General features: G+C 36.3%; 1 protein-coding gene across 1 annotated transcript; it reads left to right on the top strand.

The window, feature by feature from the left end:
- Positions 1–19946: 19946 nt before the first annotated feature.
- Positions 19947–66518, top strand: KLHL4 (kelch like family member 4). The gene is made up of 11 exons (XM_052813353.1): positions 19947–20703; positions 46087–46260; positions 46717–46853; positions 49356–49552; positions 52725–52937; positions 54023–54209; positions 57273–57497; positions 59033–59195; positions 62101–62313; positions 63949–64120; positions 64839–66518. Exons 1-11 carry the CDS (start codon positions 20282–20284, stop codon positions 64896–64898), a joined length of 2163 nt encoding a protein of 720 aa, XP_052669313.1. The 5' UTR covers positions 19947–20281; the 3' UTR covers positions 64899–66518.
- Positions 66519–72089: the final 5571 nt, after the last annotated feature.

Below are 72089 nucleotides of genomic sequence, written 5' to 3'. Positions count from 1 at the left end.
GTTGTGATATGGAAAGCTTTCTCTGAAAGTTTTAGATCCCTGAGATCTGTTTGCTGCAAAAGCAATGTAATGGGGACAAAAAACCATAAAGCACAACAGGCCTGGCTGATTCATGCATAAAATATAAATCAGATTGCCTCACAAAACATTTTTAAAGAAATACCTTGGTGAAATACCTTATTCTGGGTGGTTTATTATACAAATAATGTTGACTAAAAGCAGAAAGATTGCTTTGTTTCTTCTCTTTCTGCATTAAGTGCATGCATTATTATTGTATGTATTTTCCTAAAGCAAAGTGAATCTCCTTCATCAGCTATAAAAAAAATCTTTTAAACTACTCAAACCATAAACCTGCCCGATTCTCTGTTGTGCTATGCTCTACACCGGGGTCTTATCTGTACTTCCTATAATTATATGTCTGCACATCTGCAAACGTGTTTATTGTTAACAGATTATGGCAACACATTTGAATCTTTAGAGGAAAGTTCAAGGATAATGTTACACACACACAAGCAATATGAAAGAAGACTTTTTAAGACTCACGTTACTTCTTCTGCAGTAATTTTAAGAAATTATGCTGGCTTTAATACCTTAGTAAAAATCTTAGGTACTTACAAATTCTAATGACATAGTGGTGTCCACAAGTTTCACTGGTTCCCGCAAGGTTTTGAGCATGCAAGAGCTTTATAGATTCAGATCAGAGAAGAAATGATTTAAAACCTCCCAGAATATATTCTGGGGTTCAAGCAAAGAAGTCCCTGCAGTGTCATTTTAAAAATTGATCAATAGAAATTTTAGCAGTTTCATTCACAGCTTTTCAAAGAAAAATAAACTCCATCCTATCCCAGAACAGAACTAAAATTGTGGCATTTTAGAAAATTCTCTCATTAATGATGCAACCAGCTGCCAATGTCTCACTGACATTGTTTATCAATGATTTTTTGTTTTTTGTTTTTGGTTGGTTTTTTTTACAAATACACAAATTATACACAGTACATTAGTACTGCAGAAAGGCACATTAGCCACAGGAAACAAATATCTTCTAACTTTGGAGATGCTATGTTACAAGTTTAAAAAGAAAGTAGTTTTTTTTTTTTTTTTTAGAAGCATGAAATAATAGCTACTTTACTTTTGTGGTCCTGATCATAAGACAGGGAAAATACATCTCAGAACAACTACAGCTATCCTTATGCAGTTAGTTATACCTAAATAATTTGAATAGTTGATGAAAACACACAAAACTTCTGGGCTTCTGCTCTCCCACATCTAAGACTGACTTTAAAACAGGGTGTTTACAGAATTGTGTTTCCTATTGGCATCAGCCACTTATGAAAGCACATGCACAGCCTGACAAGCTTGCATGACGTTCTTCCATTTGACTAAAAAATGACTGAACCTACGTTTTTTATAAGGGGAGATATTTGCCCAGACGAATTTGTTGTCAACAAGTTTTTCTGAAATACAAAAGTGTATTAGACAAAAACACATTAGTCAAAGAAAAGCTATGTAAAATTCTTTGAGTACCTTATTTTAAGAGTAAAATTTAAGTAGCCTAACAGTTGCACTAATCTGTTCTGATCCATTGCATTATTTTCCAGTAAATCAAATATCCTCTGACCAAAAAAACCTTCCACTAAAGTCACCCTACCCAATGCCATGATCAAACCATACTGATGAGACAGAAATATTGCATTACTTCTGAGATTTTCTTCTACTCAGGGGTGTATCCTTGCTAGGTATTGGTTATCCAGTGAAATAGAATGGAGAAGGATTGGCTTTGGCATGTAAATGTGGATTGGGAGCATGGACACTTTTTGGTATATTCAATATGTTATCTGTCCCAAAGTATTTCCTTCCTGGATGATACACATATACATACATGGACAGTGCTCAGGCCAAATTAATTATTTGGGCAATTTGCTCTCTGGTCCCTGCTTTAATGAGAGAAGAGTCATGGAGAGTATAAAGGTAATTTATATATTGTAAAGCAAAGACAATACCATATTACTTTTCTAAGAAATCATAAAAAGATTTCTGAAGAGGTTCCTAGAGCCTTAGATCAAAGATACTGAAAAAATACCCAGTACATATTATCACTGTAACTTTTAGACATTTTTGTCAGAAAAATCCCAGTGTTTTAGAGAGATTGCTTTTGCTTATTAGAAATTGAATTATCTCTTACCTGTAGCTGCACAAACTCACAGACCTGATTTTGTACTTGTACAAGGAGGCAAGTGAGAAATTGAAATCTACCCCAAATACTTAAAAATAATAGGAAGTATGCAAAGTATCTTGTTACCCTTACTTTTATGGCTGATAAAACAGAGCAAAATGTAGTCTATAGTTGTTGAATACATGGTAAGCTTATTTCTTTCCAACCAAAAATGTTTTCACAACTGTGTGTAAGTAATGAGGACTGTACCGTAAACTAGCCAAGAAAGCAAGTCTGAGACTTAGTTTTGTAGCACAGCTTCAGTAGCACAAATAATCACGTGAAACTGTGTATCCCTGACACTTTAAATTGCTGTACAACATCTGGAAACTGACAGTCCATGCCACATAATTAAGAAAAAAGAGATGTCTGGCAAGATTTATGGGTTGGGGAGAACCCACTGAAACCTAATAGGTTTTTGACAGGACTGAAAAAGAGTGGACCAAACTTAATGACTCTACTGGTCGACCATATAATTTCCTGACTAAGGAATTTTTTAAAAAGTTCTTACATTATGTTTATTTGCTTTAAAAACAAGCAATTCAGGAGACTGTCTCAAACTCAAAATGGAAATATTTACATTAGTTAGGCTATTAATGGAACTGTGTGGATTACATAATACAGCACAGGAATTTCTACATAGTTGTGTTCATATTCCTCTGCTAAATTGGAGGTGGGAAATGTGCATTCATCCTAGGGGTAAATAATATAGGAAAAAATATCAAAACTAGCTTTGAGGAAAATTAGGACGATAGAGAAAATAAAGAAAAAAATAAACTGCCTTGAGCTAAAAAAATAAAGTAAGGAAAGGCTTTAATCATGCTACAGAATTCAGCACTGAATTCTTTATAGGAATGACAGGACAACTCTGCACAAAAAAAAAAAAGTTTAGTTTGCAGTTAAAGAAAGCTAGCCTATTGATAGAAAACGTTACTTCAGTGCCGTCTCTTTTACAGGGGAATGGATGATCTATTTCAATCACTTTAAAGCTCGCTAAAGAGAACATAATGTAAGGACAATTTTGCACTGACCTGGACTAGGTGCCTGAGATCTTCCCATTTCAGATTATCTCATTAAAAATTGAGATTGTAGCTCTGATCTACTTTACATCATTTTACACTGCTGAGAGAGTACTTTAAACAGTCTTCAACAAAGAATCTGATATTTCTTTTTAATTTCTTTTTTTTTTCCCAAGCATGTTTTTTTAATCCTTGGCCTGAAACCATTTCAAATCTGCGTCTCACAGCCCCCCCGGGAGGGCCCACGCAGCATTTCTAATCTGCCTTGTTCCCACTAGGCAGAGCCTGTTTGCACGGTGACGGCTTCAGGTGTCACACAGCCATGTCCAATGGTTTGAAAAGTCTCTGAACTCTGTCCTTCAAATCGACATCCCTCCTTCTGACAGGCTCAGCTGGGATGTGTCCTGCAATGCACAGCTCTCCATGGGTGTGAATGTGCTAATTCATGAAACCTGGGCTGTGCTGATGATCAGCAGCAGTTGATGAACACTAATTAAAACTTGTAAAGACTAGGACAGACCTACTAGTTTTGCCTCATTCCCTCTTTTCTATTTTGCTGCCGTATAACAGTATCATGTGTGAATAATGCCTCCAAACAGTTCTGTGAACAGCTATAAAAACAGTGAGACAAAGCAAAGTCTATCCTTAAATATCATAATAGCACCAAGTAAGACTCTTAGTTCCTACATGCTGAGAATTCAAATACTGTATTTGTACTAAATATATACTTCTTTGTCCTGCTCAAATACAGCCAGGCAACGAGCTTGCAGTTTGGTTTTCAGGAGGCAATCTCCTGCAATAAAGCCTTCACAGAGTTTCTACTAACATGTATAGCTAATGATGCAGCTCTTCTGTGGTTTAGCTCTCAGTCTTGCAAAAGATGATTTGTGCATCTAGCTTAGTGAGTTAACTACATGCTGGCAGCACATGATGTTTGGTATAGATAAGTGTTTTTGCAGGATTGGAGAAGCCTCTTTTCCTCATTCACTGTGGTGGAGGAGCGAGGCCATTACACGCCTGCTGCAATGAAGGGCAAAAAGCTAACAGGGGTGATGTGTTTCTACCACATTTGGGCTCCTGATGGGGAACGCTGTTAATGGTGAAGAGCCTGAAATCCTTTCCGACTGCGTGCCTCCGAACAACTCCCATGACGGGAGCCCACGCCGATCCGAACGCTGAAGTCACTTCTCCTTCTCTGCAGGGTTACTGCACAGCAGGGCCTTCCCTCCTGCCCTGCTTTGTGCTCCAACTATTGTAGTTATTTCAGGGACTGAAAAAAACCCCGTATCATCCCTTTCACCCTCCCGGCAGATTTCTCTTTCCGTCGCCTCTCTCAGGCTCCCCACAGAGCTCGCCCCTTCCCCGACGCCATTAGGCCTCTGCAGGGCCTTCCCCGCCCGGCTGTGCCATGGCTCCGGCCTGGCCCCGCAGGCCGCCCCAGGCCCCGCCACGCAGGCGGCGGGTTCCTCAGCTGCTCGGACTCTCTCAAACAGAGTGAAAACTTGCGGACGACTGAAGTAGAGGCCTCTGACCGGCTGACTACCTTTGTCCAGTCGGCTGCTTCAAGCTGCCGGGGCCTGACTGAGTCCGGCAGCAAGGCCTCAAAGTGTGGAGGGGGCAGGAGAATTGGCTAATGTCGAACTCGGACACGTAATAAAAGCTAAAGGGGCAAACCTGGAGTCATGCTAAAGAGTCAGCCTAGTTAGAAATGTGCGGTGAGAGCAAGTCAGATACAGATGAAGAACTCTCACCAAGAGGGAATCAGAAAGTATCAGGCAGCTGCAAATTTTGGTGAAGGATGCGAGCCTCAGAGAGGCAGTGTTTTGACTTTATACTTTCTTTACTGAAGGAAGAGCAAAAATACTGTCCAGATGTTTACAGTATGTTATTAATTGCAGAATGTGTGAAATGTACACAAAATACAAAATTATATTTAGGAATTACAGATTATTGGGTAATTATAATTCTTCTGTTCTCTCAAATTGATTAATTCAGTTAACTATAGAATCATAGAATCATTTAAGTTGGAAAAGACCCTTAAGTCCATCAAATCCAAACATAATCCAAAGATCTGTGCCAAAAAGAATAGATTAGAATTTTAAATATTTAAAACTGGACTGGATAAGAAATTGCCTCATTGCCATCTATACAAAGCTCAGCTACACATCTTTAAGTACTTTAATAAAGTCTGCAATCTTCATGCAGTTGAAAATAACATCAGAAAATCTACCATCAGACAACGTAGTACAAGTAAAAGGCAAGAAGCATTACGTACTTAAAATAGCTTAGTGTCTTAAACAAAGCACTTAGCAAGATATTGGGGGGAAAAAAAAACTCATTTGTTTCTAAAGGAAGGAAGGATGTTCAGAATGGGGAGATGATATGCAGCACATTACATCAAATCAAGAGGTACTCAACAGACTGCATAAGTAGCTTTTGTTATAAAAAAGATACAGTTACAGTCTTTGTTATAAAAAAGATCTCTTTTTTCACCTTTTTGTACAAAACTTTTGGGTTAGTGCAATAGATTACATTAGTATAAATTAACCAATATAGAATGTATACATTTACAATCTTAAATGTAAATTAGAATCTCTCTGTGGAAGTGAATTTATTTGTCTCCTTTTTCAGATGTAAACTATTGTAAGAATGAGACTTACATTAGCTGAACTTTACTGCCAAAAATGCTGAAGATCTTGGATTCACCCCAGTCCAGTACTGATTGTAAGAATACTGCCAAAGAATTTAAAATGCACTCTGATCATGATTTTGATTATTAGCTGTATTTTTTATTTTGCTTTTTTACATAAGGTTTCCTTCAGTAGGCCTTAATTGATACCCCTGGAATGAAAAAACCCCCCAAACCAAACAAGGCAGAATTAACAAGTTTCTTCAATATTTAATGCTTTATGAATGTATTATAAGCATATAATAAAAAGTAAAAGAAAACTGAAAAAATACTATCAACAGTTGTATAAAAAGTTTTGTGCAGTGTTAATCAAAATATTGACAAAAGTAAGATACTTAAGTTAAAGAATTCTCCACTTTAGAGCTAGATGAAAAGGCAACTGTAAATTTGCAGGTTGTAGAAAGAAAATAATTCTTATAGTGGTATAAAAAAATCCAGGCAGAGTAATCTTTCCCTTTTTATTAAAGCTTCTTAGAATTTACCAAGTCTGTGAAAAGAATGTATTTAAAGATCCTAATATATAAATTATGTGAATCACACAACAGATTTTTAGAATTTCTGTATTGTTTCCTTTAGAAGATAAAATATGTGTTATTTTCAAGAGGACTATATGTCCTAGTAATACAGTATTTCCTTTTCTGTGGCATGTACTTGCTATTACGTGAGAGGTCTGCAAGCCAGAATGATTAGACTGTGTCAGGCAGAAAAACAACGAGGTGTATTCCGGCATACAGAAAGCAATTTCAGAGGGAAAAAAATACCTAAATGGATCAGCAAGAAGGAGTTACTCAGTAAGGAGAGGCAAATAGCTTTTCTTTTCCCACTGGTTTCTCCCATAACATTTTCATTAAGATGAAACATAAAATTATGAAATAAAGCATTAAAAAAAAAAATCAACCACTAACAGCAATTAAGAGGCAATCACATGTGAAAGCCTTTTCTGTATATTTCAATGGTTAGCTGAATCTTGTATTTTAAAGCAGTGGAATTTGGTAGGTATATTTTTTCCTGTGACCATTAATTCCACATTACCACCACAACTACTACAGGCTTTGTTCTTTAAAGTCAATTGTATTTTACATTAAAATGGTGATAGCATCTAGTATTCCTAAATGTTCGCTGTGTCAAGAAAGTGTAAAGCCATCAGCTACTCACTAACAAGAGGTATTATCAATAACTTAATTTAGGAAACTCAGTCAGACAAGATGCCAAACACTGACACTCCAACTGTATCAAGCACCTTAAAATGTGTTCAACAGCACAATAAAACTACCTTATGACCCCTGATGTTAAAATTGAGACCTCACAACAATTTGATGTAAACAGCCTTTTAAATTGACATAATCAGCCGAGAACATCTCTCGTTTGTGACATACGCTAAACCACATTATTTAGATATTACCAATTTATTTCAGCAGAAGTTTAATTTCAGGAGGCTTGCTAGGCTCAATTTCTTCTAGAAAAGCTCTCTGGTAGTGTATTTGCAATATGATTTAATTTATTACAACAGAGCGCGCTCTGCTATCTCAAGAAATTCTACAGTTAATGTATGCAGCTGCAAGCATTTTCCTTAACCAAAGAGAAAAGGGCTACTTTCCATTGCCAAATCTATATATCCATCAATGATGGGTATTTCTGTTCTGCATCTATTTCTACAGTTCATCAGTGGACCTTTCGGGAAATGTTGCTACCTGACATTATCACAGAAGTACCAGAAATTCCTGCTGACCAGTACAGTACTGTAGAGTTGCTGTCTTCCAGACATGCAGGATAGACTATCTGCTTCTCACTCAAACACCCAAAACTGAGCTGGAAACTTAAAATGGAATTAAAGTTTTTGTCTTAAGGACTGCTTGTCTACACCTTTTAACACAGAAACTCTGATTGTTACACCTACAGAAAAGCCTCTTACATCATTGATGTTTGGGATGGCACAAGTCACAGCGAAATTAATGTGCAAGATTAAGAGATGCGGGATTGGATTAAATAAGACTATTGATGAAGTTTTGAAAAAAATTAAGACAGCATAATCTACACTAAAACAAGAGATGCTATTCTCCATCACACCCCTGTCCTAGTCTGTAACTGGATTTTTCAACCATTTTATGCTAAATCAGATTTAATGTGTTATGTTCTGTTCTTCTGTTTCTCCTTCAGCAGGCTGTATTTCTCCCTTCCTTTGGGAATCTGTCACTAACAGGCTTTGCCTCCAAATATTGTATGTTATATTCAGTAATCTGTGCTTTCTGGAGGTTTCATGTTATTCCTCTCTCCCTGAAATTTGCAATCACTTGCAAATGTGATCACTATGTTGTTTAGTACCTTTTTATTATTAATAAATATATATGAAGACAAAACATACTATATTTTACTATCGGTTCTCCAGTTTCCATCTTATGATGCAGTACTTATATGTACAACATCTGTTTTTTCCCCCCAAAATATGAAAAGATTTACTAAAAATTTCTTACACACCAAAATATAGATGCTGAGCCTGTCTATTCTAAAAATTGCAAACATGACAGAACCAAAGTTTTTTACATGAGAAGGATAGGACTTGAACGATTTAAATGTGGGTTTGTGTTTTTATGTTCTGAGCTAGCATCACAGAGTGAAAGTGCAGCCTCAAGGCATCTTGGCAGCTGACAACAGCTAGAGCCAGGCTGAACAACAATAATATTGTGATGTGGATCTGTATGGCTTTTTGTTAAAGTAAAAATTGAGTTATTGTGTGCTTTACAGGTGACGTGACCAAAAGGATGGTGTTAGGATGCTGGGAGACAGTTTGCTGACAAGGATATTGGTTTACAGCACTTTCTCAGATGAGCTTTGACTGTGATGCTTATAATCATATGATTTTAAAAAGTGTTCTGTCCCTTGCATTCTTATGGCATCACAAAGGAGACATCAAACATCAGGGAAAATTGGTAGGAAAACTGATCACAACTGGGGGGGAAACTGAAGGTAGAAAAAAGGTTGATGGATTATTACGCTATAAAAACCCAACAGTAACAGCCTCAATCTTACTTGCCTTACTTGTAAAAAAATTGCATGCTTCCCTGTGTTAATCTAAAGGTAAACCAGATGGTATACCAGAATGCCCGTTTCCACACTTGTAGATACAACAAGCCAGCTTGTGTGAACTTGAGTATGTGTCTGTGTTCAAATCAATATGTGTACTGGAAGTTAGGTAAGTCATTATGGAGAAAGACTTGAAGCGACTGCTTCAAACCTCTCAAACACCTGCCGCAAAGCAAGTCATTTTTCCATGAATAATCGAAGAGCTCTGTAACCTCTGATGTCAATGATTCGGAGGAGATGCATGGCCACACGTTCTAAGGATTTTTTTATTGACAGATATAGCGCCTTTCATGAGCCTCAGAAGACATTTGTGGGATTAAAAACTAAATATGTCTAAGAAACATTACATTCTACAGTGCACAGAAATACAACTGCCTCAAGGGCCTCGCTCTCTTGAAATTGAAGGCAGCATTTATTACTTTTTAAGAGACAATGAACAAGAGTCACATTCAAAAACTTACCAGAGAAGACTGACCTTGGGCATAAGTCCTTATTCTGTCAAGGCTTTGAGATGGCATATGATACAGACCTGTACTGACAAGTGTCAAATCTAAATACTAAGTTTTGTTGAGTGTGTGCCAGATCCTTTCCATACTCTTTAATATCCAATGATAATAACTGGTGGATAAATAAGGGTTGTTATTATCAGTGAATAAGCAGAAAATTCAAGTATTTTCTACATGAGTATAACTATTATGATCCTTTTACAGTTACGGAATATATATCATCATATGCCAAGAATCAATGCTTGTTTTGAAACAGTTGTTACATGTAATAAATGCAAGTTGCATCTACTATTCTACTACTTACTAGGTAAGTAGTAGTCAGCTTTTACTCGGCACTCACTAGACCACCTATGGAGTACTGCCAAGTTTGCACACCCCCGCCCCAACAGCACAAGAAAGATATTGATAAACAGAGGTGAGTTCAGCAGAGGGTCACCAGGATTGTTGGGAGCTGAAGCGCTTGCCTTCGAGTAGAGGCTGAGGGAACAGGGCTTGTTCAGCCTGGAGAAGAAGAGACAGTTTCAGCAGCCTCCCAGTGCCTACAGGAAGGTCATCAAGAAGACTGAGCTAGGCTCTTCACAGAGCATGGTAGGAGGAGGAAAGATATCAGGCAGTGGGTATAAATTAAAACAAGGGAAGCTCAGACCAGTATAAGAAAAACTTTTTTACTATTAGGACAGTCAAGCATTGGAACAGGTTTCCCAGAAGTGTTCCGATGTCTCCGTCCTAGAGGTTTTCAAGATGAAAGTAGATAAAACCTTGAGTAACCTGCTCTGACCTCGTACCTGGCCCTGTGTTGATGAGGAGGTTGGGCTAGAGAGCTCCTGAGGTCCCTTCCAACCAGAATTATTCTATGACGCTATAGCAGAAAAAGGTAAGGATATGCTTTTCTGTGATACAGCCTGTTATAGATTTACTTAAAAACTATAAATAGTGTTGTTTTGAATATCTCCATAGCTCTCAACACCACATTTTCACAATCATGTTGTGTTGGTAATTGTTTTCCCTTTTGATTCAGATGATTAGTAACAGAAAAAGTTGTATGCCAATTCACATAGGAAGCACTGTAGAGTTGTTGATGGCACCTACTAAAGAAACAATGCAGACATACTGCATTTATTTCAATTTCTGTTTGTAATAACTGCTTTTGTAAATTGGAAACACTACTATCAAAAAGGAGAATGTCATCTCAGTAAAATGGAATTAAAACATACAACAGTTTGAATTTCACAGTATGTAGCTAAATTTCCAATTGCTTCATTAGTATTTTTTTTTTCTCTGAGAAATAACAATTTACAGGAGCAATAATGAAGACAAACTATATTTAGATCATAGCTGCCTACCTAGTGTTCAAGGTTATTGCCACGCAGGATGAACAAGTTCATTCATGCATGCATCTTGCCAATGACCTGTTCAGATCTGTTTTCTTACAATAGAAAGGCTCACCTTACTTCAAACTCTATGGAAAATACTCTTGCAGAACATAATTATAGGCCAGTGAGAGAAGAATTAAAATAACTTGTTCTGGAATACTTGAACTGGTAGGATACTTGAAGAATAAGCAAACAAACCAACCTCCAAATAAAAAAAAAACAAAAACCAACCCAAACTGACAGACCCTTTCTGACTTGACAATAGATACATTAGGATTCAACTTTGCACTTATTTCTAGGAGGTGTGACATTTGTGTGCTACTTGGAGTTAATAGGGGAAAAGGGATGTTTCCTGCATTTCTAAAACACAAGACATTTTTCCAAGTACTTTGTGCAGTTTCCAGAAAACAACATATAAAATATTAAATCAGTTGTACTGAAAACAAAAGGTTTCTGTCCTCTCACACTACAAAGATGTGGCATATCATGCGGAGAGTTTAGTGATGTCAACACATTTTTTTAAGGGTTCTTATTAATTACTACGTTGCAGGGAGGGTTGTTTTTATTTGGTTTATTTTAGAGGTCAATAGAGGCAACAGGACATCTTATACAAGCTACCTTAAGCAGGTCAAATTTGTGGTAATGTTTGTAATAAGAAATACTAAGTTTGAGAAAGAAGCGCTGTAGCTTAAAGGGATGAACTTTCAAGACACTGAGTTGTTACAGAAGGCAGCCTATTACTAGTAGACTAACGCTAGAAGTTATGCTGAAACAGGTAGTAACTAGTGAGAGATTCACATGAATATAGCTACTTGCTTGAAATCTTTCGGGACAAAGGGTTTGGAACAATGCATGTGATGTATTTATTATCTTCTACACATATAAAATTGATTATATTAGAATAATACAGAATAATTTTATTGAACCCTCTGACCAAAAAGAAGAGAGACTATGTCACTGTGTCACTCCTGAACTGAACTTGGATTACTCATGATGGCTTTTACTACCTCCTCAGTTCCTTGAGAGATTATCCTTACGTTATTTGCAGTAGCTACATGGTTACATCATAGTGTATCACAGAGTGACTTGTAACAGCTTTATGCTAAGAGTAACAAAGCTTGATTATCAAGATCCCATTCTTTTTTAATGGCAGAGCTTGTTTGTGAACATTGGTTTTAATCTATATAGTTTATATTGCCTGAAGTGACAGACTGATTAGTATGTTGTTGATCTTAAAGCCATAAATGGTGTGTGTCATGTTTATATCCAAGTTTCCCATTGATTAGTAACAGCACATATGTCATAATGTCTTTTTATACTGTGTGCTCAGTTGGTAAATGACCCTACTTATTGGCAGTAGGAAACTTATTGTAAAAAAATATATTCCCCTCATGTCTTCTCTTTCTTTTTTGAAATCCAGTTTAAGGTTTTTCTATCACAAATACAATAATTAGTTCTGCATTCAATTGTTTTGATTTTGCATAGAAAAGAATTTTTGACTATTTTTTCTGATTTTAGGTCATAGATAGGTCTAAGTCATATTTCCCTTCAACAAAGATCAATAAAATAATACAATTTATTTAAATAACTGGCAGAACTTAAAAGCAAAGACCTAACCACCTGGACAAACAACGCCCTTAAATTAATTAAATTCAGGCTAGTATCTCTGCAGACCACAAAGTTTTGCTTGTAATTAATTAGTAAAAATCGAAACCAGAGCAACAGGAATTTTTAGGAAGTCATACAGTAAAACACCTGTTTCTGAGACATGCAGAACAAAACTTTTCCTAGAAATGTAATTTTATCCCTCAAAAGAAAATCAGTATTAAGTTTGATGTTTCACCGTGGAAATATCATAGGGATTTTTTCATCTTGAGCATATTTAAAGTTATTTTAAGACAATAGTTGCTCGTTTAACCCACTTGGAAAAATGCTTTCTTAGAAATGGGCTCTTAGAAAGTAAAAATGTACTCATTAGCTTTCTACTCTACATATAATAGTATGCAAAGCACCATTTGTACATGCAAAACTAGAGATTGCCTTTTACCTGGCTCTGCTTGATAGCTGGGAGTGTTACTCTTCATAAGGGGCAGATTTTCTATAAAAGTAATAGTTCTATATAATTTCTCTTCATAAAAATTCCATGAGTTTATACATGTGCTATAAGAAGAAAGTCTGCAGACTTCATAAGTAGCCAGGGAAGGAGCTGAGGAAAACTGCCCCCAGCATACCACGTTCCAAACTCTCATACCAGCTGGCAGAGATTTAGAACAGTCACTGCTTCAGCAGAAGGGAAGGGAGTTTGCAGAAGAGCTGTGTTACAGCTGTACCACATACCTGCAGATTGAAAAAAGGGATACTGCAGACTGGCAGCACGTTTACAGTACCATTTTCCCTGTTAGTGTTGGACAGGGTAAGAATCACAGAATGGATGAGTTTGGAAGGGACCGCTGGAGGTCGTCTGGGCCATAGTAAACCTTAAGGGAAAAGATGAAAATTAGACAAGATTTTCTAAACTGAACAGTATATTTAACTGTTCAACACAATAGCACTTAAATAACTGTGCTTTGGAAAGTGCTGTTTCTGTTTCTCAGATCTCTCAAATAAGGCATCCAGAATAAGTAATGATTTTGGAAAACCCTGGCCCTAACCCTTTGCCACCTTTCTTCATTATTCAAATCTGTTAGCAGTTATCTTTTCTCTCTCATCTGCCTCAGTCCCTGACAGCAAATAATAGGTATATTTTGGTGGGTTGAAAAGGCTTGTTATCTCAGGCAACTGATTTAATATTTTTGTATACAGCAGAAGAACAAGTATGATAAAAGGCTAAATTCCACACTCTTAATAAATTCATAATTATTATTAAGTTTTTCTACCTCTTCCATTTTACAATGTTGTATTGTGGTCCTTGATTTTACCAGTAGGTGATGAAATAATTACTGTAACAATTGGCTTTTCTTGAGCACAACAGTTTGAAAAATAAAAAAAAATCTGAAATTTTACTAAGTTTTATAAAAATCAGTATGAAATATTTTTATACTACTTTGCATCTATCCACATTTTTTCCATTCTTTTATATCTTGTTCTTTACCTGTGACAGGAGTTTCTTTTAAAGTCACGTGTTTGAGCTTACTTTTGCTACACTAGTGTCATCACTTTCAAGTCCTTGTTCATGGCAGATCCTTCCCAGTTGGCTGTAAAGTAGATATTTGCTATTTCTTTTTTCACTCTAATATTCTGGTTTCATTTTGAGGGTGACAATGTTCTTCCTGTTTAGCAAGATCTTAATCAGACTTACTTATACTACTTCTCACATTCTTTTTCCTTGGATCTTGTAGAAATGCTGTGATTTTTTCCAATTTTGGCATACATCTTTGTAGGTGGGTTGCAATCTGTAGTACAGTTTCCAGTTATTTGAGGAAGCAATTACGTTTAAATGTGTCAACACTTTCCTTTAAGTGGATCATCTCTACTGCCTCCTTTAGTAGGAAGTATCTAATGTAACTGATTGTCTTCAACTGATTTGCATTTGCTGGGATTCAAAGTTTTCTTTTAAAAGAAAGTTGAACTTTCCTGCAGATTTTAAATATAGCTATTTGGTTTTGGTTTTGTCATGTTCCTTTCCATTTAGCTTTGACTTCTGCTAATGCTGGCGTTGTGCTATGCAGATGTTTCCTGGAATATCTCTTTTACAAAGGATGGACTAATGGGAGCTCTCTTGAAGCACTATTTTCAAAACAGTGTAATAAAAATATTCAACTTCTTGTTTGCTTTATCTGGTCTCATGTGCAGTGTAAGTACACAGGCTGAGTACACAAACTGTGAAGACCCTGTAGAATACAGTGTTTGGGTAGAGAGTGTACAGATTTTTTACACAGGATTTTATTTAGTTATCAACAATCTGTACATATGTAGAACTTATTATGATGTTTTCCCCAAATGTAAGCCCTGTAGAGTATACAGTATTGATACAAGCTTGTAATTAACTTGACTTTCCAAAAAATGTAATGTCAGAATAGTCATCAAATACCTTGAAAAATATGAGAAAACATTCTTAACTTTCTGTGCTTAGCTTGCTTTTTTGACTGTCTCATTCAGCACACGCAGATTTTTCCTATTTGTGTCAGTGAGCTTGGCACTGAAGACCTCTGGTCCACAGCTATCCTTGACTATTATCTAATAAAAAAATTTCATTTTTTCTGGTCTGCCTCACATCTAGCAAAGATCTACTTCATTAGCTCTTGCTAGTAACCTAGTCCTTGCGATACTCCTGGCTTCAGAGTCTGCAAATGGTATCTTTCTTGAATTACTCTACAAGAAAGTTAGATGATTCCTTTTTATTATTCTTTGCTAGGCTTGTGGGAACAGAGAGAGATTTTTCTAATAGGCTTTTCATACATGCACAGTACTACCAGCTCAGGGCAAACAGAAAAAGAATAAGAAATTATTTGCTATGTCTCTTTTGAGAGGAGAATAAACATTACATAACTGCATGAATATATTCCACTTGCTTAAATTCTCAAAAAAAAAAAAATTTACTAAGTTATTAACTAAAAAATCTGGACATTTTGAAATGCATCAGAAAACTTGTTTCTATAAGGCGTTTTGGTGGCAGATGAACATGGGAGGCAGCTGTAGCTAAAAGTCATCTTTCAAACCTATTAAAAACATGGGTTGTGACAGAAAGAAAAATCTTGATTTCATCTTGTAGTTTATGACAAAAGTAATTTTATAATTTGGTAATTCAAATGTTGTATTGGGTATTTACACTTGTAATCTTAAAATTATTATAAACACCTATTTAGACTCTTACTATTAATACATATCTTTCAAATTATCTGGAAGTTCAACATGTTTATACAAACCTTTTAAAATGATGCTGAATTTCCTGCTAGATGCCAGTCTACCATCATATTTAGTGCGATTTCCTAACCTGATCAAAGGTCTTCCTCAAAAGCTCATGCCCATTGACTCAAATAGAGGTTTTTCAGAGAATAAAAGCTTCTTTTTCCTCAAACTACTAGCAAGCTTCCTATAGGATGAACAGTTAGAAATCCTCCACAACTGCACAACTTTTAGCTGTTTTGCTACCAAACTGGAGTTGAGATTTCTAAAAATGTACCTCTTTCTCATAACTGCCAACCGCATTAGTTTTACTGAGCTCTGCTGTAGCCATTAGATGAACATCTCAAACACTCCCTAGCATGTCACACAGTCACAGAATAACAGGTTGGAAGGGACCTCGTCTGCTCTGACCACCTGCTCAAAGCAAGTCCAGTTAGAGCAGTTACACAGGACCAAGTCCTTTTGGGATCTCACTTTCTCTGAGGAAGGAGATGCCACAGCCTCTCCTGGCAGTCTTTTCCCACCTGCTTGATCACCCCCGTGGGTATTTATTATACCCACGGGTATTATATCTAAGCAGATTTTCGCATGTACCAACACATGCCTGTTGCCTCTAGTCCTATCACTGGGTGCCTCTAAAACAGCCTGGCTCTGTCTTCTCTCTACTCTCCCATTAGGTACCTGAAGACAGCAATAAGATGCCCCTGAGCCTTTTCTTCATAAGGTTGAAAAAATCATATTCTAGCAGCCTCCCCTCATTTATCATATGCTCCAGCTGCCAGACCCTCTTGGTGGCCCTGGCTAGACTTGCTGTAGCCCTAGAAAATCCTGTTCTTTGGAGATTTCCAACTGTGAGGGGAAAAAATAATGCTGTTATGGTGTATATTTATCTAAATGAGACCAAGCATATTAAATTAGCTCTTAAATTAAATTAAGAGTAGTAATAACAGAAAAATCTTATATCTTTTCACATTTAGAAGTTTGAACACAGTCAGAGATACACCTAAAAGTACGTTACAGATTTATAAAGAAATCATCAAGAAGTAAGCACTCACATTGCATTCAGTTTGAAGGGAACCTAGTTTTCTCACCAGAAGCAAGATCTAAATGATTAAAAGCAGGTATGTGGCATATATATGTATAAACATGGTGCAGCTTTATGCCACATACCTGCTTCTAATCATTTCAGGCCTCAAGTTTTGGACTATCAAATCACTTATACTGTCCTAGTATAGCACATCAAAATTTTAGCCAGAATGGTAACAAGCTATGTGAAAAATAATCTACTTATGCCCTACCTGGAACATATTCTGTGCTGACTCAAGCTGACTTTTTGAGCAAGACAGCCTCTTTAGCAGATGTCCAGTTTTACTATCTTAATCTTAGCTAGATACACTTTACATCTGCTGAGACAAGTACTGAGTTAGTAGGAAACAAAGTAATTCACAAACAGAAGTACTGTTTGTACACTCTCAAGTAAAATTCAAGGAATATGCTTTTGATGATATCTTGGAGTAAAGGATGACTTATGCAAAAGGGATTTGAGGAAAGGAAACCAACAGAAGCTTTATGACGTGGTGAAAAAATATGGATTAAATGTATCATCAGAGCTGTTGCTAAGAGGAACTGATACAGCCGCTGAGATAGCTCAATGACCTGATTAAGACAGTAGCAAGAAACCATGTTCTCTGTTCACCTCTACAAGATTTTATCATAAATAATTTTATTAACTTGATATATCGAGACTCCCTCCTTGAAATATATCTCGGATTACCATGTAGGCAATCCTGCGGAATGTACATAGATAACACTAAGTCTCATTACTTTTATGAAATTGAAAAGAATAACATCCATAGGTGTGTAGGCTGCAATTGAAACATTAAAAAACATTGAATTAAGTATTATTTAACTGTTGTAGTGCAAGAAAAAATACCTGAAACATTTGTGTCTCCAGAAAATTTCAGATTGTTATAAAAGGTCATCATTTAAGTGTGAAAACCTCTTACACTGACTGCTGGACATATAATAATCTCTCTTACTCAATGGCCAGCATTTTCATTTATCCATTCACTCCCTATAAATTCTTGAAAATCCCTGAACTTTCAGAGCAGCTTCTTTATTAGCTTATATTCTCAACAACCTTAAATTGAAACCCTCTATTAAACTCACAAACAGGCCTTTATATGCCTTCTTCTTAATATAACTTCTTACAAGTTGAACAAGTTTTCTAGTTTCTACCCATTCCTATAACACATAAAATGAAGTATTTTAAAAACATGTCCCTTTAAGAACACTTACAGCCTGATAGTCTAACAGAGATACCCTTCTTTCATTTCACTCTCAAGTAAATGTTACAGAACACAGTTCATCTTAATGAATTATTGTTAAATAGAGTATTACTTTTATAGGGGAGCTGCAGCGGTTTGGGATGTCTGTATGTGACAATGTGGTAGTCTTTGCTGTTGTGTAAATCGCAGCGCTGGGAAGAACAGCGGCAGAGCAGACTGGTTCTTGCATCAGAGCTGCTGAGACCCAGAGCCTGGTGCCCGAGCGTAAGCCAGCCTTTGCTGGACGTGACTTTTAACTGAAGCAGCTAAGGCACATGCGAGCTCTGACGACTGCTGTGAGAGCAGTAGCCCCTAGCAGAGGACTGGGGTCAGTGATGGGAGCAATTATGCCAAAGCACTGCAGAAGGCTTTCTGAGGCTTGTATTTTAGCTCCCACAAATAGTTAATTTTTTCATATAAGAAAGGATTCTTATCTGCAACCAAGTTTTTCTTGTTCCGTCTATCATAGACATTTACCCTACTATCAGAATCCCATGCTGATGTACATTTTATTGCAATAGCTCAGCCTCAGTGTTCTATACAGCAACAAATATGCATTGGCTAGGTCTGTCAAATATCTTTCCTCAGCTTCTTCCTTTCTGCCTTTTATGGCCAACTCTTTCTCATAGGTTTTCTTTTGTACAAAGTCTTTTCTTTCCCTCTATGTATCTAAATAGTACAGTATCTTCCAACTATTTTACTGGTCTTCACTTGTCCTGTAATTTCTCTCACATGCATCCAGTCCATGATACTGCATTTCATTTGCTTGAATACCATGAATAGGACAGGAGCTTGACAGCCCAGCATGAAGGATGATTCCTTAGCCCTATCCTCTCGTTTTGCTTTTTTTGCATCATATGCTACCAAAGAAGAAAAGAAAGCAGATTTTAGTGTTTGAAGGTTCAACATCCCATCAGCAGAGTTTAGGAAAAAAAGAAGAAAAAAATCACAGCACAGAGAAAAAGGAAGTTAACATGGGAAGGTCTGAAGAGGAGTCATAAGAAGATGTGCTGGAGAGGGGTACCCTCCTTTAGTTCTGAATCCTGGTTTACTGACTCTGCGTTACAGCTTTTTTTATTTCTGCACACTGCTTACTGTTGTATAGACCATCAGTAGCAAACCATGGAGAATATGACATAAGAAAAAAATCCAGTTCATTTCATTATTTTCAATTTGCACGTGAAAACATCCTGTGGACGTTATTTCAGAACACACGGGGAAGAGTTCACACAGCCCTGCCTATTCATGAATGTATGGGAATGAATATATATCATCTATTAAATTTGCTGAAAACATGTTACATTGTACACTATCAAAAGAAAGGTGTTTTCTAAAAAAAAAAAATCATACATGTTTTGCTGTCCGTGAGAAATTAAGAGCAGGATGGCAGAGGGTGTTTACACAGGCACTTAGCCAGGAAACAGTCTGTTTTCCACAGATACAGTTATTCAGGGAGCACATCTCTGATTTTCATGAGCTCCCTCCCTCTGTTCTCATACCCCTGTAATTATATCGAGAAATCTATCTGTAGGTAAGAAAATACATACAGTTCTGCACGATGTATTCGAATGCTGCCTCTTTCCTTTAGGTAAGTGCTACCACACTGAGGCCATTTGTAGGAATTTTACACAGCAAGATAAACAAATGCAACCCCCTTAAGGAAACACATGAACTGCAGGATAGTTTCACAGTGAATCGTTACCAAAATCTGCGTAAGAAGACTGTAAAAGAATGCTCTATAAATCTTCTGTGCAATGCAGCATTGCTTATTAGCAGGCTTGGTGGAAAACCTCGTGAGATAGAAAGTCTTGTCACTTTATTTGTATGTGCTTTCCTGCATCTTAAGTTGCAGCTTAGGATCCCTTAGGATCATGTGAGGCTAGGTTATATATTAGAGAGCTGTGCTATAGTGCTGTGAGTGTGTAAGCCTAGCAGCTGGGTAGTGTTATGGTTGCTGCTTTCCTGTGCTAAGCTGATTTACTTGTTTAAGGTCTGACCTCATCATCCTGTCAGTATGGATTCCCACCTATACAGTTAGTAGCAGCTTAGCATCGGCTTGAAGAGCTTGCAGTATATTAATCAGAAGAGAGAGGGAGAGAGCTACCGGTATTTGTTCTTTTGTTGTCTTTTCTTAAGAAGAGGAGTTGAAACACAAGAGATAACAAAGAATCCATTTCCTTTCTAAAAGAATAGGCTTTTGTCTTTTTTTTTTTTGTTCCCCTGAAAAAAATGTCAGTATCTGGAAAGAAAGAGTTTGATGTGAAGCAGATCCTGAGGCTCCGCTGGAGGTGGTTCAGTCACCCCTCGCAAGGCTCCACAGGCACGGGGGGCTGCCATCAGCAGGAAGGATATGAGCACAGAGGGACACCGGTTCAGAACAGGTTGAAGAACCACTCTCGGGACAGAAATGGGCTGAAGAAAAACAGCAGTCCTGTCCACCACAATATACTGGCACCCGTGCCAGGTCCAACCCCAGTGCACCACCGATCTATTCAAACCTGGCATCAACAAAATCTCATAGAACAGCTTCGATCAAATGAGGATATTCCCAAAACAAGCACAGAGGAAAACTGTGTCAAAGAAGATTCAAGTAAAACCCCACAGGAGTTGCAGATGATCACAGAAGAAAATTCAGATGAATCTGCAGAGAGGTAGGAGTTTTAAAGTCTGCACTTAGAAAGCCATACTTCTATCCAAGTTATTCCCTAAAACTGTCTTTGTTTTTAACCAGAATTCCTTACTGAATTAGTCTCACTTCATATATGTGCACACCCACACTCAAAGGAATAGGAACATGTTCACATTAAAAAAATGAACAGGAACATTGTAATGAAATTTTGATCTTTGCTTAAGATACATCATTCCATAACTATTCCATAAAAATAAAATCTGCCAGTTTGTCAGATTTTCTCTACTACAGTTTACAGCATATTAATTTTTTTGTCTTCATTTATTATGTTTAAGTGCAATGAAAAAATGAGCCTTCTGAAATATTGTCCTCATTCTGACTTTATCAATGGGTGCAACTTTGACAAATGGGAACTGCTGGAGGTACACAGTCTGTGTGGTTGCCATCGATCTGTCAAATTTCTCACTGCTGTTTTTTATTGCCTTCTTGACAAGTATAATTAACCTTGAACTAAGTGGAAAGGAAGCATCATTACTTGCTTTTTTTAAAGGTTTATTTGAAATCACATTACTTTCACAGCTTGTTTAATATACTAAGACAAATACTTTCTGCAAGGTCAGGTGAAAAAACACTACAGCTATGAGACCTTAAAGGTGTAAGCACAAAGGAAGAGCTATTTTTAAGATGTTAATACAGGGAAGAAAATATTAATACCAGTTATTTGATTAGAGCATGCCTTTTAATTTTTTATGGGGTTGTTTTTCAAAATTAATGTCAGCATTATTAGTTTATACAGCAACAATTTTGCCCTACCTTTACCCCACCTTGGACTCAAATTATGCATTTATAACATGATTATTTGCATCATTTAATGAGATTACCATCAGTCTTTGGCGATTATTTACATTTCTTACATTGTATTTAAATACAAATCTATCTTACTTGAAGTTATAGTTTCTCTCAGTAAAACCAAAGTTGACAGTTTGTGTATTTTTAGCAGTTATTATTTTTCACGTTTTACAGCTGCTGTAGGGAACATCTGCAGACTGAACAGAAAAAAAATGCATTCCAAATTGTCATTTTGAAGACAGTACTAGTAGTCAATATGTACTGCATAAAATCATTACCGAATAAAATCAGTAAAGTAGGAATGTGGTGGTTCTGTATGTTTACTAGTGTACTAGTTTGTAATACTGTGTATTGCACTGTGATGTGTAAGAAGCATACTCTTAGTATAACATCTGGAATGACTACAAATTTCCTGGGAGGGGGGAAAAAAAAGTAATTTTAGGCACACCTTAGAAGGAAAATCAATTTAATTTGAAGAAAAATAAGGAACACTGAATAATCAAAGTAAGATTTTATGCCAGGTGAAGAAGGTAAAAAAAATATAATCAATTCAGTTTGGAAGGTATAAGCCACTGTCTTCTAAAATAAGATGTGACATTTTCTCCAGCTATATATAAACTTTCTGCTAAGACCTCATGAAGTTTTGTGCCTTCATATTCATTCAGATTTAAGTTCTCTTGAGCTAAGTTTGCAGCTTTTAGAAAAGTTTTAGGAATGTATATATCTTATAAGTTATTGTTATATTCAAGTAAGTGTATTTTCTGTAAAGTTATCAGTAAAAGCTTTTTATGCATGTTGTAAGCTAAAACCTATCTTAACATACACCTTAAAAGGCTGAATTTGTAAGAAATTGTTTAGAAAGTGAATCCTGACTATGAGTTTCTCTATAATAAAAATTTTATTTCAAGACAATAAAGTCAATCATTAAAAACACCTTAACATAGCTCAAATTTCTTAAATATATACCAACAGAAATCATTAAGTAAACCACCGTTCTCTTCCCCTATAGCATCCAGCATAGGCCACACGCAAATTAATATACGAATTGATTGGGTAGAAATGAAATACTGAGAAGAAGAAATAAAGAGAAGTAGCCTTATATCTATATCTACCTATATCTAGTTGCTGTATATATTTTCATCTCTTCAGAACAACGCCTCATCTTATGCCTTTGAAATCATCCCTTTAAATCATTGTGGGCCTCCTTTTTCTTTAGAAGTTCCAAATAGTCACGATCAATCGTAATCAATGGGATCTGCTAGTAATTAACACATCTGAAAAATCAGGCATTTGCAGGATCCCGAGTCCCTCTTCCTACACTATTAAAACCACTGCATAAGGAACTATGCAATATTTGCAGCCATATGCTCTTTCCCATTCATACCTGAGGACACCAAAGACAATCTCATACAAATTTGCCTTTTATTCCATAAAAGGAATCATATCTTCAGAGTGGTTTTCTCTAATCCAGCAGGTTTACCTCTGCCTGTAGAAGTCCCATTTTTAGCTGGACTCTAAAGCAGGACACTGCTACATGTCACTTGGACATTGAAAATAGTAGAAAAGGACAGAAAATGAGGCCAATACCTCAATCTTGAGCAGACTATGAAAGCAATTTCTACTAGCAGCTTAATGCTTCCTGTGAAAAAGCTTTGGAAACATGAAATCAATATTCTCGGTTTCTTCAGAAAAACTTGAGATGTCTTTCTCTAGAAACCTCAGGACTTAATGCTTTCAGTGATACAGATATAGCACTCTGGGGATTGATGAAATAAGGCTTGTTTATTGAGGAGGAGAGGTAAATGAGAAAGTTCCAAACAGCTCCATTTTGAATATACTATCATCAATACACTTGCTTCTGCTTTCTTCAATAATTTTTGGTAATTCTGTACCCAAATTAAATAGCGCAAGACCTAAAGAAACCTTTCTGACCTACAGGCTTGTTCCTGAATGATATCACATGGCAAATGACGGACAAAGTAAATGAGGGCTTAAGTGACCAAAACTCATTAGTTTTGTAGTAACAGTAGCCAGTTAAGATGTGACCAACCAATGAATGCTAGGTGCATAACAGATAAATAAATTGCTTATTGGCACAAGGTTAAGTAAAGCCTCCCAGCATGCCTGGGGACTGTCTTATCCAGTGTTTCTAAGGGAACATACTCAACAGGTATCAAACAATCTTCTAGAAGCATCTAAAATGATGGGCCTGGACCTGTTATAAGATCCTTATGGCAGTTGCATCTATAGTTTTGAAAAAAGCTGAACAGTGGACAATACACATTTAATTGACCTAGTCTGATTATCACCAATCTGCTCCTTGAAAGAGGATTGGGACTTTTCACAGGTGAAAAACAGAGAAACTAGCTAAAACGTGAATAGATACCAAGATATTTTGTTCATTTGTACACTGTATTTCCTACTATAAAATATTACAGTATTGCTGGGATGGTCAGAAAGCTAAACCTGCAAAGTATGGCTGTGCAAACAAAGGGGAAAAACCTTCAAAGATTTTAGACTTGGCTTAAAGTAGGAGCTTATGTGAGCTCTGAAAGAATGCATGGTAAATAAACTGTGAATTCATCTGGTTTCAGAAAGCATAGTTGTGGATTTTTGTGCACTTTAGCTAGCTGATGTTTATCTCTGATCTACTCTAACTGCCTGGAATCTTTTGAGGTTCAGGTTCCTCTGTCAGGGAGACCTTGAAGCAAAAACTTGGAAGATTTGATTGCTAGATTTTGTTTGAGAGTCGACAAAAACTTCGCTCTTGTGTGCAAGACGTGAACACATGCTTGTGCACACACAAACCGAAAAAGCACTGATACCTCCAAATAAGAAGAATCCATGATATTGAGTTACCTGATTACTTCACTTGATAAAGTTTGGACTCACAGGCATGACTGTATTAACCTTTCAATATGACCGTTATGCCTAGTATTTATTAACATTATGCTACATTACCACATCAATTTATGTATGATTGCTAGGAGATATATTATGATTCTATAAGTATACTATTGAAGACCATGTGTGCTGGTAAAGTACGTGTGTACCTCTTCTCCTAGTTGCCCAAAGGCAGTTAGATTTCAACAATGAATGCAGGATCCATTCATCATTTTTCTCTTATGCATTTTTTCTAATTATATGGCTGAAAAAATGCTGACAAACTCTAGTTTGGTTGAAAAACCTGAGTTTTGCTAAAGATAAATGCTTTCTAATTTCCCATATGAGACAAAATATACTTCTAATTAATTTTAATAGAATCTTTTGATGTCATAATCCAAGCAGTCAGTACTAATGTACATGGAAACAGACATTTGGGAGGAGTATCCTCCTAATTGAGGAAATGTATTTTCTGTAGTGACTATTTATGATGTTTGGTTATTCTGATACTTCATCTTAAGACATGAAAACTCATCTAATTGGCCTTTTTTTTTTTGTCAGCCACATGGAAATAGCTAACAGACCATTTCCATTACTGTCTCTGACATATACATATATGCACACATAGATGTACATGACTATTTCAGATGTTATCCCCTATATGAGGGTATTTCTCCTGGAGTTCTATTTTTATTTCCAGTAGCGGCTAACAGCCTTGGCTCACATTCCAATGTGAAATAAAGGTACCACAAGATAAAAATACCCCTTTAATTGTTGCATTATCCCAGAAGATATTGGACAGGTGGAAATGAATAAATCAGTGGGCAGTGCCTGACTGCATTTTCTTGCACACATGATGCCATTTTTTTGGTTAGCTAATGTGGCACAGATCAAGGACACATGCTGTCATGTTTTCTTCTACTGAGCATTTTTCTGGGGAGAGCCATTACACTACACATTCATCATGTCCGCTAAAGTTTGTAACAGATACTCACTAAAATGAAGTCTGCTTAATTTTTCAATACAAAAGATCATTTCCAAAAAAGAAAACAGGCGATAATTTTCCTGGTGAAAATGGAACATAGAATTATTCTAGAAACCACTGGTCAAACCAGATTGAGAGGGTTTTTTACATTAAAAGTACAGTTTTGGGTATCCAAATAAGCAGAGTCCTACCACTGATTCATAAGAATGACTGATAATGAATGACAATGCCTCTAGTAAAGGGAAGGACTGCAACATGTCCTTTGCAGAGAAGATGATAAAGCATTGCATTCAGAGTAGTACATCATGACACTATTTTCCCCTCATGAGTAAGAATTCAGTTTTGTGAACCATCTCTGATGCCAAGGGTAAAAGCTTAGAAATGACTATTCCTAATCTCACATAGCAGCAGCCTTTATTTTTAAATGAAAACATAGGAAGTGCTCCAATTTTATTGTCACTGAACTTCCAACATTTTGAAAAAAAAAGCTTTCAAAAATCTTAACTTTAACAAATAAAAGGTTTGCAAACATAATAAAGAATACTGGGCATCTAGTCACACGGCATGTCAATCCTTCTATGACAAAGTTGGATCAACTATATTTAGGTGCTTCCTTGGTTATCTGTAGCACAACTTAAGCTCGTTATTTCCTTGATCTTTCCCCCATGGATATAGATAGCATATTTTCCCCTTTTTCTTGTTTCCACACTATTGTTCTTTACAGCATTTGTTTATATATTTGAAAATTGCTATAAGTCTGAAGAGCTGCAATTCTTGCAATCTTTTTTCAGAAGTACTATGCTAGACAACTATGATAATTTTCACTGCTCTCCAGACTTCCTCAGCATGTCTGTCTGCACTTGCAGTGCTGTGGTCAGATCTGGATACGTTCTGGTTAAAGCCTGACAATTCTAGTGTAGAGGGCAGGATTACTTACATGTCATTCTGACTAAAAATCCATTTGAATATCCTGCTCAGTGGTTTTTTTTTCAACAACATGGTGCTATTGCTCATGCCTGGCTTGTGATTCACGTGAAACTCCTGACCCTGTACCAAAGACCTGTTCCCTAACCATCTGTACATTTTTGCAGTTATTTGTTCCTAAATATAGTATTTTGCACAAATAAATTCCATCTCATGTTTATCAGATAAAGTCTCCGAATTTCTGAGTTAATATTCAGTTCTGATCCTATTTAATGTCTCTAATTTACTGATTTAATATTCAATTCTGATCCTATGCTCCAATATACTTGCAGATCTTCTCAGCCTAGCATGATCTTCAATTGTAGTAAAGTTCCTACCAAAGCTTTCCCTTTATTTCTTCCTCCCTCCAGGTAATTTAGAAAATTTAGGAAAAGTCATAGTGGAACTTCAGTGGAAAGTTCCTTAGGAACCCAGTTTGATTTAGCTTCCTATTTATCAGTGAACCATTGATAATTACTTTAAAAGTATGATTTCAAACCAGTTTTGCACCTGTTCTATAATGGTTTACTCCAAACAGTACTTCTGGTTGAGCTTAGTACTATCTGATATGAGACAGTGTCAAATAATATTCTCATGTCCAAAATATAAATGACAACTACTTCTTTTCTGTTCTCCATAATGCCTACTACAACCTATTAATGAAGGACTTCAGTTTATTTTGACATGTTATTCTTGACAAATTTTTGCTGACCGTTAGTTTTCTCTTTTATTTCTAAGTGCTTAGAAATAATAATTAAATTACTTTTACACTGCAGAATTTGGCAAGAACTAAGAGCTAGGAAAATAAATTATCTTTCTGTCTTGCGGGGAATTTTGTGATTTCTTTAATACTTATAACAATTTAATAGATACTTCAGCAGTGTATTTTAAAAAGATGATTTTATGCCAGTCTGCTATGGAAAACCAAAGTGCTTTATTGCTACCTCAGGGACAAGCAAAAACTAATTGTCTTCTAATGATGACCTTTAACTAAAGGTCAAAATATGAATTGGAAACTGGAGACATTTGAAATGGGTTATTTAAGATATTGTAGTTGATCTCCTCTCAGAAGTGGAGATCTCCATGGCTCATGTGGCCTTTCAATGCTTCAGCGCAGTGGAAGAGCAGTTTGCAGCAGGGGAGCGAGGGTGACATTGTAGGCAATGATGGTCGATGAACACCCCATTGGCATCATTGAGATGCTGCATCCGCTAGTGCCAGAGATTACTTTAGTTTTACTTATGAACTCAACAATGGCTCAGGTAGCACATGAGGTAATTAGTGACATTAAGCTGAATTTTAATAACATTTTATGGAAATTCACTCACAACTAGTTGAAAAATGGTAGGTGAGAGTAACCAAGAAAATTTTCCTTTGATGTCTAATGTTTTCTAAGTGCAGAAAATTTGTGAAGTCATAGTGTCATCTGATGCAGGATTAAAATCTAAAAGGAGAATTACCTTTTTCCAGAAGTTGATAATTCACAAGGAGGGATAGGACTTTTTAGCCAACATGTGAATGTAATGACCAGTAACCAACGAAGTCATTCTGACTAAACAAATCCTGTTGCCTCATACAAGAGGTCTTGGTACAGACATTAGAATCAATATGTCTCAAAGACATCCTCAGCAGATTTTATTCCTACTTACTCCTTCTATTATGATACCTTATGAGGAACTTAAAAAGACAAAATGTACGTGAAATTAAAGTGGTTTGAAACAATTATTAAAAAATAAAAGAAGAAGTAGGTTTGTATTTTGAAATTAATTTTATATTTAGCCTGTGGAAGGAGTGAATATTTATGCAAAAGACTTTTTTTTCATAGCTACATAAATAGAATCATAGAATAATTTAAGCTGAAAAGGACCTCTGGATGTCATCAAGTCCCCCCACGCCCCACCAAGAAGGCTATGATGAGAAATAATATGACTTACTAAAAACACACACTATTTTACAGGCTTACATTTAACATGCTTAGCTTTCAAAGATGAATTATTACAGGCTAGGGAAAAAAATACCATTTAATAGTAATTTAAGAATCTAGGACAATTCTATTCATTTCAAAACAATTTCTTTATGATTCAATTATCTTCTCATTTACACTCCATACAGCTTGCTCTCAGCAAAGACAGCTGTTAAATTACTTTTTAAAGAGTTATTACTGTTCTTAAAATCACTTCTTAATGTCTCCAGAAGAAGTTAAGGAGATGATTAAACACATGCAACCAATGCAGAGCAGTTTTTACAGACATACTGAGCATATACAATTGTAAGATCAACAGGAAATCGTATGGTTGTTGAAGCATTCTTGGAAAAGGGGGAGAGAGTTTGCTTGATTTGAAAGATACAGCTAGACAGCGTTCTGAAAGAAATGAACAATTTATTTTCACCATTGTTTTGGGGCTGAATTGTTCACCTTGAACTATTTGAAATAGCATAATGAGGAACATTACTAAAATCTTTCACATTTAAAGAAATGAAGGGATTTGTTTGTTATAGTCAAACAGCTAAGTTAGCCCAATATATACCAATTTAGTTTAGCTCCATTCATTCTGCTAGAATAAAATAATGATACTACATTTAGAGAATAACTATATCAGGTGATAAGATAAAGAATATGGCTTGTGTATGGCATATCTGTAGGTATGCACGCTAAATGAATACAAAAATGCAGCTGAAGTACTGTCGGGATTCACTGAAAGAACTTAAGGTAAGTGTAGGAAATAAACTTAAAAAATAATCTCTAACACAAAGCTATAACAAAATTTCCTCCTCTGTGAAATCAGACTCCACCTCAGTGACTCTACCATCAGATACACTGACACGAGAACTTCCCACACAGCTCTGACAGAAAACCTTCTCCCAGTCCACCCCCTTCCCTCCTTTTCTAAGCAAATCCTTAATAGTCAAAACTCAATTCGAAGCTAATTAAAATAGATAGAACAAGAACTTAGAGCCTAGCTCTTTGCAACAATTCTGCCCATCCAATAATTATTAGCATAAAACATCTTTCACTTCATTCGAGTAACTGTTTCCATTTCCACACCGTAAGTCAGGATATTTCACTAAAAGTCTGTCTGCTGCTCACAGGTAACAAGGATAACTAAAAGTATTTAAAAGAACACCCTACCTTATAGCCATTACTTCATTTGAGGTTGAAATACATGATATGGTATCTAAGTGACTACAGTTTAAAAATGTTTTGTCAGGAAATAGGCACTGTATTCTCATGCTGTGTTCTACAGTTACATGAGGCTGCCTTATTTAGAAATGTAACAGCCCATGAAGAGTACATGATTAAAAGTTTGCTTCATTGTTTTCTCAGCTAAAACCCATTTAGGCTAAGCAAACATATTTATTGGAAAAGAAAGCAATGTCTGATACCTGGTTCTTTCTTCAGTTGAAAGTCTTTGGACAAGAATCTAAATATCTTACCTGTATATTAACATTTGATTTAATCAAATTCAAGCTCTCTCAGCCAGCTTCTAACTTTTTAAATGTATGACTTTATGACTAGTTGTATTAGGATCTGAAAATCAATATCTGTGGGTTATGTCTCAGATTTGTTTCTTGCTTCTTATATAAACTCAGAGAAATCACTTAGCCTCTTGGTATCACAATTTGCACATGTTAAAGATAGCATTTGATACCTGTTTTCCTAGGGACACAATAAGAACTGATCAGTGTTTTCAAACATCAGAATTTGCCTGCAAACTGCTACTAAAATGCAAAGTGGAACGCATGTACATTATGGCTGATGCATTATACTATATAGTTGCACAGTTTATCTTCTCATGATAATAATAACACAAAAAAATCAAAGTCCACTACTTTGACTACAGAAGTTTCCTGTTACAATAAGCAGTAAAGACTACCACTATATTTACAATAAAATGTTTTAAACAGCAAACAAAAGGAATACATTTGAAAAAGTGGACAGCCACTGTCACCATTTGCTATGCTTCAGTTTACCTGAAATTAGAAGTCAAGAGGAAGGGAGGCATTCTTGCAAGAAATGAGTGTTTTCAAAGCCTGCTCATTTTAATAGAAGTTGAGAAAATGAAGAACCTTTTGAACTGGGCAAATATACCTTGATTTAAATGGAAATTGTGAGCAAACCACTAAGAAATCCTAGGAGTTGGAGAAAAGCTATTTTAAGCTATTACATATGGTTTGCGTTGCTAGGGAAACCGCTTTTACAGTGTTCATTTAGCACAGATGCTCAGGAAAGCTCTGTGTCTCCATGTCATACCATTTCAGAATGCTTCAGAATGTGAAGAAACAGAGATGCACGTATACACACATGCAGACATAAATATCTCTGTAATTTTATCTTAGTCAAGTTCTGTGTATTTGGCGGAAGTTAGTTCTTTCCATTTCTGCCATGACCATGGTGATAAATCAAAAGCTTTGTAATTTAAACCCTCTGTTTCCAGCCTGAGGATAGTTGTTCAAATATTGCCTTCAGTTTTGATCCATTTGGGTTCGTGTTTTAGATAGTCATCTATTTAGAGCAAAAGATTTGCCTTTGCCGTATATGTAGTGAAAATGCAAGGAGAAAGACCAGCTCTGGTGACACCATTTCTGGCCTACCCTTTTGACCCTAGGGCAGACGTGACTTGCCAAAACATATCACATAACCTGCTCCATGCAGGCTTTACTGCCACAGTGTTCCGCGTTCTCCCTTTACGTCTTTAGTGCCCAGGTAGGTGACAGCCTGGAAGGCGGTCGCAGTCTGCCGTGCTCAGAGGTGTACCTGCCTCTCTCTTGGGTGGGCAGGAGAGCCCAAACCCTGAGCATGCCACTGAGCACGAAAATGTGTGCTGCCTTTTCTTTGTCAGAGAGCAACAGCTCTATAAATTTAGAAAACATAGGATTTGAATTATTGAGAAAGAATTACTTTTTCAAAATTTGCTACATATCAGTCTCTTAGTTTTAAGAGATCTTGTTTATAATTTGGGAATGGCATATTATTACTGTATGCCATTATCCACTCTTGGTGCACTCTCGGATCCCACTACAAAGTGAATGCATTCTCACTGTCTATCCAAGCAAGGTACTTCAAAATTGCATTAAAACAATTCATGAATTCAGGTATGTGAATTGTAAGCTCTGTGCAGGATGGACCTGCAAACACATGTGAAATCACATTTTGGGGACGTGTGTACCTGCAGTCACATAATAGGTATATAACCAGTCTTACTGAGTATGCTGCAAGCTCAGGAAGCAGCTTTTGAGAGTTTTATTATTGGACCATATGGTAATCCAGGAACCAGTATTTTGAGTACTAAACTTCTAAGGCCTTGAAGTTTTACTTACAATTTAACAATGATTTGTAGTTTGAACCCTCCTCAACAAAATAATAATAAAAAAAAAACCCAACAGAAAAAGTTTTTTTAAGAAAATGTTTTTTAGAAAGCTAAAAATTAAGCCCATCTATGGATGTACTATTGAAGGCACCCCATAATGTGCTATAAAAGGCACTTGACTTTCATTTACTCAATAAACCCAGAAGATACTTGCTAATGAAAAAGAGAATAAAGACATACTCTGAACAAAAAATGTGGTGTTCTACAGTTTGAAATTATGTTTATAATGGATATATGTTGATCTAACCAAACATTAATAACTGTAGAACCTGAACTTGCCACTATTGCCTATTTGTAAACTATACTGTTACTCACATATCAGAGGGTAATGTAAGAAAGAGAGAGTAGGTTAGAGATTTGTAGGGTCTTTGCACTACCAAAATAGGTTTAGACTAGGTAGGAGAGAGGCAGAAATTTATTCTTGCTACAAAGTAATTTAATTGGAGTAATGAAAACCATCAGTTATTTTGGACATCACAACTATAGCTTTCTGCAGAAAGTTCTCTATTTTGTCCAATACACTGGAGAATTTTGTGCTTTTCTGGGTCATGAAGTATAATTCAAAACATATGTAAACACTGAACTATGACTATATCAAGAGTTTTAAACCAAACATACATAAATATCTTTTAGAACAATGCTTTGTAAAAAGCATTTAAAGGTTAAAATGCTTGTTCTGAGTCATGATTTTCATGACTGCCTCACAGAGGACATTCACAGAAGATTGCCTCCAGTCTATCTGGCTGGTCATTCAGTTCACAGAAAGCTACATGTAAAGCCAGAAATTCCCTCCTATGCCATTACTTCCCCCACGCCCCCCCGCACCCCACGTGCTAGTACAGTGGCTTCAGATGGACTTTTGCTCTTTCTGTCTGAGATGCTTGACCTAGTAAAATCATCCAGCAGTACAGCCAACTCAGTCTCTTGATATATCTTGTCATAGTGGATTTACAAGCAGTGTAAGAGAGCTTACTGGGAAGTTACAGCATTGTGATCATGCAGGAGCCAGACTGTTCAATCAGAACACAATGAAGCAGTGAGAAAAGCACAAAAAGGAACAAGGTTGTAAGTCAGGACTAATTTTTTGTCTTAATTTGTTTTTTTCATTCACTTAAAGGATCCTAAATTCATCCATAAAAGAAATTTAGAGTGGCTTGGTGTTACAAGATGCCAATAAAATTGCTCAGCATGAAGCTCCCATGGGATGCCACAAAGCAGTAGAGCTCATATGTGCCTCTTACTTCCTCATTTAGTATGTAGCTCAATTACTAGTTAGCTGTTTAAAGTTTCCTTATACTTTTTCACTTAGTGTTACAGTGAATTTGAACTTAACACAGTTAGTAAAAGAACAAAGTCAGGACTGGAGGGACAGTTTGGCCTGTTCAGTGGAGCAATAAAGCTCTGATACGTTTACTAGCAAGCTACTGAGCTTTAATTCTTCATCTGGAATTATTTCCTTATATATTTTAAACACTACATCAGGTTGATACCCCATCTTTGAATTTTCACAAGTTGTTTTCTTTTAAGTCTCTACAGTTCCTAAAACATCCTTTGTTGTTCCCCATATGTCAAGCCATTAAGTGAAAAGGCTGTTATTTCACTTGTACTGGCTAATGCTGTGACATTTCATAAGTCAATTGATGGTAAAACCCACAATTTTTTACCTTTTCTAATAAGTAGCTTTCAGTCATAACCATATTTTTAAATAATTTTGGAGAATAACGTAGCTGAAATGTGAAATTTCTGATTTCTAGACTCCTAACTTTCTCATCTGTTACTTTTTTATTCTATAAAATGTTGCTGAGGTCTTTTCGGTTTTCCTATACCCCAAATACTCTCTCTCAAATGCAAAACCAATTGCTAATGTAGATTATTTGGAGGAAAGACTTGTAATATATTAAGGTGATCTGTACACTCCTGGCAAGATAGAAAGGTAAGACCCCAGTAGTAACATAAATATAGTTTCAGCTTTGCCTGTTCTATTTAACACATCAAATTTCACATTGGATTTGGAGGGAACATAATTTTTATCAATAAAGAGGTGTTCAGCAGACAGTGTCTAGCAAAAGGTGAGCAGGAAAGGCTGACCTACGCTTGAAACATTTGATTAGCTCTCATTTGATCCTCTCACTGGTGGAAACACGGTCAGTAGGAACACAGTAGAATGTATGTTATGGTACCGCACAAAGATTAAACAACTAATAGCAGTTTTCTACAGTCATAAGAGAAAAGTGTGTGAGAAACTGAGCAACTTCCCAAAAGAGAAGCTAGATCATAATAATTACCAGAGAGGGGAGCAGCAATGCTTTCACGACAACCTTAAAACATTTGGATGGTAACAGGTAAGTGTTTACATTAAACTACTTAAAGCTTTTTTACTCTCCAATTGAAAGCCTCATTAAGTATATTATTACTTCTTTCCAGTTTTTTAAATTACCAGGAGTCATAGGCTCATAAGATCACAGGATAATTTGGGTTGGAAGGGATCTCAGGAGGTCTCTAGCCCCATCCCTGCTCAAAGCAGGGTGAGCTGTGAGATCAGCCCAGGTTGCTCTGTGTTCATGCAGTCTGGTCTTGAAAACCTCTAAGGATGGAGACTACATGACCTGGTGAACAGTCTTAAGGCATATCTTGTAGCATATTTTACCTGAAACAATACAGATTGCAAGCAACCTAAATAATCAATTCCTTCTTCAGGAGGCAGAAAACAAATCTAAGGAAAGATTTGTTTTTTCTATCAAAATTAGATATGATAGCATATTATCACATGCTTCATTTAGTTATTATTACAACCTCAGCAAAAGTTATAATAGATATTTTATTAAATAAAGGTGATAAAATTGCTCTGTTATTTTTTGTAAGATCACATTATAATGTTATTTTGCCTCCCTCCAGCCTAGAATGGTGAATAGTACAGGCACTCCAGGAAAAAATCTGTCATAATACTATAAGCAATATTTTTCGCAGTTCTTATCAGTTCCACTTTTACTTTTCAGCCTTTTTTTATTTTTCTTTTGATTTCATATACTACTTTTATTTAGGTTTCATGTTTTTATTCCAATTCAATTACAGCAAACTGACATTGACACAGACCCTGGCTTGTTGGAGCAGTTATCACTATTATCTGCCAGGATAAATGCCAAGTCGCAACGGCATCAAGAGTGCAGGTTTTCTCAAGACATGTTGTCAGAAATAGTGTTAAATACACTTGATACTGTCAAATAAAAGTAGACCTAATACCCTATCTGTAAAGGTTGTACAATTCTCTTTCTATCTTACGCAGATGCTAGGGACTCCTGACTAGAGGTTTCCTCAATAAGCAATTATTGTAAGTTGCTGTCTCAAACCCCTACTTTTCTGAGCAAGCATACTAGATGTTCAGTGGACATTAATTTCTGACATTAGAAAAAATGCATATAATAATGAATACTAAGATATTTCTCAGATATTAAACAAGTGAAAGTCAGTGACCAAGGATAAGAGCAGGAGATAAAGCACAATAGTCTACATAACTTGTAACATTAACAATTCCTTCCAGCATACGTGGAAGGGTATTCAGTGTATGCTGGTTTTATCATACTGACTTGAAAGAAAATCCACTCAATTGAGCCAGATATGAATACAGCAGGTGAAGTTATTTTAATACCTTTCTAGACCTAGGTTTGAGCTATGTTTTCTGACACAGAAAACCAGAAGATAACAACTAGCTGGAGAATACTTTGTTATCAGGATAGCTGTACCTATGAACACATAGAAATACTTGGCTATAACAGAGGGAAACACTCTCAGGGTATAATGACACAATTAAGAAAAGGGGGGAATTAGCCACAGATAAAATTATGTAGCTAGCAAAACCTTATAGAAAACTTCAGTCTACCTCTCAAGTGTGCTTTCTATCTGTGAGGCTGACCATACCTTTATACACATTGTCTCTCACTCTTTTCTAATAAATCTGTAATTATGACAGGGCACGCTGGCTATATAAGTTAAAAATCACACATTCTTTTCCATTGCAGTAGTGTTTAGCCTTGAATGAGGTATCCAGCAGATCAGCTGAATCAGGTGAGGAGATATTTTGGAAGAAATCTGTAGAATTTTACATGACTGGGGAAGTATCATGTATAGTGAAGTGAAATTTAAAGTGGTGCCTTCAGCTGAAGTGGGGATTATCACATTTTCCCATTTAAGTGAAACACAAGTCTTGTTATTGCTTAGTTAAAATCTAAACAGATAAAAGTAAAAAAGAAAAAGATGCAAAAAATGAAATGGTCATGGCAAGCTCAAGAATAGAGTCCCTTTGCATTTGATGAAGTACAAAAAAAGAAGTGAGAAGCATGTATTAACGTGTTATGGTAGTGGTCTGAGTTTTCATAAATCAAGACATCTTAAATCTCACAGCAGTATCCATATCTGATTAGCTGCAAAGCTCAAAATGATAGGGGCAAGGATAGTTGCTATTGAGACTGTTACTCTCTGGCTTTTCAAAATTGTGTTCACTGGAGACGGAACCACTTCACATTCATTTTTTTCTTACACTTGTATCTCCCAATAGCTGTTTTGTTCCACTTTTGCCAACAACAGTGAAAGGGGATAGCATAAAGCATGTCTTCTTCCCCACAATCTCTTCCATCAGGAGTCTTTCTGAAAGGTGCTTAATGACGTAAGAAACATGGACTTAATTAGTTTCATCCGGCAATAGTTATGCTTGGATTTAAAACATTTTTTTTTTTGCAGTTGGCTTGTATTTTGTTTTGTATGTCTTCTAAATAAAAATGCCACAAGCTCATGTCCAGCATTTAGTCATTACTTTTCATTTTTTACATTTTGACAGCTTGAGATAGTGCCATATCATGCCTTCTGGTCTGTATTGGCTTTGTGTGGCAAGGTTTTGGTAGTGGGGGGGGTTACAGGGGTGGCTTCTGTAAGAAGCTGCTGGAAGCTTCCCCTGTGTTCGAGAGAGCCCATATCAGCCGGCTCTGAGACGGACCCGCCGCCGGCCAAGGCCGAGCCAATCAGCGATAGTGGTAACGCCTCTGTGATAACATTTTTAAGAAGGAAAAAAGTTGGGATGGCGGTATTCGGCAGCCGGAGAGAGGAGTGAGAACATGTAAGAGAAACAACCCTGCGGACACCAAGGTCAGTGAAGAAGGAGGGGGAGGAGATGCTCCAGGCACCGGAGCAGAGATTCCCCTGCAGCCCGTGGGGAAGACCATGGTGAGGCAGGCTGTCCCCCTGCAGCCCAGGGAGGTCCACGGTGGAGCAGATCTCCACCTGCAGCCCGTGGAGGACCCCACGCCGGAGCAGGTGGGTTCCCGAAGGAGGCTGTGACCCCGTGGGAACCCCGCGCTGGAGCAAGCTCCTGGCAGGACCTGCGGATCTGTGGAGAGAGGAGCCCACGGAGCAGGTTTTCTGGCAGGACTTGTGACCCCGTGGGGGGCCCATGCTGGAGCAGTCTGTGCCTGAAGGACTGCACACCGTGGAAAGGACCCATGCTGGAGCAGTTCGTGAAGAACTGCAGCCCGTGGGAAGGACCCACGTTGGAGAAGTTCGTGGAGGACTGTCTCCCGTGGGTGGGACCCCACGCTGGAGCAGGGGAAGAGTGTGATGAGTCCTCCCCCTGAGGAGGATGAAGCGGCAGAAAATAACGTGTGATGAACTAACTGTAAACCCCATCCCCGTCCCCCTGTGCCGCTGGGGGGTTGGTAGAGAATCCGGGAGTGAAGTTGTGCCCGGGAAGAAGGGAGGGGTGGAGGGAAGGTGTTCTGAGATTTGGTTTTATTTCTCATTACCCTACTCCGGTTGGTTTGTAATAAATCGAGTTAATTTTTCCCCAAACTGAGTCTGTTTTGCCCGTGACGGTAATTGGTGAGTGATCTCTCCTGTCCTTATCTCGACCCACAAGCTCTTTGTTATATTTTCTCTCCCCTGTCCAGCTGAGAAGGAGGGGGAGTGATAGAACGGCTCTGGTGAGCACCTGGCGTCCAGCCAGGGTTAACCCATCACATGGTCACATCATTTTTTGTTCTTTAGAAAGAGGCTATTAAATTATCTAAAAATATTATCAACTAGCTACAAGAAAGTTGAGCAAGAAGTAGTCAGCCTCACTAAACTTCTCCTTCATGACTTTTCATTTCCCTCCAACATAATTGTGTAATAGAAGCATTAGATTAGACATCGTGCATTGCAGTGATGACTGCGGAATGCTTCTTGTACAGTTGGAGTCTGTGTTAATCAAGAAAATGCAGTATTCCTCATAGTTTAGATTATATCACGTCTTGCATTGTAAATGTCAATGTACAATGACTTAGTATAGATTTTCTCATTTGTCTTAGGAAAAATGAATGTTAATTAAAATATAATGTTGTTTAAAAATGAGTTATACAACAATATCCACCATGCAAGACATGCAATATTACCATGCAGGGAAATACTTCCTTCTTCTGCAAGAAATGGTTAAATGAGCACATTAATGGTTAAGCATGCTGGTTCAGAGAAAAGGATAGGCTTTTGGTTGCTATAACAAATCGCAGCTACAGGTCCTAATCATCACTAGTATAAACAACATCATGGCTAATGTCTTCGGTTTCTATGAAGTTGCTGCTTCCTACATCAGCATTTAACCTAGTATTTTCTAATCAAACTTTTAAGTTAGTTCAAAAACATCTATTGATATGAGCGTATGGAAATTGATTTTATTACTGATGAACCATAGTTACAGAGCCAGATTCAATTTTCATAATTCAGTTTTTGTAATTTCCTTATCCTTATATGGCATTTGCTTAACATTGTGTAGTTATCAAGGTAGTTATAAAGGAATGGCATGCAGACCTTACATCTGATTAATACTAAACTAATTTTCAGCAGTTGTAATCTCAAAATACCTACTTTGAAACTTTCTATCTATGAATAGTAAGATGATAGATTTTATATACATGCAAACAAAAAGTAAAAAGTGAACTCAAGCATTGTTTATGATTTGAGAAAAAAGACACGTGGGTATTTGAGATAAGTAGCCCCCACTGCATTTGGCATTATCAGAACAAAGGTGAATTTTAAGATGGTAATATACATACTCCTATCTTTTTACCTGAAACGTTTCACTTAGTTATTATTCTCTATTACACAATGTAAATGAATACAGCGTTAATTCTCCTGGAGTATAATGTTCTTGAATGGTGATTTAGGATGGCATTATTTTAAATTATTTCTCTGAGACACTCACTTCATCATTGAATATAGAGGTATATCTATTATAATAAAACACTCATGGACGTACAGGCAGTTTGGTCTCCAGACTGATTAGATATTGCTAGAGCTCCAATTTTTAAGAAAGTATCTCACGCTATGGAAATAAGTGTTAAGTCATGCCATTATAAAGTTTATAGTAAAATTTCATATTCAGATTAGTCTGAATCAGGAAGGGAATCATTATTTAAATTGAAAACGCCTACTATATTACAAATTTTAACACTGGCAGGTCACTGTGATAAAGTCCCTAGTTATACTGTGTAATCCAATGGCCATCACATATCAGAAGAAAGTTTTGCTCATTTTTGCTCCTACAGTCCTTTTAGTGACTTGAACAACTTAAACTGGCTCACTAGAAACCTCTTTGTTCAGCCTACGAATATTGCACTTTGGGCAGCTACCTCGGAGCTGGGGATCTTGCTCCCGGTGGAGCTGCACGACGACCCCGAGGCCTTTTGGGAAGGCAGCGTGGGGCACTGCACACAAAGCCCCCGAGGCCAATAAGACTTGCTCCACGGCCTTTCCCAACCTATCGTTCTGACTTATGAGAAGTGGAGGCCAGCTGACTCCTAATTTTAAAGTCACTTGAAATTTGTGAATGGGTCTGCAATAAATTGCTGAGCAATTTTCAAAACTCAGCCCCAGAACTCAGGAACAAAATCCCATAGATGGTGACTCTTGAATAGGCATTTATATAACAGTGAAATTTTAAAATGTTTGTCTTCAGCAGAAAAACAAAAATGATTCGTGTAGTACTATAGTGAGACCAAAGAAGATCTGGACCAGATCTTACTGTGCTTTTACACAGTAATAGATTACAGAAACTACTTTCTATGTACATAGGAATATCCCATTTCTTAATTATCTGTATAAAGCAAATTGCGAGCATAAAACTCTACTGTAGACACAAGATGCCAATAAAGGAATGCATGAAGCTTTCAACAAACTGTCTTCCCAGTAGCAAAAGATCAACAACTGAGGGAGTACAGATGCTAATAAGAACAATCTGCACTGCAGTGAGCCTGAAAAATAATTTTATAATTAACCTCCTCTGTTAAAAAAATAAATACACAATTTCCAAAGGAAAACAGCTTCCTGGGGAGAGTGTTTGGATCTACCCCTCTTTGTAACATGAAATCATGATGTGGCCACAGCTGACATAAAGCATAAAGGGCTGTACAGTGCCCCGGGGCTCTGTGGTTTGGTTGCAGCCTCTATTTTCCAGTGGAATTACACCACCAAATACATGCTTTCTATTCATAGGAGAATTCAAAATATCATAACCCGAATTCATCCTGATATGAATCATAATGGCATTCATCTGTATATTATCATGTCTGGGGGGGAAGAACAAAACTCAAAACAGCTATAGTACTTTCAGTGATACGTTGAAGCTCCTGTGTTTAATGATATGCACACTTGTAATCCCAAATGGAGAGTTTTTTTACCTAATGCCAACTGAGAAAAGTGGCAGGTTTATGCTAACACTAGCAATAAAAAATCATTAAACCAGGCAGTTTCAAGACCTCCACATTCTAAAGGAATTGTCAGTGAACTTTCAATTTAGATAGGTTAGAAGTCAGCAGTCTCTCCGTTAACTTAAATAATTATATATTTCAATTGCTTATTTCTTTGCTACATCTTCTTCTGTCATTGTTACTACCTCACGTTAATGTTACTACCTCAGCAGTCATCAACATATAGTACAATTTTCCATACTCTTTTGGATCAAAGTTTTTTACCCATACCCTAAAAACTTCAACAAAATCTTTACCTGTTATATTTACAAAGAATAAATAATAAAGAGGGCAATTGCCCTAGAAAATTTAAGGCAGAGGTTGGGACAGTTACTGATGTGGTATATTTATATCAGCAAGCAGTTAGTACATGTGCATCGACTTTATCATTATTTTACCTTTGTTCAGAAATGGCTTCCTAACTGAAATATTTTTCTTATTTCTCAGCCAACTGATGTGGTTTATCTCTAACAGATGCTACGGTCCTATGATTTCGTGTTGAAAACCAGCATCTCTCAATCTCCAACGCCCGGACATTGCCCAACAGGCAGAGGGTCAGGGCTCAAACAGCTGCATAGGAGAGAGTCTGCCCATGGGGGGGTTGACTGCAGTTTTCTTGAATAAACAGAAACAAATGAAAGAAAGAAAAATGATGACTTGCATTGTAAATATTGCTGCACAAACAAACCAAATTGATGAAGTTGCAGTTTTGTCTCAAGCCTTCTCACTGCTAAAGCACAAACAGTGCACCACAGAGCTGAAGTCACATTGGTGCTTTCAGCTATGATAAAGTCCTTAGGATGCCTAATGTCTCTAACTGGTATTTGCTGCTGATGGCTGGTATGATTTACAGTGCGGAGGTAAGGTGATCCAAAAGCAAAGTCTGTGTGTGACACTTATAACTGAACTGTTACTTGATTAAACTGAATTTCACAAATATTATAGCAGGTTAAATAGGTACATTCAACAAATATCCAAAAGAGAAGTAGTCACCATAACAATATAAATAACAGCCTTATGAAGAACAACAAAATTAAAATACTGCTTTTCATCACCTGGTTTTCATGCAGTATCATGCTTCTAAGCTTCCTTATCAGGTTTACTTTCTGGTTTTTGGCCATAGGCACACTTAATAAGGCACTTTAAGAACATACTGAATTTTAAAAAGGACATGGTAAATAAATGGCATTTATGTTTTATCATGTTCCAATTAAATAAGGAGGAAAATTGAATTTATCCTTAATATACTGATTAATGAAGAGTGCCGTGCTGATTATTGAAGAGTACTTTACGAAGACAGAAAGTAATTTTAACGTAATTTAGAAATTTAAAGAATTATAGGCCTGGAATGAATCACAAAACTCATCACATCGATTGTCCCGACCAAAGAAAGGGTGAAAATTTACCTCCACAACATCATCTTTGAGTCACAGCTTGTTTGGGGTCCAGTATAATCTAGCTGTTACCTCAACTGTCATTTCTTAGCCTGTGCTTCATTCAGGTAATTACTCATACGCAAGTGTGAGCAGGTCTTTGAAAAGTAAAAATTTGCCTAAAGTTCAATGACAAGGGCAAAGGTAGCTCTCTGAATTTAAACTCTGTTTCCAAAAAGTTTGTGACTCGCTATCACATATTGATGTAACAATTAAACCTCGCTTCTATCATAGGCTTATCTGTAATAAAAATATGGAGCAGCATCAGAGGCAGATTTTGCCTGGAATGCATTCTGAACATTGTCTGCCTTTGAAAGTGAATCCCTGCTAAATTTCAAGTGTAGCTATACCAGTTATTCATATCTCTTATATTTGTTACACTTAAAACGTGTCATCCTAGCTCAATTTTGAAAATGTCATGTGAAATAGTGTCAGAAGTCATCCAAAAGTCAAGATGACTTCTGACAACTAATGTTTTTCTCCCAGTAAGCTTTGTTATCTTGTCAAAAAAAAAAAAAAAGTTGTTATGACATGATTCGTTCTGAACAGCCATGCTGGCTGGTATTTATCTCCTTGTTATCATCAAGACGCTTAATGCTTTTTGATTATTTCTTCAAGTTTTCAGTTTATATTGTCTGCTTCAAAATTTCATGTTTCTTCTTTTTAAAAATGGTACCATATTTTCACTATCCTTCACAAATCCTTACAGGAAAACTCTGAAATTATTTCACTTGGCTCTCTACCTAAGATGAAATTCATGGAGCTCGGCTACTTTGGAATCATTTAAATATAGATTTATCTCTGCTCTCTCTAGGCTAATCCATGTTCTTAAGCCGTTATTGCTAATGCTAATGGTGTTAGCACAACTCAGCATCCTAGTGAACACTAACCCAAAGATGACTTTAAGCAATTTGGGTTTCTGATTCTTCATAACAGTTCATTGATAATTTTGGAAGTAGTGGAAAACTAATTCCTTGGTCATTATAGGGCTAATGCACTTTTGAAAACTTCTATTATTCAATATTCAGATTTTGTTTGTCCAAACTTGTACACATTTTATAAGACAAATATTTCTCCACCTTCTACATTCTTCCTTTCTGAGTAGGTTCACATGAACCTTGAGTTCTCTTAATGTGTTGTTCTCAACACATTAACTCATACCACATAGAACAAGATATGACAGGTAGACATATTCATGCTAGCACATTTACAGCTAGCTTGCCTATGTCCGTATTACAGTCCAGAGCATCCCCTATTATAATTCAACATAAAAGCATCAGACTCAAGGATATTTTCACTGACTTCTTCCTTTAAGATACTTTAATCTCTGTCTTCTTTAGTTTGCTTATCCCCAGTACTATATTCTGAAGGTCAATATTTGAGCTCTCTGCAGTGACAGTCGTACACTAAGGAAAGTATAGAAATATTTTATCTTATATATCTTATATATAGATATATTATATAAGATATAAATATTTACCTTTGAATTTAATTTTTCCCTTCCATAATATACTATAGCTACCATTTTTAATCAGCTGCTGAAGATAAACCAGCAATTATAATATTAATATTAACAAAATTAATGGAGCACTTTTTTTCCTTCCAGTATTTTTCAGTCTTGGAAGACCTCTGTCTTTGAAATAATTAATTATGTTAGCGGTATTTCTGCTGCAGTTATAGGTCACTCTACAAACCATGTGAAAAAAGTACCCAGGACCGAAGGAAATTATTAGACCTTTGTCCCTTTGTAAATATTTGCAGCTTACAAAAGCTTGCTCTACCCACAAATATATACACACTATGGGAAATTATTTATTTCAAGAAACTAGTACTGTGCATTTGCAATAGGGATCATTGAGTATTATTTTAGTTGATTTCTGCAAACAACAAGGGTAAGTGCAGTGTAATACATACTTAAATACAGTACTTAGAGTGGATATAATGAATCTGAAAAATATTTTTGAAAAAATAATTTTCTGAAATATGTTAAACAAAGCTTAAGAGGTAAATAGCAAAAGAAGGATGTTACAGAGTATGAATTTGGCATCAAGTAGCTGATGCAAAACTAATGAGCATATAATCCAATTTTGCAGCTTCTTCATTTTCAATGAAGCATTGAAGGAAAACAAATAAAAAAGTATAGTCATTAAACTCACTGAGACAAATTAATTTTTGTAAGCTGTAAAGTACAAAGGATACACATTATAGGTGAACTTGATTTGCCCCTTTTTCTTTTAAAAAAAAAAACAAAACCCAAATAAAATGCATTTGAAATTGTAATAAAGAGTTTCAAAAGAAAGCTAGACAGTTTATTGCACTATTTGGTATATCTTAATGTGTTTGCAATTAGTAGTATAATCTGAGATTGCCCAGACACAAACACACGTGCACATACAGTGCACAAGCACAGTGCATCTGAGGTTTTCAGATGCATCAGGTCTGCTGTTTTTCAGGTGACACATACATACACCTCAGGGCTGACATCATACCTCAGTTATACCAGAAAAAACGTGTCTCTGCAGACTGTAAATGATCTTACATATCCAGCGAGTCTGGCAGGGCCAGGCCTGAGAGAATATGTTGAACTCTGGTGCATCTGAAAGGCGAAGGAGTCAAATACACTGGGGATCTGAGGGGGTTTGACATACCAGTGCCCAAAAGATGCCATATTCCAAATGGGCTGTGGGACGTCTATAAATGCAGTACAGAAATCCAGAAAACTTCGTATTGGTAGATTTTCAGATAGAAAAAAGAGATATGTCTGAAAAAACCCGGCCACACAATAGCCGTACCAACCGAGATTTTGTTCTATACCATTCTGAAAAGCTCTGTTGTACAGTAACTTTCTTGTATTGCAGAGGGGACAGAAAACTCTACCGTGCCTCAATTCAATATTACTTTATAATTTGATTTCTAATTATTTCCCTTGAATTCTGATTAGCTATTTAATGAGGTATGATCTTTGAAAATGTATGATCTACCTTATCTCTATTTTTTGATAATATTACTGATTCAACCTGATTTACCCATTTTTTATTTCTGTATTTCTGAACTAGATGTTCAATTGTGAACATAATCCAATATTCTGCTAAATTTAATACGTAAATTTCATGAAGAGATTTTATCTCTCCTAATAATTTATGAATATGTATTAACAGTATCAAAGACAATCAGTAAATTTAATCAAGCAGCTACCATTATTTCCTAGCTGGGCTTGGAAATTTAAAAAGTAGGTGTTTTACATTTTAGTAATATATGATATTAAACTGAGAAAACATTTTTCTAAAAAAATCTTTAACTAAAATAGTGGTGAAGATATGTGATATACATGTATATCAACAAATGCATTACTATTTTACTAAAAACAGATGAATATAAAAATAAATATTTTTCTAAGAAAATATCAAAAAGGTGTTTCAATCTGCAACATAATCCACATTAAAAGGCAGTGACGAATGATGTCTTAAAAAACAGTGTGGGTATTTATAAGTGGGACAGCTAACAGAATTCTGGAGTGGGAGGAATATATTTATAACGTGCATTTCCATGAAAAGGCAGAGAAATTAGTTTGTCTTTATTATTTGCATTCAGATTCTAAAGGCTATATAATGTACTGATTTCATCAGCTTTGAGTTTGGTAATTTGTCTAGAATTGTATGGTCCTTGTCAAATTGTCTTCTGATTCATTACTATTTAGTAATGTAATTTAATGTGCAGAGTATGAAGAGAAACAGAAATACGACCTAAAGACATGTGATATCCAAAATTTCATACCACAAGATATTTTAGCTATTAGTATCACAGGAAAATAGGTTTGTTTTTTACATATTCTGTTTGTGAATTATCAGGAGGCTGCATTTATCCCATCAATGCTCCGCAAACAGTGCATCATTGACACAAAACTGCTAGGAACTGGAAAACTCCATAGCACCACCTACTACAGTTGACTGTAGTAAACTACAGTTTATGTGCAGCCTTATAAATGAAAACTTGCAGATACCAAACAGAAAAAAAATGGAAGAAAGCATAGTAAGACCAGGATCATAAGAGCTTTGTAATTTTAAACATTTCTGTACTGTCATTTGAACAAAAATTACGGGAAGAAGGTAATCAGCATTTATAATGCTACACTCATCACGCTGCCTCTTTCCCTTGCAGGCTGTCAACGACCAGCAGCTCACTGTTTGGAATGAACACCAATGGCTCAGATGAGTATTTCCAGTCTACAAACCATGCAGAGCAAACTTTCCGCAAAATGGAAAATTATCTGCAGCAGAAGCAGCTGTGTGATGTTCTTCTTATAGTTGGAGACCAAAAGATTCCAGCTCACAGGTACATTTCCCAGTATTGTTTACATGGCTTCAAAGCCTGAAATTTCTGAATGCTAGGTCAATTGATGCCTACCCTGTTTAATTATGAATGCACGGTTACTGTAATTAGGGCATCAACTAACAATGGAATAAAATGATGTGATCAACGTTTTATATTCGTTATTTCAAATAGAATGAAATTCAAATATGAACCATTGATATTGTCCATCTTGCCTTCTTGCTGCTGTCAAACTATAGCAAGATCAGTGAAGAAAATCTGCCCAAACAAGAACTATGGGAGAAATTTAGATTACTAATTACCCTTTTAACTTTATTGCTCACTGCTATAAGATTTGAATCCTATGCTAAAGATAACGTTTCTATTCCGCACGCAATTTATTATATAATAATACTGGATTTCATGCTTGCTATTGAGATTATGAAGTAATTTGCAGTCCTAAAATGCTTTTATTTCAAGGTTGGTTCTCAGTGCAGTGTCTGATTATTTTGCTGCAATGTTTACTAATGATGTGCGTGAAGCAAAACAAGAGGAGATCAAGATGGAGGGAGTAGACCCTGATGCGCTGAAAGCTTTGGTGCGCTATGCCTACACAGGTAATTCTTCCTCCATTACCCACATTATCGTTGTAAAGGAAGATAAAATCTATTCAATGCATACATAATTGTCGCTTCTTCCATTTCATACTAGTACATAAATACATGCATACATGATTTAAAACTTTCTCTAGAGAGGATGAATAAATGTTAGTGTTTTATATAATAACTTATTCTAGAAGATATGCAGAAAATTTAACACATAAATTCATATTAGACATCTGTCTCTAACTGGATACAAATTCAAGAATTTTAATGAAAGAAGAACATATTTTGCCTGTTGCCCACCTCATGCAGTGACACAGAAAAGTGTACTATGAGCCTTCCTGTCATGGGTAGCTATAGAACTAGTCTGCCTGGGTGGCAGTTATTTGGCTCACTCAAGGTTCTTGAGTAGGAATAACTGGAGGAAAACAGGAATACGATCACACCCACAAGCAGAGCAACTTTTACTACAAGAAAGTGCCATCACATTCTGAAAAAGGTTTACAATATTTAACTGACCAGAATAACAACTTTCTGAATTTATGAACATTTACTCCTAAACTGATTGATCCCCTCAGCTAACCGCTATTATCAATAACATTCACTAGATCATTGTCATCTGATGTCCCACACAGGACATTGCTTGCTTGTTTGCTTTTGAATGAAATAACACCATTTCAATACTAAGATGGGGAGGTTGGAAGATGTATCACAGGTATCTATTGATATTTTTACAGTACTTTAAAAGGGCTTAAAATAATTAAAAAAAAAAAAACAAAGTAAAACAAAGACCCCCATTATATTCACCATATTGACATTAGCATAAACGTTAAAAACAGGAGACTTCTTCACTTGCTAGGTAAGGCACTTCATAAATCTGGACTGTTGCATAAAGAGAGAAATCTTGAGAAGGTTAAGCAATCTGCAATCCAGATCAGAAATGTAAGTTTCTATACACAAAATAGACCCTGTTTGTGGGTACAACCAAGGGGATAAACACAGGGGGCGAGAAGGAATGCTGCATAACATCTATAATGCAGTGATATTGTGGCACTGAATTAGCATACATTACCCGAGGAAATAGATTAGTACAAGCACAAAGAAGCTGGGCGGTGGGCTGCTTATTATCCACATGTATCTCAAAATCATCCCACTTGATTAAATTTCATTTCTCTCAGTTTACTTAATGCAAAACCGTATGAAAGAACATATATAAGACTCCAAAAGCAAATGCCAGACTACGAAATAGTGTAAGTTTGCTTCTGAAATCAGGATTCACCCTTTGCTTTGAGGCATTATATTGCAGTCTTTATTTACAACAACATGTACCAGTTTTGCTATATACATTCAGTAACTATTCTGAGTTGTATAGTAAGAATCAAACCCAAACATTGCCCTATTCTGCATCCTGCCAGCCCTTCCTCATTTCTTGCAGAAGTTGGAAGGTCTATTTAAGTTACAAAGCAAGGGACATCAGAAAGAGATGGGATTGTGCTAAGGTAAGACTGCTGAAGACTGCTGTGGAAAACTGAATTTTCCTACTGCCTCTGTCATAGGTTTTCATGCGATAATAACCAAGCCTCTAAACTGAGTGCTACTTTTTTCCTAGGTAATGAAATATAAATGTGACTTTCAGAGACGAAAGCTATAACTTTCAGAATTGTTTACATGTTCTCCTCAAATAAATCAGAAGTGAACTTTGGACAAGAAACCTCTTACAGTTCTACTCTGATGATAATTTTGACTGTAATCTCTCAATACCACCCTCCTCCATGCGTCAAATAGAGATGGTGTGTATCATCCTTTCACAGAAGAAGCTGGAAAAGAAATTACTGTTTCTGAGGCAATTGGATGTTGTAATGATAAATGGAAAACGCAGTCATAAAAAACTCCCTACAGTTCTTTTTTCAGAATAGGGTTTTAGTGCTGTGTGTCAGCTATGGAACTGAGCCATCCACTGAACAACAAGAATGGAAGATCTTATTAAATTAACATCTTTCAGTCTATCTATGAACATAACGGAATTCCCACGTCAAGTAATAATTTCCTTAAAAATTTAAATGCAGAAGTAGATGATGGAAGAAATCAGGTTTCCTGCACACACTGCTGGCATTTCCTAGCTTTCGATACTGCAGTTCTTGTGTGCAATATAAACTTATGATATATATATTTTTATGAATTAATACATGAATTTTAGGAAAGGTTTTTCTCTAATCACACCTTGCTTTTTATTTTACTTTTTTTTTTCAGGCAAAATCAGATCTAATACTGTTAAAGCTTCAATAAAAATGTTCCAATCATTGTATTCAAAATCTACCAAATCCTTTAAGTCTGTTAAAACATATGTTTAAAGAATCCTTCAGCAAGAAAGGACAATGAATTTGTGAATCACAGGACACTTCTTTTCAAAGTTTTTCAGAGGAGGAGAAAAACTGGGGAGTGGGAAGCTTTCAAGTAATAAAAATACAAAGAAAATGACTGAAAACTTTTTTGTTCCCCTATATCCAAACTGCACAGGTATTCTAGAATTAAAGGAAGACACTATAGAAAGCTTGCTAGCTGCAGCTTGTCTTCTCCAGCTATCCCAGGTTATTGAGGTATGCTGCAACTTCCTCATGAAGCAGCTCCATCCTTCCAACTGCCTGGGGATACGCTCTTTTGGAGATGCTCAGGGCTGCACAGAGCTCCTGAAGGTGGCACATACATACACTATGGTAAGATGAACAATCTAACTGCTTTGCAATTATAATATTAACAGCAAGTGTGAATACTCTCTTGGAAAACATATGGGCTTTGGTGAAGCAGAGCCAGCTGAGCAGGGCTCAGGGCTGCTGCTCTCTCCAGGACTGATGCAGTGGCTCTGCCCTTCCTACGCTGGCAGGGTCAGTTCTGTGAAGTCCCTGGTGCAGGGACATCTCTGCCCAGCTCAGTCTCCAAAGGGAAATTTAAGAACTGTGACCGTTACAGAAGTATTGGAAGGAGAGAAAAGCATGCTTAGAAAAAGAAATATTCAGTTCTATTTTCTCCCATTTCAGAGTTTTGCCTTGTAGAAGGATATACTTATTGAACTTAAATTTGCAGTATGATTGGTACGTATTTCTTCCAGAAAATGTAATAGGGCCTTAAGATGGATAATGTCAAGAGGCAAACAGCAATGGCCCATTCTTATGCTTTTGATTCAACACAAAGAAAATTCTAAAGCTGATTTTAAGGTGAGACACACGTAAAAAGAGCCAAAATAAAGAATGTATGGGAAAGATTTGGAATGCTAAAAAGAAGCACATCCCTGACTGGAGCATAATCCTCCTCTGGCTCAAAGCAAGAAATGAATATTCAGAGCGTGGGAAACAGAGAAGCAAGATAGCTTGCTGTGAAACCAAATCAAGGGATAAATATTCAGGGCAACAAGATGTGCTATAGCAACTTTAAACACAAAAAGAATAGCAACTGCTACAGCTAAATAGATATAAAAAGAACTACTTGTTAGGAGACACATGGCAGCTTTATGCTTGAAATATTAGTGTAGTATGTCAAAACCAGTTTAGAGGTTTCATAATGCTGAGAGCATTCCAGCAAGAGATTGTACACTTCTACATGCTGAAATAAATGAGAGTGGCATGTGCAGATTGAGGGCACTGGTTGTGCTCCTTCCTGTCACACTAATGAATGGTTTGTTTAGCAGCAACCTAAATTCCTTTTATATTTTAAGGTTTGAAAAAGGGCATTTAAGATAGAAGTTCCCTCAGCTGCTATATAATAGTGTTGTCCTTGCTGCTCCACACCATTTTATACTTAGCCAAAATCAGGAATTCCCCCACTCTGTTGTTGCCTCTTTTCTCCCACCAGCCCCAGCACACGGGTATCAACTTTAAGCATTTAAAATTCATGGTCCAGATTTCTGCAAAATTGAAATAAAATCATATGGTTAGACATAGGATTTTATGATGTCAGACAATAAGAGAGCCTTTTCTGTCTAGATTTTTTTAACCATTTGAACCCTCCAGTCTTCCCCAGGAGTTATACTATTTTTTGAAACTGTGTGTCACAGAAATGGCAGTTGGGTCTCTAAGAACACTGTCTAATGTGAAGAATCGCGATGAATCTATGAGACTGAGCAGTATTGTGTATATCGTCTTTTCCCTATGTCTTCCTGAAAACAACCGGGAGCATTTCCACCTCTAGAACCACCTCCTGTATCTTGCGTGCAACACAGATTGAGAGTGCTGCCATGAAAGAGGACCTTGCATGTCATAAAACCACCTACCAAGTTTGCAGCTACTGGCAATTTAGAGACAGAAAAGGAAATCTGCACCCCTTTGAAATAACCTTAAGGGAAATTTGTTTTTAAACCCTTGAAGTGATATTAAAAACTCTGGAGAATAAGAGATCATAACAATGCATACAAACACAAATGTTGTGGAAGAGGATAAATAAAACATTCTGTTTTGTTTTATGCCAACTTCAACCACCTGAAAAACTGTACCTTAGGGGAAAAGACTATAAAGTTGTACTGTGAACATAGAGGCCATTCAAATGAGCTAGTAGTATTTAAATATTTTCGGAAAATAATCAGCTATAAACACTACATCCATTCAATAAAAACAGACACAATGGAGACCTTTCCCTTCGATTACTTTAGCCATTGATGCAAAGTATTAACAGTTTCCTGCCTGGTATCTTTTTGTGCAGATAGAGCTTGTTCTGATAAACATCTTGTGCTATATTTGTAACTAAATGTGGACTGGCCTTCCTGTTCCTTATTCTCTGAATGTCACAAAATATTAAAGCAGGATATGCATAACAGAGCAAAGTTAACATCTCCTTTAATCACCGATACTTCTATATTTGCATCCTTGGTACTCTTTTCAAAAGAGTTACAGAAAGCTAAGAAACTACTGAAAACAAATAATACAAATCTCAGTTACTAAAATTTCTTCATCTGCCCTATTTCAGTCTGGTTCCCAAATAAGATATATTACTTCCAGGTACATAAATGGAAATTAATATTTCAAATGCAGACATGAATTCCTACATGCATTTCTTTGCAAGTAATGTGAAAACCCCATCTCTCTCAACAAAATTTCTTTTTTCCTTTGGAATTAGCACAAGCAAACATACTTAATGTATTTTTTATATCAATTCTAATATTGTTGTAACTGGACTGTACAATATATTATTTTTATGAAAAATATTCCTTTGAAAATTTCTAGGGATTTAATATTCATGGCCATTTCTGGAGCGGTGAGTTTAATCACAGCAATAGCTTAAAGACTGAGACCCCTTTGTTGGGACCTGTCCAATTTTCTATTGCCCAAAAAGTACTGTTAGAAAAGTGAGTTTAATTTCCTCTGCTGTATTTTCTGCTACTAAGAGCAGAGACATACATACAGTCAACGCCTGGCACAGCTCATTGCAAAAAGGATTGGAAGGTTTCAATGGAATTTGCTTAAAACTTTTGAATCTGATTGTAACAGAAGTTACACAGTTTATTTGAATGCCCACTTGGCTTTCTTAAGATACACATTATATCTTCAAATTGTGTTTCTATTAAGCTGCAGTGTTAAGATCACACTGATAGACAAAACTCAGTGACAAATCCCTAAGACAGGACATACTGACAAGAAGCCTGACAAACACATCTGTAAGCATGGTAGCGTGAAGATGAGTATTATTCTTCAGTTCTGCAAGAGTAAGGCAGCAAAGAGCAACACAAATCTCCTTTAAATGGTAGGAGGAGATTCAGTCATCTTTAGAATATATATTGCATTTCTCTATACCCTAGAACAGAACAGGAATGAAATATATGCAAAGCCTACATTATCTAAGAAAATGTTATTTCAAGGTGTGAAAATCATCAGTGCATTGATATCTTTTTTTTCTTTTTAGGAACACTTCACAGAAGTAATAAAAAACCAGGAATTTCTTTTGCTCCCTGCTAATGAAATTGCAAAGCTCTTGTCTAGCGATGACATCAACGTTCCAGACGAAGAAGCAATATTCCAGGCATTAATGATGTGGGTGAGGCATGATTTGCAGAACCGGCAACGAGACCTAGGAATGCTTCTTTCTTATATTAGACTGCCTCTACTTCCACCCCAGGTATGAATGTGAAGGGCTAATGGGGAACTTTACTAGCAACTGAAATGCTTGCCTCAAGCGTCATCTAGAGAAAAGAATTCTGCGGAAAGGTTCTGGTTTTGGCTGGGGGTTCTTGGTGGTTTTTTTGGTGTTTTTTTTTTCTTTTTTTTTTTTTTAACTGTATAGTAGATATGTTTATTATTTGTAAACACAGATGAAAAAAAAATCCCACAATGCCAGTGTAATTACTAGGCTCCAAATTATCTCTATAAATATGTCAGTCAAGCGGTATTACAAAAGTACAGCGTTTCTTTGTTGGTTAGCAACAGTAGTAGTTTTCCTCTAATAACAGAGCAACTTAGATACCCTACAAAGATATTTATTTAGATTTACCAAACTGCAGGACAGACAAAGCACAATACTTATTTCTTTATTGCCATAAAAAGTAGACAAAACCAAAAGGGTCTAGATTATTGCTGCCTATTCTGACCATTGACGTTACTTGTCGTTTAAGACTGAAAGAGTCACTTCATCGAATAAGTTCCAGAGATGGACATACTGTTTTATAGTAAGCTGACACTGTTGTATCTGTGTCATAGAAGTATCTGTATATCTCATCAGAAAAGCTTATAGGAATATCAGAACTGTCAGGACACTACAGCAACTTTATGGATCTCCATGATTGGAGCTACAAATATTAAACTTTGGATTAAGTATCAAAATACTATATACATTTCATTTAAAAATATTTACTATATTTAAAATATATTTAATATATTCTAATATTCATAGAGATGTCCAGTACTATATGTTAGTATGCTTATACTCACATCAAAAGGAGTTTTGCATTCAGAGAGTGCAGTACAACATTCACCATTTTCACCTTCTCTAAAGGTTAAAAGAAAGTTTTCAGAAAAAATAAAGCAAAGATGACATAATATAAAGGTAGGACAAAAAGTCTTTAAGTGTTTTGCTTGCATTAGAGTTTCCAGCAAAGCTTGAGTGAGTAGTGAACTGAAAATGAGTGTTTGTAGCAACAAATTACTAAAGTACATACAATTTTGATGATTTAGATATATGTAAGTCCCTCACTTTTCATTTCTTAGTTACTAGCCGATCTAGAAAATAGTCCCATGTTTGCAGACGACCTAGAGTGTCAGAAACTTCTTATGGAGGCTATGAAGTACCATCTTCTACCAGAAAGACGGTCCATGATGCAGAGTCCTCGAACTAAACCTAGAAAATCTACAGTGGGCGCGCTTTATGCTGTAGGAGGTATGGATGCCACTAAAGGTAAGTTCAGAAATTAATTTAATTCTATTAATTAATTGTATTCCAGACACTCTGAGCATATATGACAATCATCTGAAGATTTCTGTTAGGAAAAGAGCAATTTAGGGATGAAAAAGAGGAAAATAAAAAAATCACAGAGCACAATCCTATGTGTTAGATGTTCTTTCTTATTGCAAGAATCATATGTTTGTAAATGATATACATACAGCTTGGAGTGCCGACTAAAGAAGTTTGATTCAGATGGTGATTTTAAAATTAAGTTTTGCAAGAATTTGTGTATATAGTTTGACTTTACAAATCAGAAGAAAAAATTAATATTCAAAATACTCCAAGATTAGTTTAATGTTGTTTTAGAACCCTGTGCTCCACTTTTTGACAAAAGTTAGAAGGCTAAAAAAATTTTTAAAGAAGAGGAAAATAAAACCAAAAAGCGTTACTAAACTATAGAGAACTCTTAGCTAAAGCTTATCAATTCTTATTATAAAATTTCTGATGGAAAGATTTGTACTTTACCATGAGTGCAACAGTAAGTGCAGCTTTTTTTCAGGACTTCATACACAGGTTTTTTGCAGGTTTGTAGTTCAAAGTTAAATGTTATAAATGTATTCCAGTTTTTATTATTTGATTTTTCACAGCTGCAATCAGCTTACAGCTTTACACATTACACTATTCTCTTTAGTAGGCAGTATATTAAATCATTTTCTACAGGAACCTTAACTTCAAACCCACAGCTTGGAGCCAAATAACTATAATTAAAGTCTAGCGACTTGCTGAACAGTAGAACTTTTAGCTGTGTGAGTTCACTTTTAACAGAATCACAAAGAAGCTAATCCATTTCATGGTTTGCAAAAAGTTCCTGATGACTGAGTTTTCCTATATGAGAGATCTTGCAGTGCTACCTTACTATCTCTATGCAATCAAATCAAGCGCAAAATACACATTCATCACCATCACAACATGAAAACACTCATTGTTAGGACAACTCAGCAAAATGAAGTTCAACTGTAGCAATTAGTATAGTTTCATTAGCGATACTGATAATTTATGAATTATATAAAACAACCGAGAATTCAAGGTAATTTTTAAACTAACTTCCATGAAACTAAGAATAAATTTTCTAATAGGTTTTTCTCAGCAAAGGTTATACAAAGAAAGGGCTATTTCAGTCAACATCTGCACTTCCTGTTGGTGCCTCTTTTACTTATTACTTTGGAATAAAGCCAATTGTTTGAACTTTTGCCTTTTGATGGTTAAGAAGAACAGCACTTCCTCTCCTCCCTGCTGTCCTCTACAGCTCTGACTCATACTTTGAGCCTGTGCTGGATTGTAAAATAAAGGAAACAGCACCTAAGAGACTACGATGCACTGGAAGAACAGCTCTGAGAAGGAGTAACTACCACCTCTGGCAATAATACGCTTTCTGTGATAAAGAAAACTCTCAGGGAATGCCAGGTCTGGCTTTGTGCTTATCTCAGGTGGTATATGAAGTCAAATCTCAACTTCAAATGTTCAGAAGATCAAAGAGCTACTTTTGGGCTGGTATTTTGAAAAATGTGAGTGTGCCTAAACCACACTAACTTTCAAAACCTACCTTTCAGCCTCTGTAAAAATTACAGCCTACAGGGTATGTATGAACGCACTGTATACCTTAATGTGTTTTTCCTGTTTTTTAGCTAGCGTGTGAGATACTTCTTTTGAAACTGAGAACTTCGGGGCACTCACATATTAGCATAGAATAAATGAGAAGGAATCAAAGCAAAGAAGAGCAAACAGGCTAACAAAATGGAAAGAACAGTCAAAGAAATATAGTTGCTCAGAAAAAAAGAAGACAGGAAAGGGGAAAAAGTAGAATTTCCTTCTTTTATTGCAGATGGATCTGGTAGTTTCTTTCCTGGTCTTTGCATCTGGAAAAGCATGTAGAGGAGAGAAAAGATATCATGAGATAAGCTCTTATTTCACTAAATTTATCGAGTATAGTAGATGATCTCTAGCAGATCTCTAAACCAAATGCTGCCTGTCTTTTCTGCTTTATTGCATGGTTGTTTTGCTGTTGTAAATCATTCCTTAGCCACTAACTGCCTATTGTAATTCTCAAAATACTATTTCTCTAGCCTCAAATCCCAGTCAAAGAACAGGCAGGAAATCAGCTCTGTTTTTCTCATCTGGTTGCCTTCAGTTGAGCTGAAGCTGAGCTCCAGGGTGCACTGTATGTGCAACTGGCAATTGTCTCTTCTACCTTGGTCGTTACTCAGCCATCTCCCCTCTGTGCTGAATCAGCTCTCAAAGGAGCAATTACGGCTGCTGAGTGACTGACAGGAGCCAGTGCATGGAAAAGTGTCAGTTTTGAATGGCAGAGAGCTAGGGCCTTATGAATAGTTGCAGTAAAAACATTACTAGAAGTTCCGTGACCTGAAAAAATTGAAAATACAGCTTATATATTACAGCAGACAAGCAGTTATTGCAAGGCTGCTGCAAAGGCGAACCTCGGGGAAGCTACCTGTGGGAACCAAGTGTGTACTTACACACAACTCAGTCTTCTGCCTGTCTCCATCATAAAAAGAAAAATATCCAAACTGTTCATGAAGATGCATGCCGAAATTCTAAGACAGACAGACACGTGGATACGTTTCCCAGTTTTGATATCACTAATGGTTTAAGCAGAAACATGGTTAAAGAGTACGTAGTTGTGACGTACCATGTTTATAAGGAGTACAAAAAAAGAAAAACCAAACCACAAAAAACCTACCCTCATGGTATTTAAATAAGTAACAGATTTAACTTCTCTCCAAAATTTTCAATATTAAAAAAATTTGTGGCATTTAATTCTGCATTTTCTTGCCCCCAGTTTATTCTCATAGATTTGACAATCGTATATGCATGCAATTAATGCAGTTTTTTCACGAGGTGCACATTTTGTAACTGAAATTCTCAAAGAGCCACAGTAAATTCCACACACAGAATTTCAATGTTTTACAATTTAATAATGTTTTGGGTTGTACCGACTGCTGACTGCTGGGTACTCATCCGTTCATGGCTACCTCACAATACTTACATTTTTAACAGGTACCACTACAATTGAAAAATATGACCTTAGGACTAACAGTTGGATACAAATTTGTACAATGAATGGTAGACGATTACAGTTTGGAGTTGCAGTAATTGACAACAAGCTCTATATTGTGGGAGGAAGAGATGGTCTGAAAACTTCTAACATTGTTGAATGTTTCAACCCTATCACCAAAGTTTGGACTATAATGCCTCCTATGTCAACACACAGACATGGCCTAGGTAAGAGGTGCTCTTTCTTTGTAAATACCTTGCATCAGATACAAATGAATTTTGATTGATGCAAACACTGTTGACATAAATTTTAAAGCTTTTAATAACACAGCAATATTTGTAGAAGATATTTTTCAAAGACAGAGTTGCCTATTGCCATAATTTTATGACATTCACAGTGAACAAATAATATGAATATGAAATCTAGAATTTATTTCTGGACCTATAAAAAAATAAGGATAAGTTTACAGTTGAGGAGACTGTAAGGGAGGGAATATGGTGATTTCTGAATGATTTATAGATCACAGTTCTTGTGAAAAAGCTGGCTTAAGTTTACAGAAACAGGTATTGCTTGAAATCATTGATAAGTTAAAATGGCATCGAATATTTTTATTTTAATGAGTAATAGAAAAAGATTGATCCAGAATTATTTGGTAAACCTTTGTGGCCTGTATGACCTTTTCCACCTCTCGGTGGAGAACGTATAGCATAAGGTTCTTACCGGCTAGTCTGTCAAATTTATAAAAGCAAATACTAGTAGGTAGCAAAGGGAAAGAAGACAAAATAGATTAAATAATTCTCATTGAAGTCTTTATAATTACCAACTGCCGGGGCATAATTCTGCCCAACAAGTAGGACACAGCGGTAAATTTGAGTACCCAAAGTTAGGCCTCTCTCTGTGCATCAGCCTGGTTTGCAAAGCTGCCTTACACTTACAGCTCCTATTAGCTTCAGTGTGATTTTGGGGAGAGTTAGCACTTTTGAAAAAATCAGGCCGTGTATATTTAGGCCTGAAAAGACAGATTTAGAAAACTTTTAAGCAGCCAGATTCAAACATTTTGCCTTACCTAACAAAGGAAGCAAAGAGCAGCGGTGGCAGCAGCAGCTGCCCAAAGGGGAGGCACGAAAGGCCTTCTCTCTGGAGAAGGATAACCACGCAGGATATGTCCACACCGAGCTTTGCAGAGACAGCCAAGTTCGCTCTCCTGTGCCCCAAGGACAACAGATATAGGCCAGCTCTTATCCAAAAGTGTGTTCCCCTTACAGGCATTAAAATGTTATGGTACTTCAGCTAGTAAGGACAGCCAGCTGCACACCCACTCAGGCTTCATGCTAGCAGGAGCACAGAGCTTCGGCTGGCTCAGAAAAAGGATAGGTGGCTGGTTTGGGCATATTTTTCATTGCCTGGCTCAACCTTTACCTTTCTTTAAAAGAACAGCATTGTTCTCATTTAGGGGCTCAAATCTGTCTCAAGAAGGTCAACAGAAGTGGAAGAGATAAAAGTCCAAGAAGAGTACATCAGAACTAAAGCAACTTTCCTCTAATCTTTTGGCAAAAGATAATGCTTATTCAGAAAAGCACTGAATATGATGTATTTTGTTTATCTTTGTTCGTTCTACCAAATGACAAGGCAGCTTTTAGATAGTTTAATACCAGCTGAAATTGCTTATCTGCATTCAGGGAATTAAAGTATGAAGTTAAATACAGTATTGGTCACTGAACTTATTAGATGCTCTAATTTGTTCCTAATTCTATCTTTTAAGGAGTAGCAATGCTTGAAGGACCAATGTATGCTGTTGGTGGCCATGATGGATGGAGTTACCTTAATACCGTAGAAAGATGGGACCCACAAGCACGGCAATGGAATTACGTTGCTAGCATGTCAACCCCTAGAAGCACCGTAGGGGTTGCAGCATTAAATAGCAAGTATGTCAACAGGAAAAACTCTCTTTGGTTTTTCATTTGCTTCCTTCCTTGGAAATACAGTTTCTTAAATTTTCTTTTCAATCTTACAGTAATTAATCACCTCGAGAAAACAAAAAGAAAATATAATGCACAAAAATAAGAAAGGAAAGCTTCTCCTCTGTTGTGTGGTAAATTGTTTTCAAACTTGCAGTCATGTTTTAAACATATTTCAGCCCTTTCAAGTTACAGTAATTTGAAAATGTTATTACATGCATATCAGAATTTTGCCTGGAATATAACTTATGGGAATATAAGATCAGCTACTTTAAAAAAATATTCCAAGTTTATGTTTACATTTTAAAATTACTATGTCTAAGGAAGCATCATTTGAAAGAACGTGTACAGAAACAGTCATTCATCTGTCTTTTTACAACTCCTGCATGCATCTACAATTTTAAAATACAATTCACAATCAAGGATAATTTTTAAAAGGTTAAAGGTATATGGTGTGTTTAATGAAAGGAAGACAAGTTTAATAATTAGGTATGGAATAAACAGCCTTCTGTAAGTCTTATCCTACCCAAATTTATTCTGTCCTTCATCTGTTGCTTAAATACACTGAGGTCATGTGTTCACTGTACATTGGTTTTCCCAACAAGGTTTTCAAAACTTATTTAAACATCCTCCTAAGACACTAAAGCCACTCAAGCACTTTTACATGGGAACAGATGCATGCATAAATCTACTGTGTAACCTGTAATGAACAGTGTGTTACACCTTCTCGTATGTTCCTATTTGAAAGGAGTTGTATTTCAGCATGAGGAAGAACAATTCATAAATTAATGCCTAGCAGAATTCTGTTTTCCTTCTTCAGCAACATAGTCTGGTGCTGGAAATACAAAAACCTTGTGAAAGGCCTCAGGTTATGTTGGCAACTGTGGCTTGAGGCAGCCTTCCTTCTTATTTAAATCTGTGGAAAGCTCTTAGCAATGACAGTTTGTAGGGGCCGGGAGTATTACAGTGGCAGGCAGACAACTGCATTTATCCTGAAACTTTATCACTGGCTTCCCTGTTGAATTCTTAAATTCCAGAGGAAGAGAAGGATAAAGAGCAGAAACAAAGAAGTCAGCAAACAGGTATTTGCCAATGCAAAACTTCTTCACATACAAGCCAGGGTTTTGCATTCAAACATGACATGATTTTAATCACTAACTCAAAAGTCCAAGAGAGGCAGTACTGCCCGTTCAAGTCCCTGTTGTATCTCAGAGGAAATGTTCTCAGCATGAACTTCACCAGAAACTCCTGTTGGTACCTTCCACAGCAACATGCAGGAAACCACTTTGTCAAAGAGGAAATCCAGCCTGATCCTGGCTCTGTTCTCAATCACTCCTGATACAAGCTGTCTCCAGCCTGGCTTAAATCATGTCTGTTAGTCTAGTGATGTAATTTCTGGCATACCAGGGGAAGCCGAGATCAAATGTCCATCATTCAGTGCTACTGCTGCGGTCTAACCAAGCAGAATGCTTCTCCTTTTCCTGTTTTCCTAAGTCACACCATATTTTTTTCTATTCAACCTCACCAGAAAAGACTTTAAAGTCTGTGGAGCAACACTTTTTGACCAATAAATGGTCTATTGAAAACATCAGTCAATAATGGTATACTTGTTCTTTTCCTTAGAAAATGGGAAACACTACCATGTTTCTAGACACGTTTCAGAAAACAAAAAAATCCCAACCAATCTGTTTATATATACAGTGATTTCCTCTCTCTGTGAAAGCTGTGTAAACAAGTAGTCTGTATCTAATGGCATGATGTGAAAAGAAAACAAATCAAATCCTCGAGTTTTTTATGGGTTGAGCAACAAACTGCACAACCAAACTCAAGTCTGTCTTCCATTCACAAACATTAGAAGGGAGCGCTAGAAATTTTGTATTATTCTAACAGCGGTCAAGAATTTTTTAGTTAAATTATACATCAGAGCGGTCTAAAAATTTTTCCAGGCACTTCTCAAGCAAAATTCAACTGATCTGTTTTAGGTGACTTACTCTGGACAAGTCCACGTGTTGCCGAGGTCTCTAATTAGTTGCACTACGTAAATTCAATTTCATGGCAGTAAGTAATAGCCAGGATTTGAAAAGGACCTGAACAGTTGGCACACTCAACATCTAAACGCGTCTGCTATTATATCCAGTATGCATACTATCATAGTCTAGCAGCATCCAAGCTAGCTTGAAATACAAAAGAACTTCAGGCTTTGTAAAATTCATTGACAAAAAGCCACAACCCCCCCATTCTTCTTAATGTGGATTTCCACCATTTATTCTTACATGTTGTCTCAACATCAGCTGGTTCAAATCTCCAGTTGTTTGCTAACTGCCTTTAGGCTGGACAGACAAGATGACATACCTGAATGGTAACTTCTGTCCAGCAGATTTTCTAAAATACAACCATTGAGGAAAATATATTTATTATATTTTTGACATATGCTTTTGATATATAATGATATTATTGAAGTTCTTTTACATATTAACTATATAGGAAAAATGTTTAATGCAATACTAAGATGTCAAATACTCCATAAGCCTCTCATAGGGAATACTACCCATATGTTTCAAACATACATAGCATCTTTCAATTAAATTCAATCTATAGCTCACATTTCAAGAAGCTGACATGCATTTTTAAGATTAATTTTCATATGTGACTGCTTGAAAATTTACACTGCAAATGAAGAATGTAGCTTCCTTCATGTACCATGCAAAACCCTTTGTGCAAAGAAAGTTCCAGAGCGTAGCTGTCAGATAGCAAATAATGAGCATAATGATAATTTTACAGTGGTCTGAATGAAGTTAACCAAATAAAGTTCCTATTAAAATGAGAGACTAAAGACTGAAATTGTTTGCCTTCTTGTGGGTGATTATCCCAGACTGTATGCTGTTGGTGGACGAGATGGGAGCTCCTGCTTAAAATCAATGGAATGTTTTGATCCGCACACAAACAAGTGGAGTATATGTGCTTCGATGTCCAAGAGAAGAGGGGGTGTTGGTGTCGCAACGTACAATGGATTTTTATATGCTGTGGGAGGTCACGATGCACCTGCTTCCAACCACTGCTCTCGACTTTCCGACTGTGTAGAAAGGTAAGGAATTTTTTTTTTTTTTTTTTTACATTCCAGGAAGGAAATATAAAATAATTTGTATCAGCAAGGGAAATTTCTTCACAATTGGAATGTTATGTTTGTAAAACATATTATGCTTTTTAAAATAATATTTTGAGCAGAATAACTGATTTCCAATGCTTTTGTGATAACAAAATAATTAACCCTCAGAAGCAAATTCCTCCCAGCTCTCCCTTCTATCTGAGCTGCCCAGGAGCCAGGTAAAAACTCCTTAACAAGCAAGACAAATTCAGCATGTGACCTTTCTATTTCTCAAGTGCCAAAACCCAGGTTTGGACTACTTGTGTCATATATTGTAGGAACTAAATACTTTTTAGTTGTGTCTTCCTCCAATAATTTGGCTGATATTGACCAAAAGGTTAAAAATATAATAAATATCACATACTCAAACAGGCAGTAGTCACTATACAGGTATATTCTGATGGAAGAGACTGATAGAAAGAGCCTTGTTTCTGTAAGAAATCAGGCTAAAACGTATGCTAAGGGTCTGATTTAGCAAGCAAAAAAAAAAAAGTAAACATGGCCAAAGCAATCTACTTCAGCTTGAATTCACACTTTAAAATTAAATTATAATACAATAAAATTAAATTATAAAAATTAATACATTGGCTTAATGATTTTGGTAGCACACAGCTGCAAGCAGTGAAATCCTGGCTTGATATCCATTTCTCAAATTACCTTTTAAAATGAAAATACTGTTTATCTGATCCTTATTTAACCCCATTTTTGTATTCTCCACTGATGAGCACAGTTCTTAAGAAAATGCAAATTCTGGACACTTCTTTTTCAGAAACTGAAGTATTGTGTGTCAAATGTTGCTTTGCCACTGCGGTGGCACGTGGCACAATGTAGGAGGACAAGAAAACACTTGAGCCCTGGGTGAGCAGGGAACATAATGAGTGAGGACAACTCTGGCTGTTTAATGGGCCATGGGTATCCATTGACTCTCTTGTGTCATTTGGGGACAAGAAAGGAAAAGGGAGCAAGTATTCAACTCCCTGTTGTGAATAACAACGGCTAAGGTTTGTTCTCAGTTAGACGGTATAAAGCTGGATCTACCCTGGAATTCACTTGAATTTATGTTGGAAATCGACTGAGTACATATTGGAAATAAAATCAACACTGATGTAAAATATTGCCATGCATTTTGTGTTACAAACTTTTATAAATTATATGAGATATTTAACTTCTTTTACAGTGAAATTTTCTGAAAACATTAGTTCTGACAAGAAAGAGGAAAAAAATAATCTTTATGGAGAAAGAAAAAAGAATATATTGAAATTAACTTTGCTGAGTCAATTGATGGCCATGCTATCATTCCCTCAGGCCTCATTTATGTATAAAATGTAATGATTGTTTAATCTGATAGAAATGGAGACACTACTCAAAAAGTGAAAATATGGGCATTTTTCATGTGCTTGAAGATCCCTCTAGTGGCTAAATTAAATATTTAAGCACGTTACTCATAATTCTCTGTACTAGTTCATGGTGTAAGCTGAACTACAATACAGGAGAAAATAAGCAAATATCAGTAATTTAAATTTGAAATGTCTTTCTACAATGTATTTTTCTAAATTCGATCATAAAACATCCTAGGTATGATCCAAAAACAGATGCTTGGACAACAGTGGCCCCCCTGAGTGTACCTCGGGATGCTGTTGGAATTTGTCCTCTGGGAGACAGATTATATGCTGTTGGCGGCTATGATGGCCATACGTACCTGGATACCGTGGAGTCCTACGATGCTCAAAATAACGAGTGGACAGAGGTAATAGGAAGAATTGCCTAATAAATAATAGGAATTCTTCCTGCAGATAGGAAGAATTCTGTCCGAATAACGGACAAACCAAAAAAGTTTATGTTGCCAAATTATCACTGGTTTTGTGAAAACCGATATATTAGGATACAGTAATAGTGTAGCTGGGCTTGAATAAAATATTGGTCACCTCTCCTGTGAAATAACCGTATAAAATTTTTCAGACTAAAGGGTAGAGGCAGCACATGGGCAAGAGAACCAGGTTGCCCAAAGCATTTTGTGCTTGAAGTGCTGCACCATGCCGTTGTTAGAGCTGGCAAGTGCTTACCAGCCATACTCTCTGCTGGAGGCACGGCCACTTCAATAGTTCATATTTACGGCCGTCACCATTGAGACCAAGAAGTAATATTTAAAACCGTCAAGATCCTTTTGTAGCTACACAGTCCATGGTTTTGGAACATAAGATATGAAGGTCTTAAAGTTAAGAGCAAGGACACCAGCCTACACTCCTGTAACTCTCAGTGGCTGCTAAAGCCTTATCCCCAAAAGCCGAAACTCTGTTTTTAGAGCCCTCGTTAAATCCAATTTTTTTAGATTACATAAGTTTGAATAAACAAATTTCTTTCCTTTTAATATGCAAGTAATTTCTTCTATTCCTATCTATAGGAGTCTAGTAAAAATGTTTCCTTCTTTTTCTTTTCCTTCTTTTTTTTTTTTTTTTCTTTTTTAGGAAGTTCCCGTCAATATTGGAAGGGCTGGAGCATGTGTTGTTGTGGTGAAGTTGCCCTGAGGACCACAAATATTGTGAAACTAAACTGAGTGGAGTTTCATGAAGGCTGAGTCAGGAAGATAAGAAATATTTCCAGAAAGCAGTACAGACTATACACATCTTAGCAGCCCTCCATTATAGAGAATACTTATCTCTGAGCCATTATGATATTAGAGCACAAAAGTGTCTTCCTGCATTCCAAAAATCAGACAATTTTGCATAAGTGAATTATTTTATTATACCTAATACATACAAATTCAATAATATGTTTAAATGGTTCAGGTTTGTTACAAAAGTATTTGTTATTTATAAAACGCAGTAGTAAAGTGATAAACGGGTGTATAAGATTTCATAAACTTTTTTCTTTTCTATGTTGGCAGTAATGCTAATGTTTATAAAAAGAGCTTTTATATTTTAAGTACATGAAAATGAATAAGAGAAACACCTTCAACAGCGAACTGCACAGAAAGAAACATTTTCCCATAAATATCACTGGCAACAGGATATTCTCTGCAGAAGTAACTTCATTTCTATATTCAGAAATTAAATTACTAAATTAACTTTAAAATCAAATCAGAGAAGCAGAGAATTTAGTTGCTATTCAACCTCCGGCATTGCTAGTACTGTGACAGAATACCCATTTTTAGCAGTATATTAAATTGAATAGTGCAAGTTAAGAAATAGTAGGGCTAAAGTATCTTTATGTTACTAAGTATGTGCCAACAGAAAGAAATCTCTTTGTCAAAACACAATGCTAATATAATTTGCAATCATTTTCACAGTGCATAGATATGTGATATTTTAATGCTGATCAGTGTGTCAGGTTATTCATGGACTTGTCTTTGCCCACTAACCATCTGTCAGTTTGCGTTAAACTAATTCAGCTATTCCTGGGATAATCACCATGCATTAAATTTTAAAACAATCAGATAATTACATTCCTCGAATATAACTAACAAAATGAAATTTTTATATCATATTGATATGACAATCTTTGACCTCAGCTGAAGATTACCAGCTTTCTCTCATGTACAGTAGAAATATGGTAAGAAAAAAACCATATCCACTGTGTAATGTTATATACTGGTTATATAATAAGCATGTTTATGTTTTATTTGAAATTAAGGGAATGTAAAGAATCAAGAATAAACAGGAAAAGAATCACCTGAAAACAGCACATAATATTCCACATGCATGATATTTTCTTTTTGTGTGCCAATTTCTAATGAAGGTTTTGATTTGTTTCACATTAATTTCATTTTTTTTTATAATTTTAAATGCTGAAAGTGTATTTTAGAAAAAGAATGTATGTAAGATATTCTATGCTGTAAAGCACAATATTTGGACAGTATCTACTTTAGTGTTTGTTATGTTGTTGTTTTGTCAGTATCAGAAAATTCAGGACAGAGATGAAAATTCTCTGAACATGTAGACTAACTTTCCTGATAGAATACTGTGTTTTCAGAATTCAGCAATATGCTATTTTAAAAAATTTATAGTAATAATCCTAATGAATGCTTCTAAAGATGCAATCTCATAAGCATATTTATAAAAGGAAAAACATTTTTAACTTTAAAGATCAGTTATGTTTATATATAGCATGCTACATCCAAATAAACTTTACTTTCTCTGTTAAGAAAATTTAGATTATATTTTAACAACTTTGTGGGTTTTATCCTACATCTTTTCAAGAATAGAAAACACAGAAGTATCAATCTCATTCTGTACTCTAAAAGAAGAAAAGATCCTGTCTTAGTGTCCTTACTGCATCTGGTCCAGATAAACTAAAATTTACCTTCCTCCTAGCACTTCTTCTTAGACAAAGTTCATCTTATTTCTTTCTTTGAGTCAAAAATAGTTACCAACACTGTTATGTCAGGATGTCCTTTCTATGAAAGGGGCTCACACACCCCAGCCCTTGGCAACCTGAGTTGATTACCTGCAGAGGGCTGAAAGTACACTACATTTTAAGATGATTTCTTTTGCAGCCATTACATGAGGCTGCCCTACAATAGAAACTTAGCAGTGTATCAGCTTAGAACTACCTTCATTTTGTTGTGGATTTCTAGATCAACACACAAATCTCTTGCTAGCTTGGTGGGCCAGGAAAGAAACTTTATTTCGTTACTATTTTCCTTTTGTATCTATTTTTGTGGAGGGGAAAAAAAAAAACCAAACAACAAACCCACTAAAAAACCCTACCGACACAAAACAACATGAAGGGCCAAGCAAATAGGGAACAAACCCTAATCCAGCTAGTGGGTCACAGGCCCACACAGAGGAAGATTCGCATCAGAGGAATAAGGTATTTTTGTTTCCCACCAAATCAATAATCTGAAGCAAATGCAAGAGGGCTAACCACCAAGATTGACAGTGCATCTGCACAGTAAGACATTTGTGAATGTGAGGTAGATGATAATTTTATCTTTCTCTCTCTCCCCTGTCCTATAGGGAACCTGTCTGACCACCTACCTAGAACATCTTTTTGCAGCAAATGTTAACTTTTAAACATTAGTAATAAAAATACCAAAATTTTTGCCCTATTCATTGCCATCCCTGCTTTGGTCATGCAACAGCCATGTGCACTCTTTTATATAATAAATAAAGATTTGTGTGGATCAGAGGGAGAGGGTCACTATTGCTTATCATTCAGGCTCTAAAATCATGCTTTTCTCATGTTCTCCTATAACAGCACATTACTGTTCCCAGTAACCAGTATAACCTCATTTATTCTGCTCTTGTTTGGAAAGCACTGCTATCGAATGCCCATTTTTAAAACTCTAAAATACAAATTATACAAACAATGTGCAAATAATGTCAAGATATGTGCAAGAGGCACATCAGAAGAGACACTGATAAACTGCCAATACCAACAGGTCTTTCTCATCGAGACTTTGCATGGAATTTGAAGTTTGCTTGGGGTACAAATAAGCACGCAGCCTCAAGTGAGAAAAAGCAGGCACGGGTCCTAGGCTAGTAGAGCGGTTTACGAAATATAAAGCCATATCTAAAAACCTAATCAAGCCTACAGTAAGGAAAGAAAATGAAGACTTGAGCACAGAAGAGGTCAGTTTTGAAGAACAGAAATGGTGGGTAAGTACCTTAATGCAAACACACAAGACCAGCCTTTGAGAGTTGTTTGGCTTGCAAACGTTATGACTGCAGAGATGACATAGAATTCTCCTGTCTTTGTCCCCTCCTTCAGCTTGCAAATTTTATTAAATGCTTTATCAGTAAACAAGACACTTAGGAAAAACACCTAGATATAAATAATCCCCTTAAGCATATCTTTAAACATACTGCCGTTTCCATAGTTTAATAAAGTCTCAAAAAGAGTATTAGAAGAAAATTACACTTTCTGTATTTCTTTACTGTTCTCTAAAGAAATTGTGTCATGAGGTTTGCTTATTTAAAAAAATACCATAAGAAAAAAAAATTGTAGCATTCTTTTAGCTTGCAGCATGCAGCCACATTTATCAGTTTGATCAGTAGCTCTTCCTACCATGAACCACAACCACTGAGGCAGAGTATGTCAATATTTGCACGTATGTGTAATGTGATGACATAGTCTACTAATTTCTATGGCCAGGCTGTGGTAACTAGTACACTTTCTAAATTTTAAGTTTAAGGCCGTATCTTGTTATAGAAACAACACAAAGATAAATACAAGTAAAGGTAAATGGGAAAAGATGGGAAGGGTGTGAAGCAGAGAAAAGTCAGAGAGCAATCTGAATGCAACCTTATACATTAAAGCAGTCAGCTTGGGGAAGAATGGATTGAAAAACCACATGTTGAGAACTAATTCTGCATGTCCCTCTCCTTGAGTGAAAACTCAAGCTTCAATCTCTATCTGAAGAGGTGGTATTAAGAGATCTGCTATTAAGGTGCCATGGAAAGCAGAAGTGATCAAGTATCTGTTTCTTTACACGGTACTTTTATGTGCAACTGTACAGCTGGGAATCGGATTGTGCACAAGCTGCCAACCCTGTTTGGAACTACTGATATGAAAGTTCATTTCAACTTCTAAAGAATAAGAACAATATTAGACACTCACATCCTGAATTAATTTCAAAATAATCTATTTTAGGATGAAATGATGACAAAAATTATCATGAGTTTAAAATCTTAAGTGCTAGAAAACATAAAAATAAAATTTGAGCAGATATTGAATTTAAGCAACAAAATGGCACAAGTGAATTTTCTAGAGAAAGCAGTTCCTCGGTGGTTTTAGTACTAAAGTTTGTTTTAGTTTTTTTTTTCTTTCATATTATTTGTACAGCAGTGAAAAATCATGTGAAAGGAAACTAGCAATTCACAAAAGGAAATTGGACACCTAACAGGAAGATAGAAGAAAAGCAAACTGGAGAGAATTTGGAGAAGTTTAGACATTATTAGGTGAGAGGAAATGCTAGAGAGATTCTCTGATGAGGTGTCATCCCTTCACATTTCCTCTGTTTCTCCAAACATGAGTAGGTGCAATAGTTATGTAGCATCTTTGCTTTTTAGGTACCCTGACAGCTGCACACACAGCTGGCTGGCTTGCAAAGTGTGGGAGGGAGCCATCCTTTCCTATCTCTGACCTTGTACTGCTCTGCGCTTTTTATCTTGACTCTCACTGATAGAATGATTATTATTTGTGTTATTTCTTTTTTCCCAAATCATTGTGCTTGTTTTCTTTTTAAGCACTGGCCCTTAAACCACCTTTTTGCTCTTTGGACTGGCTGATAATCTCTACATGAACTGGACCAGCAATGATATTTTATATAATGTAATGTATGGGAAGCAGGGATACTGCTTACCCCATGAAATCAATTCTGGGAAAGACTGAAGGTTCAGCTTAACCACTATCATGTCTTTATCTACCAGTAGGAGATATTTAGGCAAAGAGCATAAGAACCAACTAGCCCAGAAAAATCCCTTCTATTACTTTAGCAATGTTACTTTCAGTAATGTAACTGCATTACTGGAGCATTCATCTTCATAACACATCTATAAGGTAGGAAAGCGGTACTATAGATATTTACAACTCTCACAGAAAAGAAAATAAATTATTTCCCTGATGCCATAGTAGAAAAAAATACATTAAGGAAAGGACTTAGGCCCAATTATTTCAACACCCAGATTAGTTAACAGGCTAGTCTGTTTTGGACAGTATCTCCACTAAGCCAACAAGATTCATAGAAATCTGAAGCTTATTTGAGCTACCTAGTCAACTAGCTGATGCTGCCACCTTTACTTTTTTCTGCCTTCTTGGTTGAGGAACTTACAAAACCAGCTTTACTACAGTACATGCTCGATTGGTTGAAGAGTGAAAATAAATCTTTTAACATGAAAGGAGACAATTGGTTGTGCATGCCTGGAAGGAATGTCCAGGGTAATTTCCTCGAAGGGAACCAGTGAAGTGTCATGTGAGGTTAATCCTGTCTCTTTCTACATGTATATTTCTGTACATGGTTATCACATGATGTAATTTGTTTGCTTCCTACCTGACCCTAGACTCACTTAGAGATGGGGTGCATGATGCTAAATACATGCTAAATAGCTGGGCTTCAGTATCTGACTCCTCAAAAGCAAAATCCTGCACTGAAATTAGCTCATTTTCTCTGACCTCGAACATCATAAAAATTGCATGCTGAATAAACTGCAATGAATTTATTTGTACATTTCAGCATGGGTCCTTCCCATGGGGAAATTTCATTTTATTGATTAGAATTAATTCCTAGAGAGATTAAACTGAACTTCTGTAATAGTCACCCCTGATGTAGTATTTCTAAGACATTGTATGCTAAGAGTACCTACATTTGATATTCGAGCCTCACCTCTTATTCCCTACCTCCTCTTACAAGGAAAGGGGGAATTTTATCAGAACAGAAATCCTTTCACTGCCACTTCCCCTCAAAACAATGAAGGTCTGCTTTTTTTCACAGTAAAACTATTCTTTTTATCTTTAAGATCTCTGCTGACCTCATCTCTTGCCAACGAAACCTGACAACAAAATGCTACATTCCACCATTCCTACTTTTTAATAAAGCTCCACTACATCATTCACAGAAAGAGTCATTAAAGGTGACATACCTTTTCTTCCTCATGCCCACATCCCTGAGGAACTTTTTTCTCCATCGCAATTCTACATACACAGAGAATGAAAAACTCTGTTCTCTTGTACACGAATAATCACATTTACGGAGCATACAGAAGAGGATGGCATTAACTTCACGTTATGAAGATTTTCACAAGCCAACCACATATGACTGAAAAAAAAATATATCCGCCACTTATTGCTTGGACAACTCATTTGGGAATGAATGCCCAGGAATTATGTTTTAAATATGATATTTTAAGTATAGATTAATATTTTATACTTAATAGTAGAAACCCTATATCTGAAAAGTGTGTTTGCATGTTAGTCCAGCACGAAGTTTGATACAAGACACTTTCAGCTCCATTTGTCCTTTTTGGTGAGAGAATGAATCTGTTTTAATCAACTCAATGTCCAAAAAAGTCTCAATTTACAGGACTTGTTAAGAAAGTACTCTAAGGTTTAGCCCAAATATTTCTGCAGTGGATATGAAGACTAGGATAATTTTGGGCAAGACTGTGTGAGATTGAATACAAACCCAAAATATCATCTAGGTGACTGTAAGAATTTTGGCTTTTCAAGGCAGGATTTCTCCATCTTACATTTACCCTTTGTTATCCCTTCTTGTGTCTGTAATTTAGGTGGCATTCTCTGATCCATTCGAGAGGCAACCTCTCACATTCTCTTCTTCATTAGATGTAGGCAGAAAAATATATAGAAAAGAAAAAGAAAAAAAGACCCCCAAACCAAAACAAACCCACAACCTTGCTACATAGATAAAATAATAAATCTGAGTGCCTTTGAATTGTCAGATGACAGACTGACATTCTGTTAGCAGATTATTGCTTTAACTTCTGTTCCATAGATAAACTTTGTAAAAGGAGACTGTCCCTTTCCCTGAATAAATTTCACTACAGAAGTCAAGTAAATTCCAGTAAATTACAACTAGTAAAAGTCACAACAATCAACAGAACACCATCTAACTTTAACTGCAGTCCTCTGTTCTCCTTCCTTTGAGAGTGAAGCATCCTTCAGAACAAATATATGACTGATATATAGGTATATTAACAAAATAACACACATATAAGGCTTTTGTCTCTAACTAGGTTTTCTCTTTTCTTCTAGAAATATAC

The sequence above is a fragment of the Harpia harpyja genome, chromosome 18 (assembly GCF_026419915.1).
Source record: "Harpia harpyja isolate bHarHar1 chromosome 18, bHarHar1 primary haplotype, whole genome shotgun sequence".
Classification (NCBI taxonomy): Eukaryota; Metazoa; Chordata; class Aves; order Accipitriformes; family Accipitridae; genus Harpia; species Harpia harpyja.
Note: the sequence above shows the minus strand (reverse complement) of the source record. Positions and strands in the feature narration are given on the sequence as shown.

What these genes read in the sequence shown, in the direction of transcription:
- KLHL4 (XM_052813353.1), top strand. Translation starts at nt 20,282, where the DNA reads ATGTCAGTATCTGGAAAGAAAGAGTTTGATGTGAAGCAGATCCTGAGG. An exon ending in TCAGATGAATCTGCAGAGAG is followed by an intron (nt 20,704 to 46,086) that starts GTAGGAGTTTTA and finishes TTTCCCTTGCAG; the next exon opens with GCTGTCAACGACCAGCAGCT. An exon ending in TGGCACATACATACACTATG is followed by an intron (nt 49,553 to 52,724) that starts GTAAGATGAACA and finishes TTTTCTTTTTAG; the next exon opens with GAACACTTCACAGAAGTAAT.